Here is a 72,089-nt window from a genome sequence, read left to right on the forward strand (position 1 = left end):
GTTCTGCCACCTACCTACACGCATCTCCTTTGTGCGGCAATGTATGCAAACACAGAAAGGGGTCTATAGACCAGATACTCAAGTGGCGGCTCTAACAATTTAAATAAATGTCTTCAAAAATGGAAGGCAGTCGGGAGGAGGCAAGATCAGAGTGGACCATTCTATCCAATGAGTGGGCAGATGCATGTGTGAACAACGGGCATAACAACCTAATCATTGTGAAACTTCTATTCAATCAAATAAGCCATACATTTTTTGTTAACCAAATTCGACACTCATTGACCTCCAAACCAAAACTCCTCGCGTGAAAAAAACACCACCTGCTGGAGAAAACAGATTTTAAACCCAGTTATTCCTCTCGCTTCACCGCTTCCTTTCTGGCAGAACTCCTATCCACGGTACTGGTAGGAGTATTTAGAAAGCAATCTTGTTGTATGAATTTCCGATAGTGGAAAYGATGCATTTCGGATAATGGAACCTAATCAGTGCTGGACAAAAACTAAGGGAGCTGTGACGCATTTTCGAAAACTTCTGCTATGCTCAAAATGGTATACTGACTTGACTTTCTTGTTATGAAACTGAGCATTTGGCCGGGGTAGGCCGTCATTGTAAATAAGAATTTGTTACAGTCTTGTCTCATCGCTGCAACTGCTGTACGGACTCAGGAGAGGCGAAGGTCGAGAGCCGTGCGTCCTCCGAAACACAACCCAACCAAGCCGCACTGCTTCTTGACACAATGCCCACTTATCCCGGAAGCCAGCCACACCAATGTGTCGGAGGAAACACCGTACACCTGGCGACCATGTCAGCGTGCATTGCACCTGGCCCGCCACAGGAGTCGCTAGTGCGCGATGGGACATGGACATCCCTGGCGGTCAAACCCTCCCCTAATCCGGACGACGATGGGCCAATTGTGCGCCGCCCCTTGGGTCTCCCTGTCGCATCCGGCTGCGACAGAGCCTGGACTCGAACACAGAATCTCTAGTGGCACAGCTAGCACTGCGATGCCTTAGACCACTGCGCCAAGAATTTGACCACAGGCCCAAGAATTTGTTCTTAACTGACTTGCCTAGTTAAATAAAGGTTAAATAAATACAAAATAGACAGACAGTTTATCAATATCACAGAACTCTTCCATAACTTTGACTCACTGCTTAATCCCTCAGGCCCCAAAGATTCAGGTACTTTACAAAAGTATTATAACCTTAGTATAACGACTATCACTGAACAGGATAGAATAGACAAATATTTTACAGACAGCACTGAACTCTTCCACAACCTAGACTCACTGTTGATTCCCCCTGAGGACAGGTTAAGACTGTGTCACTAAATATGATAATAAGCTAGACAAAGGACTAAGCTTTCCTATTGTTTCCCCTGTAGGTACATACAACCTGTAGGATATGAATGATAGTATTCTTTAACATAGGTAGGCCTATATCCCTAAGCCCTGAATGGCAKTATTACCATGTATTCCCTCTGTGATTTTTCCTTATCTCCCATCAGCCTCCCTGTTAATGACAGTAATAATACATTGCTATTATGTATGGTGGTGTTTAGCTTGTAGACCTCTGCWCTGACAAACAGGGGTGATGTTCATGTTGTCGCAGTGGTAGAGGACTATACTGACTGGCAGCTACATGCCCTCCTGGGTCACCAAATTAGATGCTAGCTTGCTTGCTAGGCAGAACAGGCTGGGAGTGTGACAAGCAAGGCAGACTCTGTGAATGAATGCAGAGCAGACAACCGAACACAACCACAGGTGATTCTAGTTGAATATAAATTGTGCAGTGACAAGGAAAGAGAARATTATAGTGCTACCTTACCGCTTGCTTTCACCAATGCCATTATAGCCCCTGTATTGGATTCATTTTTGGAAATGTAATGTCATTCCCAGACGTTTCCACCCAAATACGCAAAGAGTCTGGTGGACCAATGAGTCAAACTTGGAGAAACTCCTGGTGCATAAGCATTGTCTTAATGGTCTTAATTTACCAATCATCTCCCACAACACCTTCCCCCTCACCCTCCCCTGTATATGTCTTGTGCAGCTCACAATCGTATAATTTACCAAAATGAAATGATAAATACTTTACTCAGTTGTTCAATCTAATAGTAATCTATGTTCACTCCCATTAAGGCAAACTTTGAATTGTTGAAATCCCAGGCTTATACGTATGTGCTGTGCGCGATAGGCTGGGGACGAGGTTATTGGAAATGCAATAGTCTAATGTACTTTGACTTGCAATGTTAGCTTAGGTGAGAGTAGTTTTGGTGTTTTTTTCAGTCCTTTTGTTTTCTTCACTCATTTCAGATGCCCTTCCCATTGAACTACAAGCACAGTCAGAGAACTGTGTTAAAGCACAAAAACTTGAAAATCKAGTTCAGTCCACGCAGCCGTAAGGTGCGTTGTCGGGTAGAGAAGCCTGTGGAGGTACCACAACCATCAGACTGTGAGAYGGGGAGTGGGAAAGCTGCCCCAAGACCTCCCGACACAATACCGGAGTCCAAGTTAAAAAACCTGTCTGTTTTTAACTTCAACTCCTCCCAAGACTCGGGCTCCTCCTTTCCGCAGAGAGCGACTAACGATGAGAAGCAGAAGGAGGCAACTAAGACAAGAAATGGTGGTGTCAGGAAGCCTGCAGCCTGGGGTTGGCAAAAACCAACGACAYGTAAAGAAACAAAGCAGAAGATCAAGATGCAGAGGTTGGAGGCGATCAACCGGCAGTGGGGCTTTGGTGGAGAAGGAGATGTCAGAKAGGAAGGAGAGCAGGTCATACACCARCCTCTCTCAGCTAGATAAGCTCTCTGCTAAACACCTCAAACAAAATGAGAAATCTACTACAAAGCCAGTTCTATTCTCTCATCCCAAGCACACTCCCAAAAGATCCTGTGCAGAAGAGAAAAACCTTTCACAGAGTACCCCCCCAAAAAACAAGGCATCTCCCGGCCAGGGTAGATGTCAGACGGGAGAGGGTTCCACTCCCAGCCCTGCCTACCATGTTGACAGCCCCAGACAGAAGGACCACCACCAGCAGCCCTTGTTCCCCGGCCCCCCTGGGGAAGACATCTCCAGGGAGAGTCTCACAGAGCAGCCCAGCTGTTGTGAAAAGAACCCACAAGGGATAGACACCCCAGCACCTGGCTGCTATAAAGGTGAGATTAACAGGACATGTTTCACAGGGTCTGGGTCAGTTCTTAAGAGAGATGGCAAAATACCCTCCAAACACAGCAGTTGATCTCAGGCTGATCCCAGACATGCTGCTTTTATCAATCATTCCCAGGTTATTAGAGACAGGTGAACATGCCATTCCCAGGTTATTAGAGACAGGTGAACATGCCCTCCAAACACAGCAGCTGATCCCAGACCTGCTGCTATTATCAATCAGGGTTACAGGCTAAGAGTCAGTTACTAGAGACATGTCAACATGTGCTCTACACAGCAGCAGCTGATCCCCGACCTGGTGCTATTATCAACCATTCACAGCGTTGGAACATTGATTACCTTGTGGAGGATCCAGGCAGGGATTACAGCTGTGTTTACAGGGCTTATGTTAAGCTCCCCACTATTCTCCCAGGGCTGAGAAAGGAAGGGAATGCTTGTCTGATCAGCTAAGAGTAGTACTGTGGGCAATGAGAGAACCACAGTACAACCAGGAGAGATTTAGAAAGTCAGATTTAAGCCAGATTCAAAAGGCACTCAGAAAACCTTAGACTACAATAAAATACAAGAGTAATATTGTCACACCCTGATCTGTTTCATCTGTCTTGTGCTTGTCTCCACCACTCCCCCCCCACCAGGTGTCTCCCATTTGTCTTCATTATCTCCTGTGTATTTATACCTATGTTTTCTGTTTGTCTGTTGCCAGTTCATCTTGTACCGTCAAGTCCTACCAGCGTGTTCCCTGTGCTCTAGTTCTGACCCTGCCTGCCGTCCTGTACCTGCCTGACTCTGATTTGGATTATGACTCTGTCTACCTTTTGCCTGCCCCTTGTACTATAATAAACTCTGAGACTCGTACTATCCGCCTCCTGTGTCAGCATCTGGGTCTTAGCCTGAGCTGTAATAGTACCAATTATAGCGTACAAGTCTCAGAGTTTATTACAGTACAAGGGGCAGGCAAAAGGTAAGTAAAAGGCAGGCAAAGAGTCGTAATCCAAATCAGTCAGGCAGGTACAGGACGGCAGCCAGGGTCAGGACTGGGAAGACTAGGAAAACAAAAACTAGAGCACAGGAAATACGCTGGTAGGACAAGATGAACAGACAAACAGAAAATGCAGGTATAAATACACATGAKATAATGGGGACAAATGGGAGACATCTGGTGGGGGGTGGAGACAAACACAAGACAGGTGAAACAGATCAGGGTGTGACAAACATAAAACCTGGGGGAATATGTCTCTGATCTCATTTCTGACTATGTCCCAAATTGCACCCTATTCCCYATATAGGGCATACAAAGATGCCGGTTGTGTGATGGGCATGTTCTCATGTCTCTAATAACTGACTCTGTACCTGAGAACCTGATTTGATAACAGCTGCAGGGCCCATGATGCCTGTGTAGGATAAGTTTGGATCAGCCAATGTGTTTGGATGGCATGTTCACATGTCTCTTAAAAACGGACCCTAAACCTGTGGCTTGTCTCACCCATCTGTCCACCCCACAGGGAGATGTGGAGAACGTGAAGGAGCTCCTAGACCAGGGGGCTGACCCCAACCTGAAAGACAACGCTGGATGGACCCCACTGGTGAGTGAAGCCTCATCTCCCTCAGTCTTCCTGTCTAGACAGCAAAATACAACCARCCATCTACAGTACATGTTGTTGTAGCATGCCAGTCTCTAACTTTGTCCTGCTGGATACAAGAGCTGTTATACTTAAGCATATGTCTAATCTATGATTTTTGTCTTTTTAACAAACTCACTGAATATCTACCGTAAATATTCAAGTGAAATGTACCTTTATTTGTAATGTTATCAGTGCTAGTGATGTAGTTATTACATTGTAATATGATACAGCAGGGATCATCCACTAGATTTAGCCGAGTGCCCATTTTGTTCTTGAGCAGATGGTTGGGGGGCTGGAACATAATTACAAATAATTTGTAGACTGGAAATTGACCGCAAGAAGCCCAAACCGATATAATATGCAGTATGTAATAGACATTATGCAATTACCGAAGTATGTAGTTGCCCTATACTGAAGTTTATAAACCGGGTAGTTTGGATACTGGCTGCTGATTTGCTAAAACAGGATTTAGCCGTGTGAATGTGAGACCGTATGCCATGACTAATCCGTGTGAATGTGAGACCGTATGCCATGACTATAATGTTTAGCCTTTTAACCTTGATAGCATTGCGCCTTTTCACCTCGATAAAATGGCTACATCAACAATAGTTCTACATGCCGATGTAGAAAATAAGCGTTTAGATGAACTTGAGAGAAATCGAAACTAAAATAACACAGTGAAACAAACAAAGTTGCACTTACCTGCTTCATTGATTGGTGTGCTGAAGTAGGGATTCATTGAGTTGGGGGAATACAACAAAAACAGCTGAACGTCATTCTATAGGACTGTTATGGTTCAGTGAGAAACATGACTGGCGAAGGAGTCACTCAGAGCTGGTTTGAACCGACATGTCAACGACTCCCGCCCCCCCTCTCAGTTTGGCATGGAATATACAGAAGGACACCGAATTCACAACGAGCAACAATGTGTTTGTAGGCGTAATTAAAAAGTTGAGGAAAGAGTGGCGCGACAAAACTGCCCACCACGCAGCCATAACTGAAGTTTGAACACCACATGCAGCTCATCAAACAATCCAAGGCTCTGGACACTGAAACATCTGAGGGTTTGGTGAACAAAGTGTGGTTTGATGTTCAACTTAATTTTGGSCGAAGGGGAAGGAGGGAGAACGTTTTCTTAAAACTGACCGATTTAAAATATGTACAGACACGTTTTTACATAAATGTAATGTAAGTTTGCTAGCTAGCCTGTGGTTATGTTTCACAGCAACCAGTCTAGCAACACAACTTTTGTCCGGACTACTTTTTCTGGTGGAATATATTTATGAATTTATTTATTAAAGCAAAATGTTCAATTTAGATGTGTCGTTCCTTGCCTTGCTGTGTTAGCAACCGGTTTATAAAAGCAATAAGACACCTCGGGGGGGCTAGGGGTATATGGCCTATATACCACGGCCAAGKGCTGTATCCAGGCACTCCRGGCAAGCCMCCCTTTGCYTTGATGTCAGCTTTGCACACTCTTGGCATTCTCTCAACCAGCTTCACCTGGAATGATTTTCCAACTGTCTTGAAGGAGTTCCCACATATGCTGAGCACTTGTTGGCTGCTTTTCCTTCACTCTGCGGTCCAACTCATCCCAAACCATCTCAATTGGGTTGAGGTCGGGTGATTGTGGAGTCCAGGTCAKCTGATGCAGCACTCCATCACTCTCCTTGGTTGAATAGCCCTTACACACTATGGAGGTGTGTTGGGTCATTGTCCTGTTGAAAAACAAATGATAGTCCCACTAAGCACAACCCAAATGGGATGGCATACTACTGCAGAATGTTGTGGTAGCCATACTGGTTAAGTGTGCCTTGAATTCTAAATRAATCACAGASCGTGTCACCAGCATAGCACCCCCTCACATCACCTCCTCCATGCTTCACGGTGTGAACCACACATGCGGAGATCATCCRTTCACCTACACTGCRTCTCACAAAGGCACGTGATTGCCACCAGTCTAATATCCATTGCTCGTGTTTCTTGTACCAAGTTGATGTTGAGATGTGTCTGTTACTTGAACTCTGTGAAGCATTTATTTGTGCTGCAATTTCTGAGACTGCTAACTCTAATGAACTTATCCACTGCAGCAGAGGTAACTCTGGGTCTTCCTTTCCTGTGGCGGTCCTCATGAGAGCCAGTTTCATCATAGCACTTGATGGTTTTTCTGACTGCACTTGGAGAAACTTTAAAAGTTCTTGAAATTTTCCGGATTGACTAACCTTCATGTCTTAAAGTAATGATGAACTGTTTCTCTTTACTTATTTGAGCTGTTCTTGCCATAATATGGACTCGATCTTTTACCAAATAGGGCTATCTTCTGTAAATCAATCAATCAATTTTATTTTATATAGCCCTTCGTACATCAGCTAATATCTCGAAGTGCTGTACAGAAACCCAGCCTAAAACCCCAAACAGCTAGTAATGCAGGTGTAGAAGCACGGTGGCTAGGAAAAACTCCCTAGAAAGGGAGTATACCACCCATACCTTATCACAACACAACTGATTGGCTCAAACTCATTAAGATTAAAGAAATTCCTTACAAATGAACTTTTAACAAGGCACACCTGTTAATTGAAATGCATTCCAGGTGACTCTGGGTCTTCCTTTCCTGTGGCGGTCCTCATGAGAGCCAGTTTCATCATAGCACTTGATGGTTTTTCTGTCTGGTTGAGAGAATGCCAAGAGTGTGCAAAGCTGTCATCAAGGCAAAAGCTGGCTACTTGAAGAATCTCAAATATAAAATATATTTTGATTTGTTTAACACTTTTTTGGTTACTACATGATTCCATATGTGTTATTTAATGGTTTTGATGTCTCCACTATTATTCAACAATGTAGAAAATAGTACAAATAAAGAAAAACCCTTGAATGAGTAGGTGTCTCCAAGCTTTTGACTGGTACTGTATATRGTATGTAATAACGCTCCTGTGTTTCAGCACGAAGCGTATAACCTGGGCCACCAGTATGTAGTGGCGTTGGTTAGGAGAGGGGTGCTGTTGAACACACCAGGCAGTGAGAACGACTGTCCTCTACTTGACGCTGAACACTGGGCTTCACAGAGCGTTTTGTGAGTATGGATAGAATAGAGAAGATGTTTATTTGTCCATTCTTTTGCACAGAAATTCTTTGTTTACCCTCACAGCCCTATGTAATTTTGCATTCAAGTCATTTAACAGACGCTCTTATCCAGAGCCCCTTAAAGGAGCAATTAGGGTAATGTGCCTTGCTCAAGGGCACATCAACATATATTTTACCTAGTCAGCTCGGGGATTCGAACCAGCAACATTTTGGTTACTGACCCAACGCTCTAACTGCTAGGCTACCTGCAACSCCAAGAAAAAATACCAGTCTCTTTTCATGCTGACTTAATCTAAAGTCATTCACCTGAAGTCAGCATGAAAAGAGACCGAGGTAGTGATCATTTTTCTTGTAGCATGATGTGCACTAGATGGATAACTACAATCACACAGTAGGTGACACTCATTGGTTGTTGGATGGTGAAGTGTTGTGACCTCATAATGTACAGACCAATGGAGCGGGGCTGATGCATTCTGGTGTGTGTGTTGTGAGAAGACAGTCATTAATGGAGAGCTGGAACAGCAATTGCGTTCTTTTTGTCCTGTCTTTTTCTGTCTCCCGTCCTGCTTCTCTTTTTCCAGTCTGTTCTCTCTCCTCCTTCCTTCCTTCCTGCTTCTCTTTTTCCAGTCTGCTCTCTCTCCTACCTACCTTCCTTCCTTTTACCATTCCCCCCTCTCTACTCTCTCCTCCTTCTATCCCTTCTACAATACATTTCCCCCCTCTATCTCCCCCCCCATATTTCCTTTCTCTCTCCTTCCTTCTCTTTTCCCAACTCATCACATTGATGTGCTGTAGTGGGTGGCGCCCGGGGCCTTGGCGACGGAGGTTAGCAACAGCAGATTTACTCAAGTTTACCCTGCCTGCCTGCTAGTCGTCTGCAAGGCAAAAGAGACAATCTGTCATGATGCCACAAGACAAATGCAACCCTTGCCCGTCACACACTATCAATTAATCTAGCCTCCACACAAACGCAGGGATGCACACATGCTGCTGCGCAATAACACACACACACACACACATACCCCCTGGCTCTCTAAGTCAGAAATTATTTCCCTAAAGGCTGGGTTGGAGACAGAGAACCAGTGCCATTCCTACTGGATTGATTGCCACACAGAGCTGCACAGTGAGGGGAAGAAGATTTCTCTGTGGCCATGTCCACTTTGAGATCGTCCATCTTGATAGTGCCTGCCTCAACCCAGCTCTGCATCTGCAACATTGGACAGACTGTCTTCTTTGTTTGTGGATTTAGATTACTTGGACAGTGTGTGTTTGTCACAGATGGAGGCACATGTCTTCTCTGTCAATACAGATGACATAGTCTCTCTAGACTYRAAAATAGTTTGGTATATGCAAARAAATATTACATAMAATKCACACATTAATACACACTTCTACATGTGTGAAATAGGACAAATAAAAGTACCCACCAAATTATGATTATAGACAGACGATATCTGAGGCTACAGATGACATGCTCCTCTCCCGGCACTCCCAGACAAGGTGTTTTGGAGTGTTCACAGCTGTTCGCCTTGCTTCCCCAGCTGCACATAGAGCTGGACACATTCATGCATCTGGTGTTTCTGGTGCCTCTTCTGTCTGTCAATGGCTTGGCTTGGATCCTCACACATTATGTATGCATCAGGATCAATAAAATAGGATTTCAATGGGGTATCTACTTACATATAAACATTTGGCCTGTTCATTTATAGCAGGATTTGTCATATGTAAATGGAGGAAGTTTGAGCAAATTTTAGGACAGAACTCTTTGCACTGTGTACAGTATGTGTGCAACTCTGAATTGATCAATTAATACATTTTCCCTCATCAATATGGAAGGCTTGGTTTCAGTGGTTACCCACACCCCTAACGCCTCGATCAGACCAAACAGCGTTATTGCATTTTGGCACACCAGAAGTACATTCATTTCCAATGGAACGCTGCGTTTGCAATGTGTTCTTTGTGGTGCGTAGGTTGGATTTAATTCAATTGTATGAGTAACCGTGACAGAAATAGTAGCAAAAKGTGAATGTCGGTCTGATCGAGGCCTTGGAGACGCACAACAGCTGCCCAAAACATTTTCCATGCCTTTAACTTTTATTTAGCTACTTCGTTGGTGTGCTGTTCCATAAACCAAAACGATGCACTTCCTTTTAGTGTGTGTGTGTGTGTGTGTGCGGGTGTTTGTGTGTGCGGGCGTTTTGTGTGTTTGTAGGTGTGTGCCTATTTGTATATATATGTTTGTGTGTATCTATCAGTGTGTATGGGGGGTTTTGAATCCAAATGAAATATTTTATGGACCAGTGGACCTATTAATTGTCCCCCAGGTGTTATCTTTGCTGACGCCTAATCTTTAGGCACCAACCCGTTCTGCTTCTCCCCTCTCTTCTCCTCCTTTTTCTCATCCCTCCTTCTTCCCCTCCTCCTTCAGGAACGTGCTGTTTCACATTGTCTTCAGTGTCTCTACGCTGCGTTGCTGCACACTGGATTCGCATAGCCYGTGTGTTCTTGTAWCATATTGTCACCAATGAGCGAGTTCATGTYACCATGATCCATGCCTGTGTAACCCTAATCTCCACACCCAGAAGAACATCAGTATTTCATGCAGGCCAGTTACTAGATGGCAAAGGGTATGTCACAAGAGACAAGCATAACCATTGATTAGTGTCAGGATACAGTATTTTGTATGGTTTGTCTGGTTTAAGTCTGACAAACTGTCTATCTCTGTCTAACAGGAATATGTTTGGTCTTCGTCCTGTGGACTATGATGTGAACTCAGGCAATCCTTCAGTCAGCCTCTGAAGGACCCCAACTCCCCTCTCAGTCCTCCACCCAACCTCAGTAAGGTATGGCCATCAGCCCAACACTGTTCTCAGATAAAATCAATGTTACATTAACGATTTACTGAATGTACTTTTCCCCAATGTACAATACAACTATGAACAAAGGAGTTTAAAGGAGTTGTGGTATTGTGGGTAGTGTTTTAACTGGTCTCTGAATTTTTTTTTTTTTTCTCAACGGGCCTGTATAAATTAAGGTCCCCCCCCCAAAAATCGATGTAATATTTGAGTTGGTCTGTCTACAGTTTATTGTGTTTCAGGCCAGTGATGGGGTGACACGGATGGAACAGGTGGTAGTATTGGGCAGCAAACTGTCCCAACATAACCAGCTGGCCAAACTGGGAATCCCCCTGGGAGGAAAGAGGGCTGATGCCTTCTCTTGCTCAGGTAACTTACCTGTCCACTTCAACCTGCTAGAGCACATTTGTTACCTTAACTGTATCTGGGATGATCTCATCACAACCCAAGATAGTCTAACCATAGTGCTTAGATACTACCGGAAATGAAAGACAGTTTTTGTAGTGTGAAAGTGTGAAATGATACAGATGTACCTTATATGTTTCTTGGAGCTTTGCAAATACTAGTAGTAGAGAGCAACAGAGAAGGCAGTTTGTCAGCTCTCTGGTAATGGCAGTTAGAACAGGGAACATGGCTGAATGYCTGTAAAGTAATTGAAGTCATTTCTCATAAGCTGTTTGTGACTTCTGTTGTGATGAACATTAGACTACAGTATTCAAATGAACGGAAAATGGAAGTGTTTGTCTCTCTCTGTGTCTCAAAGTCTGTCTTTAGGGCTTTGGGTAGTAAAGACTTTAGTGTCTGAGTGTCTCCTATTATTTAAAGTGAAGGCAGAGCAAAGCTCCACAGCATGTAAACCATAGAGTTTAGCCCAGAGATACAATTAAGGTCATTTTGCAGATTGTCAGCCACAGAGCCTTGTTGACTGAAGAGGCAATAAGAATGTCTTACATTTTTTATTAGAAGAAAGTCACATTATCTAAGCCTGTTGTGAATGAGGCTGATTATACCCACGTCTGTGTTGCAATCACTCACAACAAAGACATTGCACGACACTACCAAGCTTTTTATTTAAATAATGTTATGGAGTATTCTATTAAACTTTTATTCAACTGTCTATTTCTATTCATTGGAACATATTGTGAATGGTAGCTCTTCAATGAAATCCAGTTTTCTCCCATTCCTCCAGTCACCTATGTGGTGGTACCAGACGGGCCGATGCCCACCACCTTGTTCTCTCTCCTGGGTCTCCTGAACGGCTGCTGGGTCCTCAACTTCAGCTGTAAGTAACCTAAGGCCAATCAAATCTGCTCTGCGGAGAATGAGGATGGAATCACGGAATCCAGACATTAAAAYGGAATTCAACAATATTCCAAAATGTATTGAACTGAACAAAAATACATGTAAAGTGTTGGTCCCATTTTTCATGAGCTGAAATAAAAGATCCCAGAAATGTTCCATACGCACAAAGCTTATTTCTCTTGAATTTTGAGCACAAATTTGTTTATATCCCTGCTAGTAAGTATTTCTCCTTTGTCAAGATAATCCATCCACCTGACAGGTGTGGCATATCAAGAAGCTGATTAAACAGCATGATCATCACACAGGTGCACCTTGTGCTGGGGACAATTAAAAGCCACTCTAAAATGTGCAATTTTGTCACACAACACAATGCTACAGATGTCTCAAGTTTTGAGGGAGTGTGTAATTGGCATGCTGATTGCATTAATGTCCACCAGAGCTGTTGCCAGAGAATTTAATGTTAATTTCTCTACCATAAGCCGCCACCAACGTCAATTTTAGARAATTTGGCAGTAYGTCCAACCGGCCTCACAACCTCAGACCATGTGTAACCACGACAGCCCAGGATATTCACATCCGGCTTCTTCACCTGTAGGATMGTTTGAGGGGGAGGGKGGTGCTGAGGAGAATTTGTCTGTAATAAAGMCCTTTTATGGGGAAAATATCATTCTGATTGGCTGGGCATGGCTCCTCAGTGGGTGGACCTTCCTCCCAAGTGGGTGGGTCTATGCCCAACAATRGCTGTGCCCCTGCCTAGTCATGTGAAATCAATAGATTAGGACCTAATTTATTTATTTCAATCGACTGATTTCCGTCTATGAACTATAACTCCCCAAGTCCAGAACAGACTCTGGGAGGCGCACAGTACTACATAGAGCCATGACTACATGGAACTCTATTCCACATCAAGTAACTGATGCAAGCATTAAAAATAATATACTTTGGTATAACGGGGACTGTGAGCAAACACAAACATAGGCACAGACACATGCATACACACACGATAACATACACACACGTAGACATGGATTTTGTACTGTAGATATGTGGTGGAGTAGGGGAATGAGGGCACATGGTGTGTTGTGAAACCTGTGAATGTATTGTAATGTTTTTAAAATGGTATAAATACATTAATTTTGCTGGACCCAGAAGGGTAGCTCTGCCGTGGCAAACTCAGTTAAATCTATTAAAATGTTGGAATTTGAATTCATATTTTAGTTCAGTGTTGTGTATGTATGTGTGTGTGTATATATGTGTGTATACACACAGTTGAAGTCAGAAGTTTTCATACACCAGCCAAATACATTTAAATTCAGTTTTTCAGAATTCCTGACATTTAATCCTAGTAAAAATTCCCTGTCTTAGGTCAGTTAGAATCACCACTTTATTTTAAGAATGTGAAATGTCAGAATAATAGTAGAGAGAATGAGTTATTTCAGCTTTTATTTATTTCATCACATTCCAGTGGGTCAGAAGTTTACATACACTCAATTAGTATTTGGTAGCATTGCTGTCAAATTGTTTAACTTTGTTTAACAATTGTTTAACCACAATAAGTTGGGTGCATTCTGGCCCATTCCTCCTAACAGAGCTGGGGTTATCTGAGTCAGGTTTGTAGGCCTCCTTGCTCGCACATGCTTTTTCAGTTTGTCCCAACATTTCTATAGGATTGAGGTCAGGGCTTTGTGATGGCCACTCCAATAGCTTGACTTTGTTGACCTTGAGCCATTTTGCCACAACTTTGGAAGTACGTATGCTTGGGGTCATTGTCCATTTGGAAGACCCATTTGCGACCAAGCTTTAACTTCCTGACTGATGTCTTGAAGATGTTGCTTCAATATATCCACACATTTTCCTAACCTCATGATGCCATCTATTTTGTGAAGTGCACAGTCCCTCCTGCAGCAAAGCACCCCACAACATGATCGGCTGCCATCCCCGTTCTTCACGGTTGGGATGGTGTTCTTCGTGCTTGCAAGCGTCCCCCTTTTTCCTCCAAACACAACAATGGTCATTATGGCCAAACAGTTCTATTTTTGTTTCATCAGACCAGAGAACATTTCTCCAAAAAGTACGATATTTGTCCCCATGTGCAGTTGCAAACCGTAGTCTGTTTTTTTTAATGGTGGTTTTGGAGCAGTGGCTTCTTCCTTGCTGAGCGGCCTTTCAGGTTATGTCGATATTGGACTGGTTTTACTGTGGATATAGATACTTTTGTACCCGTTTCCTCCAGCATCTTCACAAGGTTTGCTGTTTGCTGCTGTTCTGGGATTGATTTCCACTTTTCGCAACGAAGTACGTTCATCTTTAGGGGACAGAACACGTCTCCTTCCTGAGCAGTATGACACCTGCGTGTTCCCATGGTGTTTATACTTGTGTACTGTTTGTACAGATGAACGTGGTACCTTCAGGCATTTGAAAATTGCTCCCAAGGATGAACCAGACTTGTGGAGGTCTACAATTTTTTTTCTGAGGTCTTGGCTGATTTCTTTTGATTTTCCCACGATGTCAAGCAAAGAGGCACTGAGTTTGAAGGTAGGCCTTGAAATACATCCACAGATACACCTCCAATTGACTCAAATTATGTCAATTAGCCTATCAGAAACTTCTAAAGCCATGACATCATTTTCTGGAATTTTCCAAGCTGTTTAAAGGCACAGCCAGTATGTAAACTTCTGAAACACTGGAATTGTGATACAGTGAAATAATCTCTGTAAATAATTGTTGGAAAAATTACTTGTCATGCACAAAGTAGATGTCCTAACCGACTTGCCAAATTATTTTTTATTTATTTTTATAAATAGGGGCCTAGTAACTTGCACCTCTACCTCATACAGTAGCCTACACTACACCTCTGAATCTAACCATGACTTCGCCCTACGCCTTATATGAACTTAAGATACTTATTTCATGTTTTTAAGCGTCTTATTGATCTTATACAGGTCTGCGTCCCAAATGGCACCCYTTTCCCTGCCTCCYACTGTGGCTTATCCTTCCAGAACTTCAGCTGTAAGTAGCCCACAGTAATCGACACTTCTGACTTCTCCCATGGCTAATATATTAGCTGTGACCTTTAACATTTGTTCTGCGGTGCTTTTTCAAATGTGTGTTTGTATTCTAATGAAAAATATTGTAATACTATTGTTATACTGTAAAACCATCTGATTTGATTATAYTGTGTTACATACATGGATACATGGCATGCATAGTATATAATTTCAAACTCTTAACCCCCTAAGGTCAATGTCTACGCCCCGTGGAAATCTATTTGGCATAATAAAAACATCCCCATAAAAATCCATCAGTTTAAGATAGAGAACAGTTTTTTTTGCATTGGATGCACCAGTGCATCCACCTATGTAACACATAGAGCGGTGTTTTGTCAGACCAAGAGACATCCCAAAATTCTCACAATCATCTGTAGCACCCGCACGGATTGGCCTACTCTCACGGACATGATGGGGTTCTCTGTTTTGCTCTACGACCCCCACAAATGTATTGGGACTTGTCTGAAGTCGGTACAGCCGATCTGCCAACTTCTGTCTGTGGCGTTTGAACAGTGTAAAGGTGAGACTCTCAGGAACACGTACATGTCAGTTGTTTTGCTTTAGGATASCCACAGGCCTCACAAGACTCATCTAGTGGGGCGGCAGGTTGGTTAACAGTGGTTAGAGCGTTGGGCCAATAACCGAAAGGTTGCGAGATCGAATCCCCGAGCTTACAAGGTAAAAATCTGTCGTTCTGCCCTTGAACAAGGCAGTTAACCCACTGTTCCTAGGCCATCATTGTAAATAAGAATTTGTTCTTAACTGACTTGCCTAGTTAAATAAATATAATCTGAAGGTCCCTGGTATCAGTCAAAAAAATGTATGTAAGTACAGTGGGGAGAACAAGTATTTGATACACTGCCGATTTTGCAGGTTTTCCTACTTACAAAGCATGTAGAGGTCTGTAATTTTTATCATAGGTACACTTCAACTGTGAGAGAAAATCCAGAAAATCACATGTAGGATTTTTAATGAATTAATTTGGGGCCATTCTAAATTTGCATGACATAGATACTTTGATACATCAGATTAAGCAGAATCTTAATATGGGTTTACAGAAACCATTTGTTTGCAATTACAGAGATCATACGTTTCCTGTAGTTCTTGACCAGGTTTGCACACACTGCAGCAGGGATTTTGGCTCCAACTCCTCCATTGTCGCTGCGGGCAATACGGACTTTCAGCTCCCTCCAAAGATTTTCATTGGGTTTCAGGTCTTGGAGACTGCTAGGCCACTCCAGGACCTTGAGATGCTTCTTACGGAGCCACTCCTTAGTTGCCTGGCTGTGTGTTTCGGGTCGTTGTCATGCTGGAAGACCCAGCCACGACCATCTTCAATGCTCTTACTGAGGGAAGGAGGTTGTTGGCCAAGATCTGCGATACTGGCCCCATCCATCCTCCCCTCAATACGGTGCAGTCAATCTGTCCCCCTTTTCAGAAAAGCATCCACAAGATTATGTTTCCACCTCCATGCTTCACGGTTGGGATGGTTGTCGTGGGTTGTACTCATCCTTCTTCTTCCTCCAAACACGGGCGATGGGTTTAGACCAAAAAGCCTATTTTTGTCTCATCAGAACAACATGACCTTCTCCATTCCTCTGGATCATCCAGATGGTCATTGGCAAACTTCAGACGGCCTGGACGTAGTGTGTTACTAATGGTTTTCTTTGAGACTGTGGTCCCAGCTCTCTTCAGGTCATTGACCAGGTCCTGCCGGGTCGGTTCTGGGCTGATCCCTCACCTTCCTCATGATCATTGATGCCCCACAGGTGGGATATTGCATGGAGCCCCAGACGGGGGTTGATCATCTTGAATTTCTTCCATTTTCTAATAATTGCCGCCAACAGTTGTTGCCTTTTCTCACCAAGCTGCTTGCCTATTGTCCTGTAGCCCATCCAGCCTTGTGCAGTTCTACAATTTTATCCCTGATGTCCTTACACAGCTCTCTGGTCTTGGCCATTGTGGAGAGTTGGGTCTGTTTGATGAGTGTGTGGACAGGTGTCTTTTATACAGGAACGAGTTCAAACAGGTGCAGTTAATACAAGTAATGGTGGAGAACAGGAGGGCTTCTTAAAGAAAACTAACAGGTCTGTGAGAGCCGGATTCTTACTGGTTGGTAGGTGAATCAAATACTATGTCATGCAATAAAATGCAAATTAATTACTTAAAATCATTACAATGTGATTTTCTAGATTTTTTTTTTAGATTCGTCTCTCACAGTTGAAGTGTACCTATGATATAAATTTACAGACCTATACATGCTCTGTAAGTAGGAAAACTGCAAAACGGCAGTGTATCAATACTGTTCTCCCCACTGGTAACTTTATGGAGACTTTTTAGTGCCACAAATAAAGAGTTAAATAGCAGTAAAAATCAAATAAAATTCTTGGTCTTTCTTATATCTCTGATTTAGGACACACTTGGAATCCAAATTCCCTTAGATTTTTGGGGGGACTATCTGTTCCAAGAGGAATCTGTTATTCAATGCATTTGTATGGGCTAATAGCAGGTCAAAAATGTTAATCAAATAATTGTTTTATTATTATTTTTTTGATACTTAAGGTCTTAAATTCAAAATCAATAGCAAAACTGTCTTTTGTATGAACTGAAACAATTCCATATAGCTTAGTATTACATGATTGTTGATATCAGGTATTCAGAGTTATTACACTACCCTCTGTTTCACTCAGCTTTAAAGCAGTAATGTTTGTTATCCATAATGATCTCGAGATTGTCACGGCTGTTAAAGAAGAGGACCAAGGTGCAGTGTGGTGAGCGTACATTTTCATTTATAAAAATGATCGAACAAAACAATAAACACTACAAAAACAAATCGTGAAGCTAAAGGCTATGTGCCCTAAACAAAGTCAACTTCCCACAAAACAGGTGGAAAAGGGCTACCATAAGTATGTTTCAATCAGAGACAACGATAGACAGCTGTCCCTGATTGAGAACCCTACCCGGCCAAACATAGAAATACAAATAGAATAGAATACCCACCCAACTCCACCCTGACCAAACAAAATAGAGACATAAAGGATCTCTAGGTCAGGCGCGTGACCAGGTACCCCCCAAAAGTGCGGACCCTCCCGGACCGCACACAAACCTAACATATTAGGGGAGGGTCTGGAGTGGGCATCTATCGCTCCGCGGTGGCGCTCAGGGTGCGGACGCAGACCCGCTCTCCACACTGGCTCACACCCCACTTTGGTAGGCACCTCTGAGGCAGGGACCCTCCGTCTGCCGACCCCGGATCTGGGGACTCTCGTGGCCCCGCGATCTGGGCCCCGAGCTCGGACCCTGCGCCCGCGGGACTGCTGCTGCCCCTCCGTAGCGGCCGGACTGGGCACCCTCAGTGCAGGCCCCGGACTGAGGCACCCTCGTGTGCAGGCCCGGCACTGGGCACCCTCGTTGCAGGGCCCGGGACTGGGCCCTCGTGCAGCGCCACCCGGCCACCGTCTCGAGGGCCACGCACCTCGTTGCAGGCCCCGCGACTGCGGGCACCCTCGCTGCAGGCCCGGACCTGGGCACCCGGCAGTCTGCAGGCCCACGGATGGGGCACCACTGTTCCAGGCCCCGGACTGGGCCTCGTGCAGCCCACTCGGCCCCTCAGTGCACGGCCCCGGACGCGGGCACCCTCGTTGCCACGGGCCCCGGACTGGGCACCCTCATTGCAGGCCCCGACTGGGCACCTCGTGCGCGGCCCCGGACTGGCACCCTCGCATTAGCAGCCACCGCGACTGGGCACCCTCGTGTGACAGGGCCCCGGACTGGCACCCTCTCGTTGCAGGCCCCGAGACTTGGGCAACCCTCGCTTGCAGGCCCCGGACTGGGCACCCTCGTTTGGGCCCCCGGACTGGGCACCCTCGTTGCAAGGCCCCCGGACTGGACGGCTTCGTGCCCGATGGATTATCAGCTGGCAGGCTTCTTGCATGGTATCTCACTGGGGACTTCGCCATGGATCCCTTCACTGGAGGATTCTTATTCCATGGATCATCACCCTGGAGGGCTTCTTTGCCACATGGATCATCACTGGAGGCCTCTTTGTCACTGGATCATCACTGCGAGGCTTCCCCGTGCATGGATATCACTGGGGCGTTCGTGCCATGGATCATCATTGCAGGCTTCCTTGCCATGGATCATCATCTGGAGGCTTTCCGTGCACCTGGATCCACACTGGAGGCTTCGTACGCCATGGATCATCACTGGGAGGCTTTCGTGCAGTCGAATCAGTCACTGGAGTGAAGCATTGGAGACATTGGGCAGTCTTGGTACGTGTGGAGCTGCCACAGGGGACTACACCAGGCTGGGGGTAGACAACAGGAGGCATTAGTTCTGGGCGCAGGACAGGAGCTCACCAGCTGGAGACGATACAGGTAGGCTTGTCCTCATGCAGAGGCACCACGGACTACCACTGTGCGGCCCGTGGAGGACGCACTGGAGGTCTGAGAGCAGAGGCTGGCACAACCCGTTCTGGCTGGGATGCTCACCCTAGCCCGGCAAGATGCGGGGAGCTGGAATGTAGCCACCGGGCTAAGAATGCGTACTGGAGACACCGTCGCGCTCCACCGCATAACCCTGTCTCTGACCAGTACGACGCTCTCCACGGAAGCACAAGGATTTGGCTCAGTCTCCAACCTGACTTCAGCCAAACTCCCCGTCTGTCCCCCCCAAAAAAGAATTTGGGGGCTGGCCTCTCGGGCTTCCTTGCCAGACCGTGTTCCTCGTAACGCTGCCCTCTGCTTTCGTCGCTGCCTCCGCCTTCCTCAATGCCTCCACCTGTTCCCATGGAAGGCGATCCCTTCCGGCCAGGATCTCCTCCCATGTCCAGGATCCTTGCTGTCCAGGTTGTCCTCCCATGTCCATTCCTCCTTTTTACCACGCTGCTTGGTCCGTTGTTGGTGGAGAGTTCTGTCCACGGCCGTGAAAGGAAGAGGACCAAGGTGCAGCGTGGTGAGCGTACATTTTTCTCTTTATTTGGAAAAAGACGCCGAACAAAACACATATAAGCACTACAAAAACAAACCGTGAAGCTAAAGGCTATGTGCCCTAAACAAAAGTCAACTTCCCACAAACACAGGTGGGAAAGGGCAGCCTAAGTATGGTTCTCAATCAGAGACAACGATAGACAGCTGTCCCTGATTGAGAACCCTACCCGGCAAAACATAGAACTAAAAAACATAGAACATAGAATACCCACCCCAACTCACACCCTGACCAAACCAAAATAGAGACATATAAAAAGGATCTCTAAGGTGAGGGCGTGACATAGATGGAGAAATATGCCTACCTTTATTCATCTACCCTTGCATTATCTCTGTGTTACTCTGGAGAGCTTTGTTTCCTTGGTTTTGGAAKAAATGTTTTTTCGTTTGTACTTTATTTTCTTTATTCTATGAAATGTACAGTGTCCTGAGGCATAAAAGGGTTTGTGCAATAGGATATTGTGAATATTAAAGAACATTTAGCAATTTTTGAGCTTCATATTCATCATCTCCACACCACCCCAACATCAACATATGTGACTCATTTCATGAAACTAGGCATATGTCGCATGTCACTACTTCACAGGAGAGGCATTTAAAAATATATATATATTGAAACTAGTTGGTTAGTGTTCAGCTGCCTCCTGTAGATTCATGCAGGGTAGTAACGTTATGAGTTGGGATTATTTAGGGTTCATTGTTTAGCAAGCTAGTTAGCTACATGACAAACTCTGATTTTATTTKATATAGTGTGTGTTTACCAGAGATTGTAATGTGAAGAACAAGTTGACCTGCACCAAAGTCAAATAAGGATATAACATTAGGCCAACGAGACAGTGTCCAAGTTCTAGAATTCTCAGGTAGACTGCCCTGCTTTTACACTCACAACCATAAGACATTTTCTGTAAWTAGCTCGCCAATAACATGAAMATAATGATCTTGTTTGAGTTTATTTTCCAGTAAAAACGAATGACAACTGTATGCCGATTGACGTTGTGTAAACCARCCTTTAGTCTTAATCTTTGGTTGTTTAGTACACAACCGTACTTGCTGTTTAGCACATTGCCTCACGTGAATCCTTAAAGAGATGGGTGGGGCTAAGGCTTAAGAAGGTGTGAACAATGCTGAATTGATGTAGACAAAGRATAGCTCTCCAATAGGTATACCAAAACATTCAAGGGCCATTTTCTTAAGTTTCAAAGCAGAATTACTTTCTAATTGTTCTTCAACTGTAGTGTATGATATGCAATTTTCTAGCTCGGAGTCTCTACTTGTATTCAATKTATAAAAACAATTAAAAATGTTGCTACATAAAACCGATCGGGAATGTTTTGCACATGTTTCGTAGTAAACCAGACAGAGGACGATATTCAGGCACTGCATACTCGTAATTGGTTAAAATCACATGATGCACACCAATGATGTCTTTGGAAACGCTTATCTAGCTCAATATTTTTTTACACAAAACATAGAAATGCTCCATTTTCACATATGTTGATGTTGGAGTGGTGCTGGAGATGATGAATATGAAGTTGAAAAATGTAGAAATGTAAGTGTACAGGCAAACCTCCACAAGCAAATAGTGGATTGAAAAAGGGAGAGTTGTAAATTGTCAGAGGACCCGACGTCAAAATGGGTAGAAATTCTCTCCTCTTGTGCTTGATTTCTGCTTGATTACAATTTCCATGCAGTTGTTTTAGCAGTCTATTCCTAACAGCAACAATAAMATACACCAGATATTCACAGGCAGTCTAGTCTACCTCAAAGGGGAATAAAGTGAACGACTGTCATCAAGGTGTCTGGCATACCTGTGTGTGCGTGTCTTGTCAAGATTGAGCACATTTTGTTTTTCCCATCMCCTTTGTCGCCCCTCTCCCCATTCCACAACTTTGTCTGTCCTTCTGCTCTCTATGCCCTGTCTATAGTGTACACCTTCCGTGTCCCATGCTTCAGTGCCCAGGATCCTGCCAGTCAAGCCAGGCAGGCTAAAGTTCCTCTGTCTGAGCCTGGGCTTTAGAGCCCCCCCCCCCTGCCCTCCCTCTCCTCCTCCATCTCCGTGAATCTAATTAGCTGATATGCTAATGGCCCCTCTGCTAGCGGTGGCGGCAGGGCTAACTAGCTGGCCCAATAGTCTGTAGTGGAGCAGAGCTGGGATTAACCCTGGTATCTCTTCCCCCCGCTGAGGCCTCGCAGGGTCCCTCCAAATGAAAGCTGTAATTAAGGGGCACGAGTAAATGTAATTACGCCTGATGACTGCTATAGAGTGTGTGTGTGTGTGTGTGTGTGTGTGTGTGTGTGTCAGACACTGTGTGTATTCATGAGTGTGTGTAGTGTGTGTGACTCTGTGTGTGTTCATATGGGAAGTGTCCTCATGAGGAAAGACATTGTAGCTGCCTTTGCTGCGGTTGGGCAGTGATCAAGATAACACTGTTGTGTGTTGACGGGGAGTTTGTACGCATTGTAATATGTTAATGTCTACATATCATCATGCCAGGCACAACAGCATCATGAGTCGTTAAAATTGAAATTGATGTTGCTATGAATCTAAGAGATTGTGGAGGTGTTCAGAAACGCATGGTTATTAGAAGGATCCAAAATTAAGTCATTTTCCCATTTACCCAAGTACAAACCAGCGTAGGAAGGGCTGGTTTGTAGGTCCATTTGCTGTCATCTAGTGGACTTTTTGCTTAATTTCCCTCAGCTATGTTTAGACTGTTGTTGTTCATGTTTGCTAAGTTCTAGTGTACTATGGAATATATTGCTTTCTTATCCTTGACACTTCTCCCAGTCATATTTAAGGTTAGAACTACCTTTCTAAGTGTCCTGATACTTCTAGCTTGGAGTTGTATTTTTATGATAACATAGCTACAGTATTTCACTTTTTAATGTGTTTAGTATTGCTTACTAGGTGTGTCCAATCAACTTTGTAACCACTCCCTCTTCAAATTAGGGCTAATTTGAAAAGCTGTTCAAAAGAGGACATTGTATTATTTCTTTGTACTCCCTGACGAAGGCCATGCAGCCGAAACGCGTCAGACTTTTAAAACTTTGTTTCTATTGAACATGCCATACAAATAACGACATTTTAATTAATTATATATAGAGTGCCTTGGTCCTCCTTTCTTTTTGAKGACCAATTCACCCCTTTTACCAAAGAGCACCTTCTGTCTACCAAAATGTACTATTGTGTACCTTAGTAGTGCTTCCCTTCCTTTTACTACTAGCTATTAGATGAGTTTAAGTTCTCTGCACTCCTCTAAGCTACTGCTGTCCCCCTTGTCTCTCTCTCTCCTCTCAAAGAGGTAGAGGTGTGCCTTTAGACAGATGGCTGGATGGCCGAGAGTGACCATGAAACAGAAGGACCTCAACATAGCTGCGTTAACAGACACAGCCTGGTAGGTAACACACACAAATGTGCACATACCCACACCCCTGCAAGCAAGGAACAAAACAAAATGGAGGCAATGAACCTGCTAAATCTAAAACTCTGGAGAGTACCAATTTCCAGCAGAAAACAATTGAGTGGATTGGTGCACTCCGTAGAGGGGCCTTCTGGCATCTGAATACACAGCCACTAAACTGACGAGATGGTAAAAAAGCTGCAGTGATGGCTCTTGGCTTGAAAAGCATTGTCATTACAATGCTGCCCCAATATAGTAGAATTTAATATAATAGAGTATAATTGAATTGAATATTGTAGAATTTAATATACTAGAGTAGAATTTAATATAGAGTAGAATTGAATTGAATATAGTCGAATATAAGTAAAGGATAAATGCCGACATTCTGTACATTACCTTGGAAATAATGGACGAYGCAGCCGAGTCCTTTTTCCCAAGATAATGTACAGAATGTCRGCGTTTATGCCGCTTTACCCCAGTTGCCAAAGAAAACAATATGAAAGCACACATTTACCGCTAGATAGTTTGTTAGCGAACCTGMCAATATGACAAGAGTTCAAAAATATCAGTCGCTGAAAACAGCTGGTCAAACTAAAAATGTGGGAGTATTTGACAGCTTTAGCGGAGGGGACCAGAGAATTTCATGTTATTCCCTCACCATGACAGATGCTCCAAGAAAAAATGTTTCCGTTAAAACAAATTAATGCTAGCTAGCTAAGTTTTTTTCCCTCGTTGGACCTGCGTTTACAATGTATTCAATTTCAGTTTGTGTGGTTGTTGGTTTAGCTTTAGTACGGTCTGCATKTGTAGGGGCATATTGCATCATGATTGCATCATGATTGCATGGTTATATCTTTTCCAACTGTCCCGATATCTGGTTTTAATGTCCACTCTAGAATGCCGTTCTAGCCAATCAGAAGTGAGTATTCAACAATTCTGTGGTATAATAGAGTAGAATGGAATAGAATGAAAGCTGCCCCATTGTTGTGGTTATGTAAGAATTGAAAGGTTCTGGCTGTGATTTTTGCAGTGATTCAGCGTCATTTAAACTCATTACAGAACAAGAAGAAATTCTCTCTGTTGTCCAGACACTTTGTTCAAACACTAGGCTATTCTTAGTGGGACTGATTTAATCCCGAGGCACTAGAATGGTTAGTATCATTTAGGATCCAGGAAGAAGATACAGATCTCTGTTCTCTTTATTCTCCCTCTGTATGCGCAGGGCTTTGATGAATTTGTAAGGGCTTGCCTACCGTAATTTACAAGATTGATGAAASAAATGAAACCGCCTCACTTCTCCTTGTTAGAAGAATATTTTGTTTCATTTTCCTTAGTCCACAGAAATGCGTWTTTGTTTTAATAACCCATGTTTTATTTGACTTTTGACGTTAAAGCCTTCTCTCGTTTCTCCCCCATCTTCCTATTCTACTCTACTGTATTTGATTCTACTACTCCATTCTATTTGACTGTTCTCTACTCTGCTCTTTTTGACTATTTCATTATATTCTACTATACTCCACTCTCCTCTTCTCTACCCCAGCTGCCCCCATTGTGTGATGTTTTTTTCTTCTACCTCATGGGCTCCTTCAGGAAGCCGCCAGGGATGAGCTCCTCCAGGTGGTGAGAGAGGCAGGGGGCCAGATACTGTCCCGACACCCTAAACCAGACAGTGATGTGACCCAGACCCTGTCTACTGCAGCCTACCACGCCCTGGTGGGCTTGGACTAGGCCCTTTGTACCCAGTACATCATCTATGATCCCCAGAGCCCCTACAGGCCCCCCCGGGTGAAGTTAGGAAGGGTGTGGTCAGCTCCGTCTACATGGGTTGTAATATGTATATCGGCCTTCCAGCTACTGTCAGTGCCTGAGCCATAGACACACCAGGTAAGCACCAAACTGAGAAAAATGCACTGAAATGGGGAGGGACTTAAATTGTCCAATAAGAAATGCCAATTTGCTAACGTTTTTGTTTTACATTTTTTTACTTTTTCTATTTTGTGGCCTAATGAACATTACACTGGACTGGTTCTGTCTGCTTGCAACCTGACATCAGGGTCYAGTCAGAATAAACAGACAGCTGTGATTATATGTCAACTGTAACCTAGAAGTAAGKGGATTCACTGACTGGTTGGGAAATCTCTGGTGCTGTCATGTCACCATGCTTCGGGCCTCAAATATAGCCACCCACCACCACAAGCCATGACTTGTTGTTTGGAAAGTTTTGGTCTGTAGCTCAAAGATAAGTTAATTAAGTTTTTCTTTGTGTTGATGTTTTTATACCTCCCTGCTCGATGATGATCAAAGATTATAAACATTTCAGCACTTTTCAGTGTTTTGAATGAAGGCGTAGAAAATCTGTCAATTTTCTTCTCCTGGGGATCTTTTCATAACGTCAGTACTTTTGAGAAGACCCTTTTCTTTGAATGTATTTTAGATTGAATTGTGTTTGTGACTGCCCGTATTCTGTTTTCTATGACTTACAATTTTCTTTAAAAATAAATAATCAAACTGTCTTTGAAAGCAGACATTTTCAATACTAAAGTCACCTCTTCCCTCTGGGCTTTTCAGAATGAATGGTATGCTTCAAAATAAACTCCATTGTTGCAGTAACAAAATTACATAGTTGCAAGGGAATGCATTATTTGTCCCGACTGTAATTCATCTTAATTATATATATCCAATACAAACTCTCCTATCCCTGGTAGGAAGGGGCTCATTCACGTCTAATTGGGAGTGTCAGCCCTTTAAAACTAAGAGGTGGGGGATGGGGGGGTGTCTCAAAAAATCGATTCTCAAGCGAGACGAAGAGTAGAGCAGAAAACAGGAGAGCAATTAATCGTCTAGTCACCAAGTTGGCACTTCCTGTGGAAACTGAAAACAAACAAGTTTTATTTTCCTTTTGTCTCTGGCAGCAAGAAGACGAGAGAAAAAAACACCAACCAGCGTTACCCACCAGACAGAGCACAGTCAACTGCTTTACAGACCTGGGTTTAAATAGTATTTGAAAGCATTTACTTCATCTGTGTTGAATACTTCATCTGRGTTTGATGGAGCTTGCCTGGCATAATGTAAGCAATTAAACAGTGACGAAACGGCAAACCCTGCTTATCTGGCACTCCAGGCAGGCTAAAGCTTTAGATGCAATAGTTATTGAAAGATTTCAAATCGTATTTGTACCCAGGTGTGCTGCTGCAGCTTTCTGTCTCTGAGCCCCGAGGTCCTGGGTGTGTGCCAAATGGCACCCTRTTCTCTATATAGTGCACTACTTTTGACCAGGGCCCATTCACATAGGGATCTGGTCTAAAAGTAGTGGACTATATAGGGAATATGGTGCCATTTGGGACAYAGCCATCCTCTCTTGGCTATCTCCCAGGATGCCCCTCTCCTTCTCAATAGGATTAGTCAGGGATAGGCCTAATTGCTATTGATTGCTGTGTGCCGCATTAAATTGCTTCCCCCTTCCTGTGCATGCGGGAGGTGGAAGGGGGAAATTAGTGGTGCGGACAGACAGAACTTCAGCTCAGCCTGGTAATGAATAGGAAAGTGACATAGAACCAGAGACTTTAAGCAGATATAAAGTGTGTATCCAAAATGGCAACCCTATTTCCTATATAGTGCACTACTTTTGACTAGAACSCTATTGGCCCTRGTCAAAAGTAGGGGAAAGGGCACTATACTGTTTAGGGAAGAGGGTGCCATTTGGGACAAAGACAGAGGAAAACCCTGACTCACTTCCTTTAGTAGACCACAGAAATGTGATTTCTCTGAAATGATGTCCTCTATCCATACATCAATAAAATTGACCTACACCCAAACCAGTATCCTCCTTTTCCTGGTTTAGGCTATGAGCCAGGCACTATCCTCCTAAGAGTTATTTTCTGACCTCTGCATGGTTTGTTTGACCGGTGTTAGTGGGTTGTGGAGAGCTAGCGAGCTACATCCTGTTCTCTTGCTCCCAAATACATGGGGATGTGAAAGAGCATGATGCTTCAGTTGTAAGTCATATGAAATATTGTCCATGTCAGAGGTGAAGAATTGGAAGTAAAATGTTAACCCCCCCCCACACGATGTTTCTCTCATTTGTGGTGCAGGGAATTACAGACCCTACGTTTCATTCAGAGGTCATATTTTGAACAAGAAGTTACCCTTCCTACAATAAAGTGGTGAAGAATTGCACTTGTTCAGTATCTGCAATCTGTGCACTCTCAACCTGAGCCTGAGTAGGAGTGTGTTTCCGCCTGGGCGATAGAAGTGCGAAGGAAGAATAAAAGAAGGAAAGAAATCGACACACACACCTTTGCTGTATAATAACACTTATTTTTCAGTCTTTAACAAAATAGTTTTTGTCTTCATAAATAATACACATTTTCTTTTCTTCCAGAACACACATTATACATTTTGAAGGTATTTACAAGTTATTATACACCATGAAGGGCACCAAGGGTTGTTTCATTTCATTTGGAATAAACATCTGGAGTGTTTGGTTAGATGTACCCACTATGTCTTCTAAGCTATGGTGTAGAGGTGGGTGTGTGTTTGTGTGTCTTGGTACTTCCAACCAAACCCTATATTTTATTATTATAATTTCTGGCTCTAATTCAATATAACATTAAATTATAACAGTAGGAGTTMATATTTGTATAATCTTTAGGACTAACCCACAGTGCCCATGTRATAATACAGTTTGATTGTTTAAGTGTTTTTCTCTCCATATTAGATAGTACTCTTGTTGGTTTTCAGGCACACTTTATATAAGAGTTTCTGTAAAAAAAAAAAAAGCAATAGAACAATCTTTCATAGCGTCCAGCTACAATAAGTCGGTGTCTCATGAAAAGAGCAATGGTATGGTACACCTTTACAGCATGGTGACAGGCGGTGAATGAGCAGTGTTTGGAGTGGGTTGTCAGGCTAGTGAGTGCATGAGCAGTAGGCTAGACTTTCAAGGCCAGACACACAAAAGACCAGACTCTTTTATGAACAGAAAATGAACAGGGATATTGACTGCTCCCTCAGACTATGTTTTGATACATTTGTTTAACTATTACTCAATAAGGCWAATTCTTCACTCCAGCTGGGGTCTCAGAGATGGAATCAAAATCTACTGCACACTTCAGAATATTTTCCTACCAAACTGGAAGGTCACTGTACAGTTGGACCACTTTGAAWGCTCCCTGTAGTAACCCGTTTAAGAAGTTGTGTGGTAACTGGTGTTAAAAACAATTACGAGACACTGCCTTATTAACCTTCATTCTTGAATGTGTCCCTCTGCATTACTCTAATAAGACATTCCTTCCATCATTGCATAAATGTTCACGAGACAAACAAAAATGTCAACGTCAATAGAGAGAAAGTCTCATAATGAATGGTTATCAATGTGAGAGGGGTAATTTCAACATGATCTAAGAACGGAGGGTCTGCTCTGCATGAGCTTGAGGGAGGTACTAAGGGATCACAGGTTAGCTGACCCTACAACCCACACTACTACTAAATCATGAAGCTCTTTACATTGAGARCAACCATTAAAATATAAAAGGGCTAAAAAACAGGTGAGAAATTAAAAGATAGCTAGCAGCCTCATTCTATACAAGATACACAAAATWATARAGGAGGACAAAACAATCTATATCCAGTCATAAAAATAAATGACCCACTGAAGAGAAAATCCCAGATATCAGGCCTATGATAGACCTAATTAAAAGAGATGACTGATRAAGGTGTCATGGAGTCTCATWCAATGTATGGACCTGTAGAGTGATGTGTATTGTCTGTGTAGGTATTCTGGCTTGAGAAATAGACTCTCTCTTCTCATTATGAATGACTCATTCATCACAAGACAAGGTCATGATAAAAATGACTTGAGCAACTCTAACCATAATGATGCAATCTAAATTTAAGTCCCCTTCCCTCATTCGTTCATCTTTTGAATTCCCCATCATTCAATAATAATAAGACTGCAGGCAGCTGAGTAGAACAGAATGTAGTCTACAATACTGTGGCTGCAGTGCAGACAGAGATATGTTTGGGAGGGTTGGCTCGTTAGGTAATGTATATGTTGTTTGTGTYCCAAATGGGACCCTATTCCCTCTATAGTGCACTACTTTTGACCAGGGCCCAAAGGAAATGGGATGCCATTTGGGATGTACACTATGTGATATTCTATTCCGCCACCTCTAGTCAGGGGTCTCCTGTGTTCATTTCTGTCTCATTACCAGGAGCTGGAAGGCGTTATTAAGTAGTTCATCCATCAAACAGGAGGMATAGCTTCTAAAAGGTTAACAGGAATGGATTCTCACTGAAACACACACAAAAAGTATCAGTGATGAATTGCATGTGCTTAGTGGGAAATTCACCTTCGMATTAATGACTAGTATTCATCATTTTAAAAAGAAAGAGAGCGTGTGTTGTGCACGCTACACAGSTTGGGTGGAGTTGGTTGGAGTGTGATGCTGAAACCAATAGGAATCTATAGGCAAAGCAATGCATTAGCTCAAACAATCTATTGTGTCATCTAAAAACGGGAGGATAGGAGCTTTTTTTTTTATCTCAGCGAGAGCCTTATTGGCTTAAGTGCTTCTTCTTGGGGTACAATGTATCAATATGTTTTAAGGTGAAAAGGAATTACCAGTACTGTGCAAGCTGTGTGTATGGGCCTATGGAGGACGAAAGGGTGTGCGTACAAGTATGTGTGTGTGTGTGTGTGTGTGTGTGTGTGCATATGTGTGAGTGTCTGAGTGCTCCTTTGCTTTGAAGCATCAAGAAGACATATGCAGATTTCCCCTTTGTCTCTCTCAGAGTTCTTGCCGAGTGTACTGGGTGCTTGGCTTCTGCCTACAGACGAAATGCGGGCGGCGTACTGCTGAGAGCAGAGAGGCCCGGCCTGAATACTCCTTAAATAGGGAAATTAAAGCAGGCCGCTGCTTGGCTCGCTAATTGCTTTGATAACAAGTTCAAGCTGTTCGCTCTGAGGAATATTTTTTGTTGGTTTGGGCCTTCAGGGAAAACAATAAAGGCAATTAAGCCAAGAGGAATGGCCCCGGTAGTGTATTGATGCTGGAGCAGTTTTTACCCCCTCTGTTATGGGTTGCATGGCTTCTAACTAAAGACCTTATTTCAACTCCTGTAGTAAGTAAAGTTGGTTCCCTTTTCTACTTTTTCCAGTGATTTATCACTTACTAATGTATCGGTTGGATAAATTGGATAAAACTGGCCTCCATTCTCCCCATGCAGAGAAGAGCACCTCAAAGACAGTCTCATCAATAATATTCTGTGTTGTAAATACTGTAACTGAGGGAATCTGTTTGTGGTTATACAGCTTTTGCCAGCCCAGATGACACATCGAGATGCTGACATTGTATGTCATTCATTCCAGTGACCCCATCCCCAAGAGTGAACTTTTGTCATTGACTCATACAGAGATCATACAAGAAGTGAGAAGCCAAGAGCTGTGAGTGATATCCTTGGGTGACCATTGTAAATCACACTGGAGCGGCATGATGAAGACATCTCACTTATTCAATTTAAACCCAGACCCATTTTTTCTAAAAGCGCCATGAATTGTGTGCTTACTGGTTGTCCGGTCATTGTGTCCTGTTAAACCCTACTAGATCTCATTTTCAAAACACCTGTAAGTGTGCGAGTGAGAGCTACAACAAGCTTACAGACTTACAGAAAACAACTGAGCATTTTAACAGTGCCAACGGTTAGGAGGAAATTAGTTCATGAAATATATTGTGTTTATAAGCAGCACAAGCAAGAAGTAATTATCAGAAAATATATATAGTCAGTCAAAACAGGAAAAAAACTGTCTCAGTAAAAGTTCCTGCTCTCTCCTCGCCTCTGTGTTTAAAGTTGTGGTTGTGGTGGTGTGTAGGTACTCTGTACAAGAGCTTTTCATTTCAGCTAGTTATGCAGTCTCCTAGCCAAAGTTGCCAAGGAATTGGGCTCCTGTCCTGTCCATCATATCATATCAATAACACAAGATGAGGGCTTTGTTGGTTTGCCACGGCAGCAGGCAGGACCGCTCCCTGACCGCACATCACCRACACCGTCCCGGCCAGGGTTTCTATGACAACGTCTGTCCGTTGAGGCACTCCCGGCGCAGGCACTGTGCTGGCTTCCACCAGTCCCCATTGTGACAGCGGCAGATGGTGCAGTCGTCCACCTTCACTTCAATACCGGCTGGGATGATCGTCGTTCCGGCAAAGCAATTTGGACCTGCCTCATGGGAGGAAAGGACGAGAGCGAGAAGAGAGGGAGGGAGAGAGAAGGAAGAAAGACAAAGAGGGAGGGAGGGTAGAGAAAAGGAGAAATGAGTGTGGTGGTGGTTCTCTCGGGGGGGTTCTGTTAGAAGAGGATGGCAGAGTGATGTGGAGAACCCTGCCTGGGGAGTTTTGAAGTCAGAACCGACGCACAGATCCTTTCACGGGCATGCACCGATTGGCTTGTTTTTGCAACACTAAAGCGCTTTTGTTAGCCTGGCTCTCCCTTGACGTAGAACGCGTTGCATCCTAATGCACCGCGAACAGAGGAGGAGAGGAGGCTGGCAGATAGGGCAGGCAGCGGCTTGGCAGCACAGAGAGGGCTGGAGTATACACACACGTGCACATACACACACACACACACACACACACACACACACACACACACACACACACACACACACACACAGAGAAAGCTGCTTTGAGGGGCAGGAGGGAGATTAATCACTCCTAGTCTGCATGGAAAGGCCGCCTCAGCCTCTGTGGAAAGTCCCTCTTGAACACAGAGCTACAGTCTGCGTTTTATGGCCTCCGCTCTCCTTCCTCAAATACAAAGCTAACACAGAGCTATAGTTTGCATGGAAAGGCCTCTTCAGTCTTTCTACAAAGTCTTCTTCAAACACAAAGCTCCCCTACATCATATTCTTACTGGTCTCTTTTAACTACAGTTGCAAAGGGAGGGTATATTACTGGAAACTTAAGATGTTTACCAATCACATACCAGAATTTTGGAATCTTTCAAGGATCTAGTGGTGTCACAGGTGTCTGTAATTATCTCTGGCCCTCTGTGTGGCCTTATTACATACAAATAAGATGATAAAAAAAAGAATTATGACACAACTGTAAAACATGATCATCAATATAAACCATCAACTTAGTGAATGCCATTGGTGTCGGCAGGAAATATCCTTTTTTTTTTATTTTTTTTACACACTTTCATTTAGTTTATTATGTCWACATAAATTTGTTGCCAATGTTTTGGTGTCAAACTGGTGGCAGTTGTGAAGAAAAGTCAATAGTTGGAAGAGTTAACTGAAAAAAATGAACTGAAAACAAATGACATTGTTGATTAGATGCTTTTTACATTAATTAGGCTAGTTTTGTTGAACCATATGGTCTATCTACTAGAAGCTAATCGACAATATAGACACAGATATAACAACATTCTTAATATATATGAATATAATTTTATTTTTATAAGTTACCAAATTTACAATAGATTGCCATAGATTCTCTGTTAATTACCAAAATTACTGAAGATTCTGGCAACTTACAGTTGAAGTCGGAAGTTTACATACAGTTGAAGTCGGAAGTTTACATACACCTTAGCCAAATACATTTAAACTCAGTTTTTCACAATTCCTGACATTTAATCCWACWAAARATTCCCTGTATTAGGTCAGTTAGGATCACCACTTTATTTTAAGAATGTGAAATGTCAGAATAGTAGTAGAGAGAATGATTTATTTCAGCTTTTATTTCTTTCATCACATTCCCAGTGGGGCAGAAGTTTACATACACTCAATTAGTATTTGGTAGCATTGCTGTCAAATTGTTTAACTTGGGTCAAACGTTTCGGGAGCCTTCCACAAGCTTCCACAATAAGTTGGGTGCATTTTGGCCCATTCCTCCTAACAGAGCTGGTGTAACTGAGTCAGGTTTGTAGGCCTCCTTACTCGCACACGCTTTTTCAGTTCTGCCCACAAGTTTTCTATAGGATTGAGGTCAGGGCTTTGTGATGGCCACTCCAATACCTTGACTTTGTTGTCCTTAAGCCATTTTGCCACAACTTTGGAAGTATGCTTGGGGTCATTGTCCATTTGGAAGACCCATTTGTGACCAAGCTTTAACTTCCTGACTGATGTCTTGAGATGTTGCTTCAATATATCCACATAATTTTCCTACCTCATGATGCAATCTATTTTGTGAAGTGCACCAGTCCCTCCTGCAGCAAAGCACCCCCACAACTGATGCTGCCACCCCCGTGCTTCACGGTTGGGATGGTGTTCTTCGGCTTACAAGCCTCCCCCTTTTTCCTCCTAACATATCGATGGTCATTATAGCCAAACAGTTTTATTTTTGTTTCATCAGACCAGAGGACATTTCTCCAAAAGTATGATCTTTGTCCCCATGTGCTTTGCTGTTGTTCTGGGATTGATTTGCACTTTTCGCACCAAAGTACGTTCATCTCTATGAGACAGAACGCGCCTCCTTTCTGAACGGTATTACGTGGCGTGGTCCCATGCTGTTTATTCTTGCGTACTACTGTTTGTACAGATGAACGTGGTACCTTCAGGCTTTGGAAATTGCTCCCAAGGATGAACAAGACGTGTGGAGGTCTGCAATTTTTTTTCTGAGGTCTTGCTGGTTTCTTTAGATTTTCCCATGATGTCAAGCAAAAAGGTACTGAGTTTGAAGGTAGGCCTTGAAATACATCCGCAGGTACACCTCCAATTGACTCAAATGATGTCAATTAGCCTATTAGAAGCTTCTAAAGCCATGACATAATTTCTGGAATTTTCCAAGCTGTTTAAAGGCACAGTCAATTTAGTGAATGTAAACTTCTGACCACTGGAATTGTGATCCAGTGATTATAAGTGAATAATCTGTCTGCAAACAATTGTTGGAAAATGTATTGTGTCATGCACAAAGTAGATGTCCTACCGCTTGCCAAAACTGTAGTTTGTTAACAAGACATTTTTGGAGTGTTTGAAAAACGATTTTTAATGACTCCAACCTAAGTGTATGTAACTTCAGACTTCAACTGTAGGTAATTACCAGTAGCTTTGCAATCCTACTTGTGACAGACTTAACAATTTACGTTTCTCAGTGGCCACAGTGAGCATTTGGTTCTGGGTGCTGAGATTAGGAAAGACTTGCAGCCTCTCTAGAAAGTCTTCCTCGAACAGAACTTCCCAGCACAMCATAGCCTACCATACACCACACCAACATCTTATTACACCAGCAAATAATCCTGATGAATGATTAAGGAATCCGTTTTTTCTTGAGATTACATTAGTTTTGCGGTGCCCTTTTTCTTCAGATAAGATTTGTGTTCATTTTATCCCAAGATKTATTTAATATCTATGGAAAAGCTAATTATCTCCAGATTGTGTTTTTGATAATCAGATGGCTTGTGAATGACTTACCCTGCTGCCTTCTATGGGTGCATTCCAATAAGATCTCCTTTCTTCTGAAGTGTGCACTCGTTCACTACTTTCCAAAAATCTAAAGGCATTGGATGGGGAGGCATGAATATGCAGTGGGAGTGGGAGTTTCCACCATATTTCGTGTACGAGTCATTTCCCTTCAAATCAGTGCAGGGAAGTGAACAAGTGCACACTTTGGGAGGAAGGAGAAGAAGTGCACACTTTGGGAGCATGGAGATATATAAACCGGGACGTAGMCAAGGATTCAGTTTCCACTCCTTTTGCAATCTCATAAATAGCTATTCTACACAACAACCACAGTGATAGATTTTAGTATTCAGGTTTTGTGCTCACAATCTTCAGGAAACAGCACCTTTTTATTCTCCTKCTACAGGAGAGCATGCAGGTGGTGGCAGGAATTTTCTGTCTCCAGTTTTAATCATTGAAACGAAGCAATCAGTGGCTCAATTGGTGTGACGGTGACTTTGGAGCCGCTCTTTTAAACAGTCCAACAGAGATCTATAAAACCTTCTAGATTCTGTGAAGGGCGGGCCTTTCAGTCTAAACCTATTCCGAGGATCRTTTCTAGCAGCAGAACACTTCCACCTACTCTCAGGGAAATGGCTTTACTGATTGATTTGTGTGACCAGCAAGTTCACAATGACATTGTCTTTGTCCAAAATTATCAGGTCAAAGTAGTGCACTATTTAAGGAATGGGTCCCATTTCAAATGCACGCTTGACTCTGTCTGTTCAAACCACATAGGATAATATTAGGAGTGATCATATGTAAAAACAATAATAATAGACTTCTACACATTATAATAGGATACAAGCCCCACATGAGGGACATGAACCAGCAGAATTCTGAATATGCAATGACAAAACTTCAGTGTTTCTCGAAGGTCTAATATTTATTGCATTTAAATATCTTGTCTCTAGGCCTGGGTTGGGCTCAATTCGCAGGCAGTCAATTCAATAATCGAAAAAATGACATTTATTTTCATTGACTCTTCAATAAACTGAAAAGTACTTTTTAAAACTTTTGTGACTACTATATCTGCTGGACTAAACAAACCTAATGGCATGATMCAATATATAACACACCAAAACCCCTCTAGTCTACTACCTGCTTCCAACACCTTACCCACTCACCCTCATCTATGCCCAGGAACACTCCTGGTCTACTCAACGATTGACCTGTACCTCAATGGACACATCGTGAGTGAACTATTGCCAAGCCCTAACTCCCATTGATCCACCATCCACCCTTAGTATAGCTGGCATGGTTTACAGACAAACAGGGCAGAGGTTGATGAGAGAAGTGGGCATCGAGCAGCCCTGCCAAGTGTGGTTGTTTACGACTGGAGAGTCACAGCAGGAGGAAGGCACCGGATACTTCCCAAATGACACCCTATTCCCTTAATAGTGCACTACTTTTGACCAGAGCCCTGTTCAGAAGTAGTGCACTATAAAGAGAATATGGTGGCATTTGGGACACATCCACAAGCAAGGACACAGTCTCCACTGCCTATCACTGCAGAAGATTGACAAGACAAGGCTCTGGGACTTTGGGACGTTGCTCCATTCAAACCCAATGCTTGTCTGTCAGGGCTGTCAACAGGGATGCATGTTACCTGTCCACAGCTGTCTCTGTGTGTTGTCACATGACTGTCCACCTGGAAGTTAGTGACAGACAGTTCAGATGAACAGTAAAAGACACAAGCTTATAAGACTAGCTAATTTCCATGTGTATTTACCCTGTAAAAGTGAAAAACAACTTTATGTAGGCTACATTTACATTATTCAGGATGTAAATTCATATTCTATCCCTTTATGATATAGCTAGGTTGTTCAAAGCAAAACGTAACAGACAGTTGCATAATGATGAGGGTTTCTTCAGCTCCTCAGTTGCCTAAGAGGAAACCTTGAAGAAAGCCTGATGAAGCCCTCTACATGTTAGGGTACTTTAGTCAACATGTGTCTGCTGATGCATGGAACAGTTCATTCTCCATGGTTATGTCTGCATCCCAAACAGCACTCTACCCTCTATATAGTGCACTACTTTGTGTCAGGTGCAGTCCTCTGAGGGTAAGGTGACCAGATTTTGGAAAATGTTTTTTGGGGGGGACTGTAGCAGCGCGATAAAAACAATGGCATGGAACTACATTTAACAATACATTTTCACTATAGTCCTTTCAATGATACCACAGAAATGGATTACCCCTCCACAATTTTCTTCATCTCGTCATTTTTTAATCACCCAAATTTGGTTTAGCCTATGTTGTTGGATTCACTCTCTGGCCATGGGCACGGTTGTTCATGCGGTAGTTATAATGTATCACTTAGTAAAACGATCATTAACAGGTCATGCAAATGTGATTGTATACACCGTTTGATTATTGAAATATCAGCGACAATTTAACATCAGAGTTGCTTTTTACTTTCTGAGGGCTAATCGGGAACATTTTCGGGGACAGATCTAGCCAGGTACAAGCCACCAAAATAGGGTCCTGCCCCTGAAAATCAGGGACGCCTGGTCGCCATATCTGAGGGGTCATATGGAAATGTTTTGTTTGGTTTTCCAGACTTTGGCATAGCTCTGTGAGCATGCAAAACAGTGGGATCAGAAAGTGTGTGTGCGTGTGTGTGTGTGTGTGTGTGTTCACGTCCGCATGGACTTCAGAGACTTGCGTATCCTAACTGTAAGTTGCTCTGGATAAGGACGTGTGCTAAACGGCTAAAATGTTAAGGTAAATATAGGAAATGGGGTGCCATTTGATATGCATACTATCTGTTCAATCTGAGGGAGGCTTTATAGGCTTGAAGCGAGCCAACATCTCAAGAGCTGGCGAAGTGAAAAGGCATGTCTCTCTGTCTCCTGCAAGCTCCTAAAGACGTCCAACTGGAATAGGCTACAAGAATGGATCTATCCTCAATCCTCCCACAGTACACCAGGAATGAGCATTACACGAAATACACACACACACAAACACACACACACACACACACACACACACACACACACACACACACACACTCCAGGCTCAAGAGAATAATCTTGCCAGAGCTTGCCGTGGTTTCTTAGGGGGGTGGAGATGGCAGGCTCCCTTAAATGCCACCGCCACAAGGGCGTCACCGTATCCTGTCTATGTGGATTAGTGCTTCCTCCAGCTGCAGGCCCAGTGTGTGTGTGTGTGTGTGTACAGGCATCTTCCTTGTACACCTTCGTTACCCTCTGTCAGAGAGCTTAGCCTATATAGGTCAAACTACGCGACAAAGGAAAATACGCAGTCATTTTAAGGAAGATAATATTTTGATTTCCTCTGAAGTCTAAATTGGGAAATGTATTTATTAATCTATCTATATATTCTTCAATGAGCAATATCCTGAGTGGATACTCTTGTGTGGAATTCCTTGATCAACCATCGGTTCCTCGATTGGCTTTTCCTTTGATAGAGTTAGCCTATACTAGGGCAAAATCATCATCATGAATTGTGACCAGCAAGACTATACCCTCATAGTGGGTATTTGGCTCAGGTAACAAAATATACATAATCAGATGATAATTAAATCCTTATGCCATTCCAGCATATAACGTTCATGATCCTTGATTGTCCCAGTTGTCTATTGATCAATCCAGCCCTTGAGGCTAATGAAACCAAATGAGCCACAACCAGACCAGCCAGCTACTCTCTCTCTCTCTCTCTCGCTCTCACTCTCTCTCTGTCTCTCTCCCTCTCTCAATCTCTTGAATTGGGCTGGCTCAGCCATATCTCCTGCCCTGACTCCTATAACTAGCCAATGAGCCATCGGAATTCTATAATTATAATTTGGGGATTGGTTGCGACTGACAAGGGCATCAGGGCAACATGGAGATAAAGGGCCCTCCAGGGGCCCATTATGAGCATCACACACACACACACACACACACACACAGTTATGCTCTCTCTGGATGCTCTGTAATCAATGGGCCAATCTGAGCCTGTGTTTTTTCTGCTTAGTGTGTCGTATTTAATTAAAGCAGTTAGTATTGTCCTCATTAGCAGTCAGGCAGCCCCCCAAGGTAACGATTTATATAAAACATAAAACACTGAAAGAGACTGAAGACTGATCATCAAAAGACAGACATAGAGAAATAGATCATCTTTTCGTTGGTTTCAATGTCATAAAAGTTTAATTATTTTGTTGTGTGTGTGTGTGTGTGTGTGTGTCTGTGCATGTATATGGGTTGAGTTTGAAACAGTTACAGGTTTCCCGTTTATTTGCGTAATGAATGTGTAATGAATACTATGGAAATGTTACTCTCACATAAAAAACCTATAAGATCAGCAAGAAATATACAAATACACTAGCCTCGTTCATCATTCTGTTTTGTGAAACAATGGTGAGCACAGCGTCAGTCTGGTTTACCAGGCTACATATACACAACAACCAGCAATGCAATCGTAAGGTTGATGTACAGAAGGTTTGTGAGTGAAACCGGTGTGTGTTTGTGTGTGTGTGTGTGTGTGTGTGTGTGTGTCCGAAAGACACAACTGGAAGAGCCCTTACCGTTTTTACAGATGGGACAGCACTGTTCTGGCTCGTAGACTGGGTTGACACACTCTGGGACGGCACAGTCAGAGACCACACAGTGCACCTCGTTATTTGGTTCACAGCGACACCACTCACAAGGCGAAGGCTGGAGGGAGAGAGGGGGAGGGAGAAAATGGAGAGAAAAGAGAGAAAGATATATTTGAATTGCATTTGAAAACCAATCATCTTACCATTGTAACAACATGCTGGCAACATTACTATCAATATCAAGTTGGTTTCCCTGACAATAAAAAGCCTTGAAAAAATACAAGGTTTATTGGACTGAACATTAAAAAGGTCAACCCAGGGAACACAGTGAGATGTCTGTAGGGTTACTCATTAAAACCCATTTGAACTCCACTTCAAAAATATTATATGACCAATCACCRTGCCTAAGCCACAATGCTTAGTCTAGTCAACCTTGGGGGGCCATTCTAAAAACAGATTTTGAATTGGAASATATCAAGCAAGCCACATCAACCGTATCTCCATTGGACTAAGAGAAAACTTAAACCACTTGAAACAGAATGAACTCCAACAGTTGTTGTCAAGCCATGTCTACATAAGCTGAAAACAGTTAGTTTACCCACTGACCACATTTCAATCATAGTTTGTACTACAGGCCTTTTGTTGTGTAGAATGTATGCTGTAATGTTGTAAGCTACAGTGAAAGCAATTCACTGGCTCTAGAGAATGACAAAACTATCTTTCATTTGCACATTCACCCACAGCAAATGGTTTCCTTTTAGCAATATTTAAAATCCCTGTGGCCCCAATGGCCTTTTCTCTGGCCCAACGCCCAAAGTGTGCCAATTAAACACACTTCCATATGTATGAGTCAACATYTCTCTGCCTGCGTCTCAAATGGCTCCCTATTCCCTATATAGTGTACTACTTTTGACCAGATGTCTATGGGCCCGATCAAAAGTGGTGCACTATAAAGGGAGGAGGGAGCCATTTGAGATGCAGACACAGAGATGTGCCTGGCTGGCTGGTGCATGTGTGAGTCAGGGTCAATAGGGTGAGAGAGAGGCGAGCCCTGAGCCCTCTCAGTAGCCAGGGTGTTTAAACTTTGTACATAGTGTAATTGCCAAACTGAGACTGTTCCACACACTAATGATCCCCTGTCTATTCCTTCAAATTGAATTAATAACACTGTTTGGCCTCAGAGCCAAGGGCTTGTGAACTTATCCATGGACATGCTCCCTAATTGTGCTGAGCTCAATGTTAAACAAGAACAAACAAACAAGTTTGTGTCTGAGGGTGAAATGGCAGTCTTTAATTGTCAACTGAAACTGAATTACTTTTACTGAGAAAAACCTCACTGTTTGTAATACCATACTATATCCATGTAATTACCACTTTATCCTGCGCTGTAGTGTAAAGTGCTAACCATATTCCTATTGAACCAAATCTTTGGTAAGATTAAATATTGGTTTTGAGTGTGCTGGCCTATTGGGTCACCTGACAGGCAAACCAGTTTACTTTAATACAAATCAAAGACACAATTCATAAAGAATCTGTTCAAAGTTGAACAAACAACTAGAATCCCAGTAGCATCCCTGGGATTGAACTGACTACTTTATTGGCTGGGTGCTGGTTAGCATACATAATGCATTCTCAATCACGATTTCATTTGAGAATGCACTTTTTATCAACGTAGATATTGAACCAAATGTAATCTGGTGAGATKAAATCTTGTTTTTTTCAGTGCACTAGTCTGTGGTCCCCTGATTTAACCAAACAAACCAGGTAAAAATTCCTACAGAATTAGCTCAAAGTTGAACAAACTACAACAATCTCAGTTACATCCCGGGGATTGAACAGATGTCTGCTTGCAGTACTTTATTGGCTAAATGCTGGTCAGCACACATAAACCATTCTCAATTACGATTCCATCTTAAAATGCAATCTTTATCTGCAGACCAGTCTGATTGCAACATTTCCAACACATGAGAGACATTTAAAGGGCTATGAAATTGTTATACAACTGTAGCATTGAAATAATGATCTTACGGRACCTTTAGATGGCGTGAGCTGTCAGACAACTCAAGCATCCTCTGCTTGTAACTAGTAAAACGTCATTTCATGATACAGACATTAATGAAACCTGCCATATTCACAGGTTTCGTCCATTTTTCAAACACTACCAGCCTCTTCAACCTGTGATACCTATAATTGATATTTGAATAAGAAACATTTTCATGCAATTGATCTTTTCACATACCTATAACTTTTTCCATTTGAAAAATACTGTGAAAACATGTTTCTCAGCACTAGATGTACAGTAAAATGCCTTAAGTGTTCTGTATGTAAATGTATGGATTTATATAGCTGACTGTCCTTTGGGTGAATTTGCTTGATCTGGTGCCACATTTATGGGGGAGGTTATGAATCCGAAACATGCTAAAAGTYAAAATACTGACCACAAGCCTTCACTGAACTCTATTTAGCATCATATACTCAACATTTAAAAATCTTTATGGCACAGATAGAAGATGTGAAATTGCACACTACTCCTGGAGGGACACATTAGATATGGATGGTTGAATTCAACTGTATCTATTATTTATTTTATTTTTCTAAATTGTGTTTCTTCCCTACTGTATTTGTTCATGTGCTGTCAGGGGGTCTCTTATGAAGACTGTAAGATTCATTTATTCAACGGAATCAACCAGAACAATTTCATATTTCTCTGTAATCATGACAAGACAAACGCAATAAATACAATTTATTGACTGGTTGCATTGTCATACATTAGATACATCTGAAATGACAGTATATTTAGCCTTAACGGGAATGGCCCTTTTCCGTACTTATTTTATCTCAATAATACATTGCAGGCAAGTGCACACGTCCATCAATTAATTTACTGTAACAGGGCTAGAGTGCTTTCAATGAAACCTTGTGTGAGATTTATTGTACTGTGAAGTGAATTCATGCCCTGGTCTGTAAGTACTACAGTAACTCACAAAATAAAGTAGAACACCAAGACTATATTTAGCCGTGCCGAGGGGTGTGTTAGTATGTTTCTGAATCAAACTATATGGTGATTTGTGAGCCCATCCACATTCATATTAAAGTGAACTGACCGTCAACACAGCAATCAAGACTGTAGTAGTTGAACTCTGAGACTGTTGGGAGGAGGGAAATGAGGAAGATACAGACAAACTCCCTGGGGCGTAGAGAAGGATGCAGTTTGGGGTGAGGGAGAGGGATGGGGAAAGTCATGCAGTTGAGGGTGCTGGCAAAAGTGATGAGGGCTATGGAAAGCCCCACCATCCACGCAGGAGAATGGTGGAGTGGAGATGGGAGATGAAGGGATGAGAGAGGAGAGTGGAGAGATGGTGGCAGAGGAAGGAGGCAGGAGTGGCGATGGGAGATGAGGGATGAGAGAGGAGAGAGGTGAGAAGATGGGAGGAGAGTGATGGAGAGGGAGAGAAAGGGAGGAGATGAGATGCGGCGATGGGAGATGAAGAGGATGAGAGGAAGAGGTGGAGATGGAGAGGTGGGAGGGAGGAGAGGTTGAGTGACGTGGGGAGAGAAAGGGAGGAGAGGAGAGGTGGGCTGGGTGGTGAGACGAGGGAGAGAGAGGAGAGGTGGAGATGGTGAGGATGAGGCATGAGGAGGAGAGGTGGAGTGGAGTGGATATGAAGGAGGAGAGAGAGAGTGGGTGGAGAGGAAGGGGGAGAGGTGGAGATGGGAGAGGGAGTGAAGGGAGAAGCAGAGAGGGGATGGAGATGGGAGAGGAGGAGGAGGAGGAGGTGGAGATGGGAGTGAAGGGATAGAGAGAGGAGAGGTGGAGTGGAGTGGGAGATGAAGGGAGGAGAGGAGGGAGAGTGGAGGGAGAATGAAGGATGAGAGTGGAGATGGAGATGGGAGGATGAGGTATGCGAAGCTGAGGAGAGGAGGAGTGGAGATTGAGGGAGGATACGAGAGGAGAGGTGGAGTGGAGATGGGAGATGAAGGGAGAGAGGCAAGGTGGAGTGAGATCGAGATGGGAGATGAAGGGATGGAGGAGGACGAGGTTAGGTGAGGATGGGAGAATGGGAGATGGAAGGTATGAGGGAGAGAGAGACGTGAATGAGGGATAGAAGGATAGAGAGGCGATGGTGGTGGAGCATGGGAGATGAAGGGATGAGAGAGGAGAGGTATACCACCCTACCTGATTGGCTCAAACACATTAAGAAAGAAAGAAATTCCACAAATTAATTCCAGGTGACACCCTCATGAAGCTGGTTGAGAGAATGCCAAGAGTGTGCAAAGCTGTCATCAAGGCTAAGGGTGGCTACTTTGAAGAATCTCAAATATAAAACATATTTTGATTTGTTTAACACTTTTTTGGTTACTACATGATTCCATATGTGTTATTTCATAGTTTTGATGTCTTCACTATTATTCTACAATGTAGAAATAGTAAAAATAACGAAAAACCCTGGAATGAGTAGGCGTGTCCAAACTTTTGACAGGTACTGTAGGTCCTGGATGGCAGGAAGCTTGGCCCCAGTGAATTACTGGGCTGTACGCACTACCCTCTGTAGCGCCTTACGGTCGATGCCGAGCAGTTGCCATACCAGGCAGTGATGCAACCGGTCAGGATGCTCTCGATGGTGCAGCTGTAGACCTTTTGAGGATCTGAGGACCCATGCCAAATCCTTTCAGTCTCCTGAGGGGGAAAAGGTGTTGTCATGCCCTCTTCACGACTGTCTTGGTGTGTTTGGACCATGATCGTTTGTTGGTGATGTGGACACCAAGGAACTTGAAACTCTCGACYCGCTCCACTACAGCCCCGTCGGTGAGAATGGGGGCATGTTCAGCCCTCCTTTTTCTGTAGTCCACGATCAGCTCCTTTGTCGTCCTCACTTTGAGGGAGATGTTGTTGTCCTGGCATCACACTGCCAGGTCTCTGACCTCCTCCCTATAGGCTGTCTCATCGTTGCCGATGATCAGGCCTTTCACTGTTGTGTCGTCAGAAAATGTAATGATGRTGTTGGAATCGTGCTGGGCCACCTTAGTCAATAACTAATTTATAAAGTTAGTTATGAAAGGAAGTTGCTCAAACTAGTTCAAAGCTCCAGTTCTCTTTGGCCTACGTTTGTGTCTCGTTTGTGGCTTAATCAGCATTTCAAATTAAAACAATGTTTTTATCCTCAGGCAAATTGGAAAGGAAAATCTATTTGAGCAACTCATTTTAGATGCRTGTTAAAGCAAGTTTCCTCTCATAGGTGTCAGTGCTGAAGAGCACAGTCGCTAATTACTGTAGGATGTACACTGTGTGGGCGATGGAGGGGGTTTGTGTGTGTGTGCGCCAGCACGCACGTGTGTGGGTGGATGTTCTTTCACCTATTCTATCTTTTTTTATGTGCAAAGGGTGATGTATTAGTTCATTACTTTGTAATTTTCAGATGCTGATGTATGGTCTGGTTTTCCTGTAATATTTGTGACCGTGAAAGGTAATGTATTTTGTTGTGGAACTTCTACTACAGTCAGTCACCTCTGAGTCTGATCAGTGTTTAAAAAAGCTGTTGCAATGCCCTTATACACATGTGAGCAGTTGAAAGAGAGTTGAAAGATCTTCAACCGTCAGAATAGAACCTAAAACATGCCATTTTGTCAAAATGTATCTTTAGTAAATCAAAGCATTTTTTTGTAGAACCGCTGCAGTCACTTCTGTTGTGAGTCTGATGAGTGCTTTCTTATTCAATAGATTCAGAGGTGTCTCATTTGGGTTCCCATGTCAGAGACTGTCTCTAATCTTGTCCCAATTTTGGGTTCCATGTCATTAGACTGTCTCTAATCTGTCTCATGTGGGTTTCCCAGTTCCAGTTAGACTGTCTCTAATCTGTCTCATTTGGTTCCCATGGGTCCATTTTAAGCGGGGGTTTGGGTCCTTCTTGTACTGTTTCTGTCTCATTTGGGTTCCCATGTCATTAGACTGTCTCTAATCTGTCTCATTTGGTTTCCCATTGTCATTAGCTGTCTCTAATCTGTCTCATTTGGGTTCCCATGTCATTAGACTGTCTCTAATCTGTCTCATTTGGGTTCCCATGTCATTAGACTGTCTCTAATCTGTCTCATTTGGGTTCCCATGTCATTGAGACTGTCTCTAATCTGTCTCATTTGGGTTCCCATGTCATAGACTGTCTCTAATCTGTCTCATTTGGGTTCCCATGTCATTAGACGTGTCTAATCTGTCTCATTTGGGTTCCCATGTCATTAGACTGTCTCTAATCTGTCTCATTTGGTTCCCATGTCAGTAGACTGTCTCTAATCGTCTCATTTGGGTTCCCATGTCATTAGACTGTCTCTAATCTGTCTCATTTGGGTTCCCATGTCAGTAGACTGTCTCTAATCTGTCTCATTTGGGTTCCCATGTCAGTAGACTGTCTCTAATCTGTCTCATTTGGGTTCCCATGTCAGTAGACTGTCTCTAATCTGTCTCATTTGGGTTCCCATGTCATTAGACGTGTCTAATCTGTCTCTCTTAGGGTTCCCATGTCATTCAGACATTGTCTAATCTGTTTCTCTTAGGTTCCCATGTCATTAGACATAGTCTAATCTCTCTCTTGGGTTGCCATGCCATTAGACATATAGTCTAATCTGTCTCTCTTGGGTTCCCATGTTATTAGACTGTGTCTAATCCGTCTTTCTTTGGTTTCCATGTCAGTAGATTGTGTCTAATTCTTATTTCTTGAATTCCCATATTTTAGACTGTGTCTAATCTGTGTCTCTTGGGTTCCCATGTCAGTAGACTGTGTCTAATCCTTCTTTCTTGGGTTCCCATATTTTAGACTGTGTCTAATCTGTGTCTCTTGGGTTCCCATGTCATTAGACTGTGTCTAATACATCTTTATTGGGTTCCGTTGTCATTAGACTGTCTCTAATCTGTCTCTCTTGGGTTCCGTTGTCATTGGACTGTGTCTAATCTGTCTCTCTTGGGTTCCCATGTCAGTAGACTGTCTCTAATCCATCTCTCTCATAACAATATGTGTAGTAATGCCTAAGAGCAGAGAGCTACAGAATCTCTACACAGTATTTGCAATAGAAGTAAGAAACTATATTCAAGAGCCTCAACATTATGCACCAACAAATCAAATCAGTGTGGCTTGTAGGACTTAGGTTGCTTTTTGTGTCTATTTTTGAATCGATGGGGACTCAACAACAAATGTCCTTGAGGTCCTTCACACCCCCTCTCTGTAACCCTCTCCCCTAAGGAACTCAGTCAGGAGCACGGATGGGATGGGGATTGATCTGAGTTCACATCCCAGCCCTATAGCCTGTTCTGTTCTGTCCTGTTCTGTTCTGTTCTGTCACGTCCTGCCAGCCTGGGACATAGATATAGAACAATTGTTTTATCTCTATGGCCTGGGATCTGAACTCACCCTATATCTCCTGGTTCTTGATTGGAGCTGCGCTGCAGAGTCTGGGGCAGAGGCTGGGGGAAGGGCCGGGGGTAGTACAGGCGCGAAGGCGGGAGCCACGACGGGCGGACTGGTCCCTTCCTCGTCGGACGGGGAACCCTGTAGGTGAAACACCTACCGAGGGTGAGTGGCACAACTCTCTCATATACTCTAATGTACTCTATTTTTGATATACTTATACTCTCTCTATCTAATATCTATCTTATATAATACAAAACATACATCTAAAATGAAAGTATATTTAGCATCAACGGTGAGTGGCACATCTCTACTGAGAGTGGGATATAGTATACAGCACAGCAGCTCCCCCGTCACCCAACTGTCCACCAGACTTAATAAAGTAGCTTCCCTCCAACTACATTACATCTACATAAATAATGGACTACTGCCCAACAGAGACTGACTCAGCATTCTGCGGATGGAAAGATTCCCTTTCTGACGAATGAGGTCTTTAAGGCTGGAGCATATTTCTTAACAGATTACAGGGCACCATCCATGATCAATCAATGGTCAATCAAGTCATTCTTTATCAATGGGTTTTATTACTGACATGGCATCTATAGAATGTAACTCGGAGACACTTGCTATATGGGTAATGCACAAATTATTGACATTCCCTCTTCCATCAGTCAATTAGTATCTAAGAGAAACATAAGATGTTGGAMAAGGTGGTGATATAGTCTAGTCTATGAAATTAAATCCTGCCTTTTGGGTGKTAGACATACTGGTCATAAACCCAGTGTTTCTATCATACTCCCCATGGCTGCATGCCTGCTTGTTTAGAAGAGATATTAGAGAGATTTCCAACCTTATAAAGATCTCATCTACCTTGTCGGTCTTAAAGATGCTGATATCTGTTGGACTCCTTCCCCGCCTGCTGTGTTCAGTAAACATGGAGCTCTGCATAAAGCGCCAGTGACGAGGGCAAAGGAAATGCAAACCAGTCCTGTTGGTATCCTCTTAATTGGGTCTTTCTTTAGAAACGACTGGCACCCTTTGATTTCTGTTAACTCCGCTGGACACCATGCAGTCCTCGTTTTAYACAGTAATTCAAAGAGATACAGTATAATACTTTCATATGTCTTTCATGCTTTCATAAACAGGCACTTTCATGCTGGACACAACCATGGTTTTATGACTTTAGCTTCCTCAAGTCATTAGATTCCTGTCACGAATCAACAATCCCACAACAGTGATCTGATCGAAGCTTCGAAGCTGTGGTCAATGGCCATCCTTGCCTATATCAATTATTTATCTAAACTAACTGAAGAGTGGCCATTTTTATTGTTCCAGTCACAGTTTCCCCTCTCTGTTCTGCCTCCATGTGTAATTTCTCTGTTGAGAAAATCGATAGGAACAAATGAATGGTTTTTCAAGAGGCGGGAAATGTCCTTCCCTCTCGCTGGGCCCCGCCACTCAAGGTTAGTGGGGATTGGAGGTTGAGATGCACTATTGATGGACTTGATCTCACATCAAACCAGCAGGCTTTAGACACGCTCACAGGCCTCTCTCTCTCTCCCTGAGGGGAGCATGGCTGTGCATCCCAATACAGGGCTAAGAGGCTTCATTGACGTGCCACTCGTCCGCTCAACACCGATCCACCGAGGCTAAGTCCCAAATGACACCCTATTTCCTTTACAGTGCCCTACTTTTGACCAGAGTCCTGTGGGCCCTGATCAAAACTAGTGCACTAGAAAGGGAATAGGATGCCATTTGGAACGCAGTCCCAGTCACCGATCACAATGGTTTAAGTACACAGGTGTAAATGCCTGATCTCTCACAACCTTATTAGCAACACATTGCTTCACTGAAGTCCCCCATACKAATGAGCTAATGTCAGGCCTCATGCTGGAGATGTAAGAGCATTGCAAGTGATATGGAGCTGTCTAGAACTAGTGGCAGGTGTATCACTTGGGATGAGCAGTCACAGTTTGATTGAATTGAATTGAGTTGGAGAATATGATCAAGGACATTAGCTAATCAAATAAACTACCTGGCCTTTTTGAGGGATTAGATTTCTTGGAAACAAAATGACAAATAATAACGTAACAGAAACAGACAACTATGGTCTATGCCCMTCAAACTCAACTTTGGACCTTGAAGCCAGTTCCACTGCTTTTTTTTCGTTGTTACCCTCTAATCATGGACTGATTTAGTCCTGGGACACCAGGTGGGTGCAATTAATTGTCAGGTAGAACAGAAAACCAGCAGGCTCTGGAATTGYAGGGTAAGAGTTGAATACCTTTGGTCTCTGTGTTGCATTTACCACCAACCTATACAAACTTGTATACCAAACTTCACAACAATCCTTTGGGGACCATGATTTTCTGGGGAATGGAAATGGAACATTAGCATRATTTGATGTAATGCTAACCATCACACAAGTGGATGATTGGGAACACAGTATGATTTCACAAAAGCGTAAATGTAATCAATGTCATTGGTCACCTCATGCACTAAAATGCTAAATCATCATGGAAACTACTACAACTATACAATAAAATACAACCACCCGTAGAGCTCAATCATGTGCAATTGTGTTACAGGGTTTTAGCAGAAGTACTTTAGGTTGGTCTTTATATTACAACACATTTTCTGTTAATGTAAGTCAAACAAAAGATTTCGAATGAGATCATCTTTGCTTTCTTCTATAAAATGTCCTTAAATTGTTTAGTTTCATTACATTTCTTTACAATATGCAGTAAAATAATTATGAGTCCTGTAATTAGTGTTGTATATGTTTTAGTGACGTGGACTGAAACAACTGACATTCAGTCGAGTCATTTCATCATGTTTATTTGGTATGAAGAGGATTAGGGAGGTATCATGCGATTACCCTGATCTTGTAGCTAGTTACTAGAAAATCTCCTATTKCACATCGCTAAACATTTCACATTGTACAACAACTAACAACTACCCATTACTATTCAGGGCATATCTCTGGTTTTGTTTATGTTTGTCATGTCAGTGCTGCTGTTACAGTATTCAGCTCATCTGTATTCGCCAGGTGGTTCCTCCTGTCACTGTGACGGGTCTAAGAAATGCATCTTCTGAGGGAAAAGTTGGCACAATTCCTTCTCATGTTTAGAATGAATGCTGCATTATCCAGCATAGTTGTAGTAAACACTGCTGGGTATAGGCAACAGTATATGACTGAAAAATTTGTCTGAAAATGTACTTATTCCTGGCCCTTACTTTTTTTTTATCTGTAGGGTCAACTGACTCACTCACAGCAGAATAAAATGAGCAGCACTATAGTATAGACCCTGTTTATAAGCCAGTAATAAGCAATGCTAATGGTGTTGATCATTGGTCAGTATAGACTAGGACTGTCCATGCCAACACTAAATGACTCTGACCTCTTCTCCTGCTCTCACCCGACTGACGCATAACCCCCCCCCCCCCCCCCCCCCCCCCCCCCCCCCCCCCCCCCCCCCCCCCCCCCCCCCCATGCTGTGCTACAGCCTCTTCCACCATGTAACGTCCGACTCCAACCTGGGTATGGGTTTCATTCAGTATGGTAGACAAGCCTACTTCAAGCATGATACAATAATACTCAAACCATGGCTCAAAGCATCTCCAGTTTGCCATTGATGAATTTGCTTGCTTTGGAAATCTCCAAGCCCATTGATACAGTGTGAGGTGCCTGTAGTTATTTTGCAGCACATAGTGACATTGCTAATCAGCCATATCCGTTAAATAGGACAGACGTCAAATAATGCAGTGAGTTAATGAGTTCATGTTGCACTGTGACTCTACAAACAGAATAGATTAAATGGATTCTCCTACCAGCAGAGACCATTGAGGGAAAACTAAATACCAGTTATAGTTGACCCTCTCCATCTGGCATGGCCATGCAAATCTTTAAACTTACTATATTATGAGAGGGCAAACATTACAATCATGTTTTGAGTGGAATGGTTGTTGGGGTTGCAACATTATGCAGTCAACACTGCTGCATTGTTTTGATCACATTCAATTGTTCTCTCTCAGCTCATTACCTAATTAAGCAAAACGAATTATATGCCTGATTATGATGTGTATTGTGGTACAAATGTAATTGCATCCACATTTTGAAATTAACATTTTAAATTATTACAAACGATTGATCAATAGACCATGCAAATTAGACAATAAACACAAAACATCCCTACCTTAAATTCCTCCAGGATCTTGTAAGTTTTCCCCCGGTATTCACAAAAGTTTTTAACCTCCTTGCATTCCGGACAACATCCATTGTGCTCCACTTTTGTGCACTTCGGGTGTATCTTGGGGCACTCTGGCTGGTCGCACACCGGCCCGTCCTCGGTGCAAACGCACGGGCAGTTCGAGTGTCCCGGGAAGAATCGTTCCCCCAGTTTGTAAACGAAGCCACTGTCGTCCACGCAAACTTTCCCCCGGTAGTCGTCGAAAATGATGGTGTCGCTGTTGGCAGTTAACTCCGCCTCGTCCGCGGCGTAATCCTCGGGACTGAAGGAGGCTGGTGACACAGTGGCGTGGAGGGCGAGGAGGACAACGCAGGTCATTGGAAAGTGAGGGCCCATCCTTCGCCGCGGTATTCCTATTGCATTCAAGGAGAGGGTCGAAGTTGCATTTACTTTACCCTTAACTTTCCATTCACTGTCTGTTCTTGAATGAAGCAAGACAAGGCTGTTTGGGACAGGTGCCAAATAAACATCCTGATGATATCATACAAATGGTGTGGGATATTTTCAATTAGACTTATTCACAACCACGGACACAATCACAGTAAAGGTTTACAATCTAAGTCGTCTTTGTGTGTGTGCGTGAGAGAGAGACAGAAAAAAAATTATGCATTCAGGAGTATTTGTCGTACAGACAGAGAGAGAGAGCGAGATAAATAAATTAAGAGGGACAATATGTGTATGAGAATAAATAAGACCAATAAACAGAAATGAGTAGAAAAAATGTCTTAGGCTAATGTTGGATTCCCAAAAATGAGGTCGCCCATTGCATCGGTAACGGAAACCTACCAGGTAAAGTATTGGTACAGTTGATAGGCTCGTAGGCTACATTGCAAACACCGGTGTTTTCTTATAGACTAAAGGCTATGGCACCTTGAACCCAGTGCAGTTCAGAGTGAAAATATAACCTAACCTTGTAGGTCTCATGTGCTTTGCTTTTATAATAATAAAAACAGGTTTGGATCTTCAATGTGAATTACATGACCAACAGGTTTCTCCATGATAATCATTTGAACACCCTTGTCAGTGGGGATTTGATCACCCCCCCCCCCCCATGCTTAGTGTTGATTTTATTTGTTTTTATTTTACTTCAACTGCCTTTACCAAAATATTGACATATTTCCCCAGTCAGTGCTTAATGCGCAATAGGCTTTAGTCCAAACGCTTCGCCCCTCGCGATGGTAGCTAGAAGAACGGAATTCTATATTTGCCTCGAGACTAAACTGAGCTCTGTTCATTATATTCCTTCCTGCCAGGGGAGAGACTCACTGAATCTTAATTGACAGAAAAATTTCTTGACAATATTGTTGTGATCAAATACCAATCTAAAGTAGGCCTATTTCCYATCATTACATTTATGATATAAACTGCAGAATGTCAGTATTTTAAGTAAGAGAAAGCTCCAAGAGAAATAAGATGTGTTGACAATGGAAAAAGGAGACGAGGTTTTACAATGGATTTTACAATAAATGGGAAGGTGGATAAACTGGGCATTACAGACTGACTCACCGCGTTGAAATGCCTGGTTCCACTGGTAGGAGTCGGGATCAACAGAGATCCAAACCGGTAGAACGGATTAAACACAGGACACAACAACTTCCAGATCAACAATTCGATAAAACCACCAGGCTCCAGTTAAAAGATAATCCMCCTTCAGTTGCTATTGTTGTGCGTAAAAGCAGTTAGATACTAGACCATTGTCGGTACCGATGCCTTTGGAGCAGCGCGAGCGATGTGATATGCACACAGAAATCGGTCTGATACATGATTATCCCTTATTTCCCAGAGATTAAGATAACAACATCACAATAGGCAGTTCACGTGTGAAAAATAAGACTCGAAAAATTATAATTCCCTCTATTGTTGTCAATAGGCTGATCCTAGACGTCCACGGCAGTGATGTTCATTTCAATCAACTTCCAATTGCTGCAGATCAAAAACACCATTCGGTCTTGTTGCATACATCCAGCAGCGCGTGCATGGCAATGGGAAAGATAATAGACCACAGATCCGGAAGATACAACTTTAAGAGGAGAACAAATATCTAAAAGAAACGACATTTACACCTAACATCTCCTTTTCGCGAGGGAAAGTTCAATGTTAGCCTAAATATACGTTTTATCTTCCACACTTTTCCGTGCGCACTCACCGGGAAGAAGTTGAGAACATAGTAACAATCATAGCTTGATGCTCGTTAGTTGAATAAGTTGAGGCGAAAAAGCACCGAATCAAGTCCTCCGCCTATACGGCCAATGTTGTGAAGAGGAGCATGCAGGAACAGCGGCGCTTCTCATGACCCTTGTGAGCAAGACGACGCACTCTACTTCAGGACCACGGACAGCGGCAGAGCGGAACAGCGGCAGACAGCGGTGTCTTCAGCACTGTCGCTGTTCAGTCGAGGGTCCCACTGAGCACGCAGAGATTCGAGATTTTTCCCATCTTGCGTTGCTCCCCAGACCAGGAAGGAAAAGGCAAATGGAGAACTCATCAGAGAACTTGAAGTGGCATTTTATTCTACCGATATGCTCCCAAAATGCACTGAATCAAACGAAATAGCTGGATGGGGTTTGCACTCTCAAATATCACATGGAGCGGATTTCATTAAAACCAGAGAGCMCAGTTTCTCCATGTGCAGAGGTTATTTCTGCTACTGTAGCCTGTGATCTCTATGTTAGCTSGGTGATCACACACACATTGCCATTCTTAAAGCAAATAACCGAAAAATAGACTTCACAATTTGATAACTTGTAGAGAACGGATGTTGTATAATGTGACATTCTGTTTCTTTCAGAATAGACTACACAGTCATTTCACAGTATTTAAGATCTGCACAATTCCACATAATATCTGCTCTCCGTATGATTGCCCGTAGGGGCCACTGCCTGTCTGCATTCAAAGTCAAAATAAAGATGATTGAGGCAGAACCAAAGATAATACATTATAGATATTCTAGAATTGAAATAAACAGATGCGATCCATCCAAAGAACCCCACTGAGCTGCATTTGACTAACGGAGCARAGTATGCTGTAGCCTACCGGGGCTTGGCTATTATTAGACATGCGATGGGGAACGAGATAGTTAAGGCTGTGGGTCTTGCATGCATCTCGTGCATATGTCGCGGTGTAACGCCAATTCACCTTATGCTGTCTGAGTCTGACATTGAAAGCGCTGAAATCATTTAACGTTTTAGACCCTATTGAGTCGTAGAGTATTCAACACATTTTAAAACGAAACCATGAAGTTAAGATGTATTCACGAACACCGTAGGTTATATCATCAATATAACCTAGCTGATGTCATAATCAAATTGACCAATGTAGCTAGGTTACCTGATCCCACTTCATCCAGGTCCCTGCGGAAACCCATTTAAAAGCCAGTTACCACAATGCTTCTCTTAAGACTTGTGTGCCAGAAATAACTTTGAGTCTATTTAATAGCCCAATTTTCTGCATGAGTAGAAAGTCCATAGCTTTTGAAATATCAATATGCTAGTTAAAAAAAACAAAGAGTCATTCATTGACAGATCAATAGTACAGTAGAACCAACCACATGCAACCCAATTGAATGGACAATACATTATAACCAGAATACATGTTTTTAATACAGTATGATATGCATCCCAAATCGCACCCTATTATCCATATAGTGCACTACTACTTTTGACAAGGGCCCATACGGAATACGGTGCCATACTGGACACGACCATGAAAAAACTTTATACAAGATTCTGATATTAATATTAGATATCAGGGATTCAAGGTTTTGAACACCTAAAGAGGTGCTGCATGTTTTCAAGTGGAGGGGAGAGAAAAAAGAGAGAATAGAAAATACAGAGCTCAGCTCTCTAGGAGTTTGCTTGTACAGTACAGCGGTATGGCCCTTGTCATTAAGGGATATACTGTACAGTAACTAGAGTTCTCTTCTCAGGCTGTCTCTGGGGCTCTCATGCTAACATGTTGTAAAATGTCAAGGGCGGATTAGTCTTTGAGTGAAAAAAAACTCATAATACCTCACTGGACAAAGCAGCCATGCAGAGAGGCATATAGTATGTGTTGTATTGTAGGATGCTGTTTGTGTGTGTACGTGAGTATGTGCATCTGTGTGTGTATGTGCGTATGAGTGCTTGCCTGCATGTGTGTATACTGTCTCTGTGTGTGTCTAGCCTTGTTTCTGTCCTCTCTGTCAGTGTCAGTTCTATGCTCCTTTAAATGGAGTATAAACGACAACACAGGCTCTCCCAACCCCTATCAGGGCTCATCTGGATCAGTCGTGACAGAGCCCTGGGTTGATGTCATATCCCTACTCTTCGGTAATTCAGGCATGTTTTCTCACTTTTTTAATAGCAACGTGTTAGCTCCCTCCCTGTTAGCTCCCCAAAGCAATGTACACTCTAATTGGCTCCTGACCCACCCCCTCACCCGTCACACACACAAACATGCACACACACATACTGTATGCAGGCACACAGGCACAAACGCACACACACACACAGGCATGCATGCAAACGCACACACACACTTTGAAGGATTTCACTATAGAGCTGGATAGAAATATGGGTCACCCTTCTCATTTCAGGAACAGCATCGGCACAGCATGTTCTTTAAGCCAATCAGCCTCGTACACACGCACGCACGCACACACACGCGCACGCACGCACGCACGCACGCACGCACGCGCACACACACACGCGCACGCACACGCACACGCACAGTTGAGGCACTGTCGCTGCTGCTAAAATGCTAGATGGGTAATTTCTCTAGGTGACAGATAAGTGAGATGCGGATGCAGACACGGCTTGCAATCACAACATGGTAAGTAGTAGGCGCTTAGTTAAGTGTGCTTTCAACGTCTTTGTGCATGATGTGACACATCTATATGGCACAAATTACAGTGTCAGCTGAAATGTTAATAAGTAAGGATCAGGTTGCACTTGCACTGATGAAAATAAAACGTTTTTCTTCTGAATGTACAGTGTAAATTGTGCATTTGTTCACCTTTTCTGTAGATGTACAGTACATTGATGCCTTGGCAAGATGGCGCCTTGTCATGGTGAACCAGTGCTGACCCTGTCTCTCACAGAAGCYCTTTTTATACCTGGTTCTAACATGCCTCCTTCGTCCTGATTTTGCCCACATTTTTAGACAGGTGTAGGCGACTAAAAGACACATTGGGATCTGATTGTGAGCAGATCTTATAASTGTAAACAGACAAGATCAGGACGAAGGACGCATTTTAGCGGCAGGTAAAAACAGGGTTTAAAAGACATTGATATCAGCCATTGATAACTGGCAATATATTTTCCCATTCTATGTTATGTATATTGACATTATCCCTCATCTTTTAATATTATTCTACACCCTCAAAGCCTATGGTCCCGGACACAGTTTACTAARCCTAGTCCTGGGCTAAAAAGCATGCTCAATGGATAATCTCTACTGAAATTGCTTTTGAGCCAGCAAACTGGGAACGTTCCCAGAACATTAGCTAAGATTACCATTACGTTCAAGTTAGGGTTTTATCTAACATTAGGATAATAACATCCCCCAAAACATCTGTAACAACCACCACAGAACATTCCCCAAAAGTTCTCATTAGGTTTCCAGGTAATATATGCCATTTAGCAGATGCTTTTATCGAAAGTGACTTACTGTCATGCGTGCATACATTTTTTCGTATGAGTGGTCCTGGGATTCAAACCCACAYTCCTGCCTTTGCAAGTGCCATGCTCTACCAACTGAGACAGAAATATTTTTCCAGCAAACCAAAATWGTTTCTGTGAAAGGTCCCAGAACGTTCGTTAGGTTGCGTCAAATGTCCTCATAACACAAAAACTGTCCAGTGTGCTGATGATTAAACAATGTTTGTAGAAAACATTTGCCTGATGTTGCAAAAACGTTCACAGAAAACATTTTGTCTGTTCTTTAAAGGTTCCCAGAATGTTTCTTTAAGTTGTGGGAACAGTCTAGTGTGAACATTGTGTGGAGATCACAAAAGATATGTTCCCAAAACAACAACAAAAAATCTATTTGGGGCTAGATATTTATACAATGGTTATTTTAGGGTACAAACAATATTCACCTGATGTGACAAGAATGTTCCAAGAAAAATATTTWGTCTGTTCTTTAAAGGTTCCCAGAATGTTTCATTAGGTTGTGGGAACATTGTGGAGACATCACAAAAGATATGTTGCCAAAACATAAAAAACTGTCCCTTTGTGCAGATGATTCTAGAATGTTTCTTTTAGGGTGGAAAAAAACATTGAGGTGATGTTACAATAATGTTCCCAGAACACATTTAGTCTGTTYCTTAAATGTTCCCAGAATGTTTCTTTAAGTGGTGGGAACATTGTGGGGGATATGACTAGAGATACACTAAAGTCCTCAAATGCGAATTGCCATTAAATCTGGAGAGAACCATAGTGASGATKTATTCCAATCTGCTTTCTTATGCTTTAAGGAGCTACAAATGTGCCTGCTGAGAATGTTGTGGTAATATTAGATAAAACTGAAAAATWACATTTTCTAAATGTTCTTTAAATGTTCGGAAGACTTAAGGCAAGGTCGAATGTATACTGAATGTATACTGCGATATACATCGATGGAATATCATGTTAAAACTAAAACAAATACGCTATGAATGTCATAAAACRAACTTATTTGGACATTTTGGAACATTGTGCAAAATTGTGGGCATATCCTGTGCAACCATTATCTGAATGTCAGCGCAACTGGACAGTTTTAGTGTTTTGGGAACTATTACTTGTCATATTCCCACAATGTTCCCACAACCTAAATATACATTCTGGGAACCTTTTAAAGAACAGATTAAATGTGTTCTGGGAACGTTATTGTAACACTAGGTGACATTGTTTTGCACAACTGGACTTAATTTTAAAATTATTATTAGGATCCCCATTAGCCAACAGCTAGTCAGTCATACTGGGGTCCAACATTTGAAACAAATTACTTACAATTTACAAAGAGTACCAGACAATAGTTTGGACACACCTACTGATTCAAGGGGTTTTCTTTATGTTTAATATTTTCTACATTGTGAAACATTTATTTAACTAGGCAAGTCAGTTAAGAACATATTGTTATTTACAATGATGGCCTACACCAGCCAAACCGGGACGATGCTGGGCCAATTGTGCACCGCCCTATGGGACTCCCAATACCAKCCAGTTGTGATACAGCCTGGATTCGAACCAGGGTGTCTGTAGTGATGCCTCTAGCACTGAGATGCAGTGCCTTAGACCGCTGCGCCACATTGAATCTTGTAGTAACCAAAAAAGTGTTAAATAAATCAAAAWATATTTTAGATTTTAGATTCTTCAAAGTAGCCACCCTTTGCCTTGATGACAGCTTTGCACACTCTTGGCGTTCTCTCAAACAACTTCAAGAGGTAGTCACCTGGAATGCTTTTCCAATAGTCTTGAAGGAGTTCCCACATATGCTGTTGACTCCTTTTCCTTCACTCTGATGTCCAACTCATCCTAAACCATCTCAATTTGGTTGAGGTCGGGTGATTGTGGAGGCCAGGTCATCTGATGCRGCACTCCATCACTCTCYTTCTTGGTCAAATAGCCCTTACACAGCCTGGAGGTGTGTTTTTGCTCATTGTCCTGTCGAAAAACAAATTACAGTCCCACTAAGCACAAACCAGATGGGATGGTGTATTGCTGCAGAATGCTGTGGTAGCCATGCTGGTTAAGTGTGCCTTGAATTCTAAATAAATCACCGACAGTTTCACCAGCAAAGCAAACTCCACACCATCATACCTCCTCCTCCATGCTTCACGATGGGAACCACACATGCAGAGATCATCCGTTCACCTACTCCTGTCTCTTATACACATCTAGATGTGTATAAGAGACAGCCTCTGAACAGTTGATGTTGAGATGTGTCTGTTACTTGAACTCTGTGAAGTTTTTATTTGGGCTGCAATTTCTGAGGCTGGTAACTCTAATGAACTTATCCTCTGCAGCAGAGGTAACTGTGGATCTTCCTTTCCTGTGGCAGTCCTCATGAGAGCCACTTCCATCATAGCGACTGCACTTGAAGATACTTTCAAAGTTCATGAAATGCTCCATATTGACTGACCTTCATGTCTTAAAGTAATGATGGACTGTCATTTCTCTTTGCTTATTTGAGCTGTTCTTGCCATAATGTAGGCTTAGTCTTTTACCAAATAGGGCTATCTTCTGTATACTACCCCTACCTTGTCACAACACAACTKATTGGCTCAAACGCATTAGGAAGGAAAGAAATTCCACAAAATTACTTTAGGCACACCTGTTAATTGAAATGCATTCCAGGTGACTACCTCATGAAGCTGGCTGAGAGAATGCCAAGAGTGTGCACAGCTCTCATCAAGGCAAAGGGTGGCTACTTTGATGAATCTCAAATATGAAAAACACTTTTTTGGTTATATGACTATATGATTCCATTTCATAGTTTAGAGGGCTTCACTATTATTCTACAATGTAGAAAATAGTAAAAATAAAGAAAAATCCTTGAATGAGTAGGTGTGTCCAAACTTTTGACTGGTACTGTACATCACAGGAGACTGAAGTATAACAAAACTGTGTGACATAGAAACACTGGATATCCGGCATAAAAATAAAAGTGGATTAATTATGGAATTCAGAAAAATATTGAAAACATTCCACCCATGAGGCCGCTAGGTAATTTGAATGCAGGAAAGGGCTACCTTGGTCCTTCTTTGCATCACTTGACCATAATTATGACTGGACAATAATCAAGATAAGATAAAACTAGAGCTGGCAGGACTTTCTTTATGGAATGTGGTGTCAAAKAAGCAAAGCATGTTACGTGGAGCGAAACGGGGGAATCCAAGAGCAGACTCAGAAGAGGAAGCCGGGATGAATGAACCAAAATGTTTATTGTACACAGAGAAATATGGAGTGCAGAACCGCGGTAGCTCAGATGGGTTGCAGAAAAAACAGAAGTGTAGATTGAGGTTGGAGTTGGCTGAGTTGAACAGGGAAACAGGTCCTGAGGAGAATCCAAGGTAGTGATGGTGAGTGATATCCAGGGCAAGGTGGTGAGATGTGGAACAGGAGCCAGAGACAGAGCGATGACTGCAAGAGAGGACAAAACGGTGTAAGGCAGGGAAACAAGCACAGCAGAGCAACAGGATCTAGAGAACTAACAAAAGGCTAGGATAATGACTGACTGAGCAGAGATTACGATCTGGCAGAGTGGAAGTGGCAGGAATGAGTATTTGTAGAGATCTTGATTTATTTGACGAGTTGCAGGTAGGGATCTGCTCTGACTCCAGCACACCGGTCTCCAACCACACAATCACAAAGAGAGGGAGAGGGAGAGAGAGATTACAGGGAGAGAACTGCAGCTCAAGAGGACACCGGATGACCACCAGAGGGCATAGCAGGAGCAGATGTGACAGTATCCCCCCCCCCTCTACGGACGCCACCTGGCGCACGACCCGGTTTGTCTGGGTGTGAGGTATAGCAGTCCTGTACGAGGGAGGGATCCAGAATGTGACGACGGGGCACCCAGCAGCGCTCCTCAGGCCCGTATCCCTCCCAGTCCACCAGATACTGCCAACCGCGGCCCCGACGGCACCCATCCAAAAGCCGCCGGACAGTATAGGCATGATGGTCCTCGATGAGCCGAGGGGGTGGAGGAGCAGCTGCAGGAGGGGGCAGTGGACTGGAGCAGATTGGTTTATTTAAAGATACATGGAAGGTGGGGTGAATTTTGAGAAAGTCTGGGAGTTTTAGATGAACAGCAGAGGGGTTTATGATATGATCAATCTCAAAGAGGCCAATGAATCAGGGAGCTAGTTTAAAARAAAACACTTTCAGAGGCATGTCCTTAGATGAAAGCCATACCCTTTGGCCTTGGAGTGTAGACTGGTGCTGCAGCACGGTGACGGTTAGCTTTGGATTGGGTTCTGGCGGAGGCACGAAGAAGGGCAGCCTGGGCCCTCCTCCAGGTACGACGACAATGGCGCATGTGGTCCTGGACTGAGGGCACCGCTACTTCAACCTCTTGGGAAGGAAACAAGGGAGGTTGGTAACCCAGAGCACACTCAAAGGGAGACATACCTGATGAGAAGTTGATGAGGGTGTTGTGGGCATATTCCACCCAGGGTAGCTGGGCACTCCAGGAGGAAGGGTTAGCCGAAGTCACACAGCGTATTKCAGTTTCCAACTCCTGGTTGGCCCGCTCAGTCTGGCCGTTGGTCTGGGGGTGATATCCAGACGAAAGGCTGACATTAATACCCAKAGCTGTGCAGAAGGCTCTTCATACCTGGGATGTAAACTGGGGTCCTCTGTCAGAAACAATGTCACTAGGGATGCCATGCAGCCGCAAAACATGGGATACCAGCAGGTCCGCAGTCTCCCTGGAGGAAGGAAGCTTGGAGAGCGGAATGAAGTGAGCCACTTTGGAAAATCGGTCAAAAATAGTGAGGATGACTGAGTTACCATTTGATGGGGGAAGCCCAGTGACRAAGTCCAAAGCTATGTGTGACCAGGGGCAACTTGGTATGGGAAGWGGACGAAGCAGACCAGATATAGACTTGGTGGAGGTTTTATTCCGGGCACAGACTGAGCAGGCTGAGATGAATTCCCAAGCGTATCTCTCCATGGTGGGCCACCAAAATCRCTGATGTACGAAGGCAACTGTCCGGTTCATGCCAGGGTGACAGGTGAGGTGAGTAGAATGGGCCCATTGAAGAACATCAGAACGAACTGAATCTGGCACAAACAAAACCTTACAAGGACCGTTTCTAGGATCAGCCTGGTTCAGCTGAGCCTGACGAACACAGGACTCAATCTCCCACGAGACTGCAGCAACGATGCAGGAGGATGACATAATGGTCTCAGGCTCGGAACTTGTGTTGTCTACGGTGAACTGACGAGAGAGGGCATCAGGCTTGGTATTCTTAGATCTGGGGCGATAAGTGAGTGTGAAGTTGAATCTTCCAAAAAACAATGCCCACCTGGCCTGCCAAGAGTTGAGACATTTGGCGGTCTGGATGTAGGCTAGATTTTTGTGATCCGTCCACACAATGAAGGGAAGGACTGAACCCTCTAACCAGTGACGCCACTCCTCAAGAGCCAGCTTAAAGAAAAAAATAAGCAAACACATTTGGTGTTTTCCAAAAGGCATGTGGGAGACTCCCCAAACATATGGAAGAAGGTACTCTGGTCAGATGAGACTAAAATTGAGCTTTTTGGCCATCAAGGAAAACGCTATGTCTGGCGCAAACCCAACACCTCTCATCACCCCGAGAACACCATCCCCACAGCATGGTGGTGGCAGCATCATGCTGTGGGGATGTTTTTCATCGGTAGGGACTTTGAAACTGGTCAGAATTGAAGGAATGATGGATGGCGCTTAATACAGGGAAATTCTTGAGGGAAACCTGTTTCAGTCTTTCAAGATTTGAGAACTGGGACGGAGGTTTCACCTTCCAAACAGGACAATGTCCCTAAGCATACTGCTAAAGCAACACTTGAGTGGTTTAGGGGAAACATTTAAATGTCTTGGAAAGGCCTAGTCAAAGTCCAGACATCAATCCAATTGATAATCTGTGGTATGACTTAAAGATTGCTTTACACCAGCGGAACCATCCAACTTGAAGGAGATGGAGCAGTTTTGCCTTGAGAATGGGCAAAAATCCCAGTGGCTAGATGATCCAAGCTTATAGAGACAACCCCAAGAGACTTGCAGCTGTAATTGCTGCAAAAGGTGGCTCTACAAATTATTAACTTTTGGGGGGGGGGGGGGGGGTGAATAGTTATGCACGCTGAAGTTCTGTTTTTTGTCTTATTTCTTGTTTGTTTCACAGTAAAAAAATTATTTTGCATCTTCAAAGTGGTAGGCATGTTGTGTAATCAAAAATGAATCACAATCTCCCCCAAAATCTATTTTAATTCCAGGTTGTAAGGCAACAAAATAGGAAAAAATGCCAAGGGGGATGAATACTTTCGCAAGCCACTGTATATTATCACCTAATGTTGTGTTAGATCATTTTATCAGCTAAAGTTCTTGTGAACATTACAAGTTTTGAACTTCTATTTGTTTTTTATGGCCTGTAGGCCTCATTGACCTGAGCTCATACAACTCGTTTTTGAGTTAAAAAAAAAGCATAATGTATGGATTATTTTGACTATAACAAATACTCAGACTACTGTGTGTCAAAGTTTAACAAGGACTCTCTCCTCCTCACCAGTGTCATGATCAAAGATATGATCAAGAGCCTCACATACAGTATATCGTTTGGTCATTGTGCTGCCACAGAATTTATTGTGAGCAAGGCCTCAAAAAAGCTATATATACCAAAGCTGCGAGAAAAGTTCTATAAATTACTGAAACAATGTTGTGATTGTTTGTGAGAATGCCAACAGGTGTGGTTCCCATGGGGGAAAGATTRTATTGGGGAAAGGTTCTTGTGGGGGTTGCCATGGAAGCCAAGAAGGGGAGTGAGGTGTGTGTGTGTGTGCTCAAACACATGCATGTGGGGGTCTGGGAGAGGAAGTGTGTCCATCTAATGAATGGGTATGTGCCTGAACTCAATTTCATACACTAACTGTAGTCTCACCCATTCATTTCTAATGACCGGTCATTTTTGACCGGGAACACCACAGGTGTACAAAAGTTAAATAAAACACCCAAAACGTAATGAAATTCATCAAAATGTATTTTGTGTGTTCAGATGCCTTGTATGGACATAGTCATGGAACCTTATGACAATCAGATTTAATGAAAAAACATGGACATTTCTAAGTGACCCCAAACTTTTGAATGGTAGTGTGCGTTTTCTCAACAGCAGGCTATGCTCAATAATATCAAAGGCTGCACTGAAATCTAACAGTACAGCTCCCATAACCTTCTTATTATCAAATTCTTTCAACCGATCACAAGGAATTTGTGTCAGTGCAGTATATGTTCAGTGCCCTTCTCTATAATTATGCTGAAATACTGTTGTTAATTTGTTTATAGAGAATAGCATTCTATTGTGTCAACAACAAAAAAATCAAACAGTTCGCTAAGAACTGGCAACAAGCTGATAGGTTGGCTGTTAGAATCACCACTCTTGGGTAGCGGAATGTCTTTGGCCTCCTTCCAGGCCTGAGGACAAACACTTTCCTCTAGGCTCAGATTAAATATATGACATATAGAGTCAGCTACCATCCTCAGTAGCTTTCCATCTAAGYTGTCAATGCCARGAGGTTTGTCATTATTGGTCAACAACTATAATTCTTCCACCTCTCCCACACTAAATTTACAAAATTCAAACTTATAATGCTTTTCTTTCATTGTTATTWTTTTAAATGCATGAATACAAAGGCTCACTGTTCGTTGTTGGCATTTCCTGCCTAAGGTTAACCACTTTGCCAATTAAGTAATTATTAAAATAATTGGCAACATCAAATGGTTTTGTGATGAACAAGCTATCTGATTGGATGAAAGATGGAGTTGAATTKRTCTTTATGCCCATAAGTCCATTTATAATACTCCCTCCAAAATGTATAGAATTGTTTATATCATTGATCTTGGCTTCATAATACAGTTTCTTCTTCTTTTTTTGAGTTTAGTCACATAATTTCTCAATTTGCAGTAAGTCATCCAGTCAGACTTATTAGCAACTCCTTTTACCACATCTCTTTCAACCATACAGTTTTCCAATTCCTCATCAATCAATGGGGCCTTAACAGTTCTAACAGTCAGTTTCTTAACAGGTGCAAGTTTATCAATACTTGGAAGAARCAATGTCATAAATTCATCAAGTGCAGCGTCTGGATGCCCCTTATTAATCACATCAGACCCACACATATTTTTTACATCATCCACATAAGAGTCACRTCAAAATCTTTTGTATGGGGCCTCCCGAATGGTGCAGCCATCTAAGGCACTGCATTGCAGACCCAGGTTTGATGCCAGGCTGTGYCGCAGCCTGTCGCGACCGGGAGACCCATGAGGCGGTGCACAATTGGCCAAGCGTCGTCCGGGTTAGGGGAGGGTTTGGCTGGCCGGAATGTCCTTTTCCCATCACGCTCTAGTGACTCCTTGTGGCGGGCCGGGGGCATGCATGCTGAATGCGGTCGCCAGTTGTACGGTGTTTCCTCCGACACATTGATGCGGCTGGCTTCCGGGTTAAGCGAGCAGTGTGTCAAGAATCAGTTTTGGAGGACGCATGGCTCTCGACCTTCACGTCTCCCGTATGGGAGTTGCAGCAATGGGACAAGACTGTAACTACCAAATGGATATCATGAAATTAGGGAGAAAACAGGGGAAAAAATGTATAWCTTTTGTATGATCTCTTACACARTATTTTAGTCCCAGCTTTAGGAACCTTGGCCTTCCTGGATATAGCCACTAAATTGTGATCACTTTATCCAATGTGTATGGATACAGCTTTAGAATGAAGTTCTACAGTATTAGTAAAATGTGATCAACGCATGTGCACGATCTAGTTCCTGCAGTGTTTGTAAACACCCTGGTAGGTTGATTAATAACCTGAACCAGATTATAGGCACTGCTTACAGTGAGAAGCTTCCTCTTGAATGGACAGCTTGAGGAAAACCAAATCAATATTCAGGTCCCCAAGAAAGAAAGTGTTTACATCACAAACACTATCAAGCATTTCACACACATTATTTACATACTGACTGTTAGCAATTGGTGGCATATAGCAGCACTCCATAATAATAGGCTTTAGATGAGGTGATCTTTTAAGGTGAACCTGAAACCACAACACTTCAATAACACTTGACATTACAGGGATATGGCTCTGAATATATATATATATATATAGAAACACCTCCACCATAACCATTCCTGTCTCTTCTGTAGATGTTATATCCTTGTATTGCTACTGCTGTATCATCAAAGGAGTTATCTAAGAAAGCAAGTTATTGATTTCGTAAACCTTATTTCTGAGGCTGCATACACTAGATGACCAAAAGTATTTGGACACCTGCTCGTCGAACATCTCATTCCAAAATCATGGGCATTAATATGGAGTTGGCCCTCCCTTTTCTGCTATATCCCACTCTTCTGGGAAGGCTTTCCACTAGATGTTGGAACATTGCTGCGGGGACTTGCTTCCAGGTAGCCATAAGAACATTAGTGAGGTTAGGCACTGATGTTGAACGATTAGGCCTGGCAAGTAGTCGGMATTCCAKGGTTTMGATGGKGTTGAGGYAAGGGCTCTGTGCAGTGCAGTCAAGTTCTTCCACATCGATCTCGTCAAACCATTTCTGTATGGACCTTGCTTTGTGCATGGGGTCATTGTCATGCTGAAACAGGAAAGAGCCTTCCCCAAACTGTTGCTGCAAAGTGTAACGGCTATCGTCATATTCCTCCTCCTCGGACGAGGAGAGGCGAGACGGATCGGACCAATACGCAGAGTGGGTAGTGCTCATGATRATTTATTAAATCGAAACTGAACACTAACATGGAACAAAATAACAAAATGAATAGAACCGAAAACAGTCCCGTGTGGCACGAATACTAACACGGAAACAAACACCCACAAAACACACGTGAAACCCAGGCTGCCTAAGTATGATTCTCAATCAGGGACAACGATTGACAGCTGCCTCTGATTGAGAATCATACCAGGCCGAACACAACAATGCCCACATAGCAACATCACACCTAGACTGAAACCCACCCAACTCACGCCCCTGACCAACTAATATAAAATACCCAGACCAAAGGTAAAACAGGTTTCCAGAACGTGATATAACCCCCCCTTAGACGGTGAAAATCCGGGCACCCCCATACAACTTCTATGGAGGTCTGGCGTGGGCGTCTGTCCACGGTGCAGCCTCGTGGCGCTCCGGCCGTGCCGTCCACACCACCATACGTCACTAATCCCCGCCTGTCCGTTGCCTCCTCCCAATGGCACACCTCATAAAACCCATTGGATTAAAGGCCAGCACCGGAACTGCAGGGAGTTCCGACTTGAGCGCGCCAGCACGACTGAGGGCTGATCGCTGGTGGCTAGAGCTCTTGCAGAGCATTCCTGGCCTGGCTAGGCTCTGGCGTATCTCGGCTGCTGGATCTGCTGCTCCTGGCTGGCTGACGGCACTGTGCTGCTCCTGTCTAGCGGACGGCACTGATGCTCCTGTCTAGCGGACGGCACTTGGGCTCTCTGTCTGGCGGACGCTCTAGCGCTCGGACAAACGGGCAGCTCTGACGGTCTGGGCAAGACGGACAGCTCTGACGGTCGGGACAGACGCGACAGCCTTGACGGCTCGGACAGACGTGGGTCAGGCTACCAGACAGCGCTGGGCAGGCAGACAGCTCAGACAGCGCTGGGCAGGCAGGCAGCTCAGACAGCGCTGGCAGATGAGACAGAACTGGAGAGAGAACCCGGAAACAGCCTGGTACGCGGGCTGCCACCGGAGGACCGTATGTGGAGTGGACCAGATTACCGGACGTGAAGGAGGACACGCGCTCTTGAGCACCGAGCCGCCCAACTTACAGGTTGAATGGTCCCTGCCCTGCCAGTGCGGCGAGGAGAATAGCCCGCATCGGGCTATGCTGGCAACCGGGGACACCATTTGTAAGGCTGTGCATGTACGCCGGCCCGAGGAGAGCACTGGAGGCCAGATGCGTGGCCGGCTTCATGACACCCGGCTCATGCCCAACTAGCCCTACCAGTTCGGCGGAGTGGAATAGCCCGCACTGGCTAAGCACGCGTACTGGGGACACCGCTCTCACCGCATAACACGGTGTCTGACCAGTACGGCGCCCTCTCACTCACGGTAAGCACGGGGAGTTGGCTCAGGTCTCCTACCCGGCTTTCCACACTCCGCGTGTGCCTCCCCCAATAATTTTTGGTCTGACTCTCGGCTCCCAACCGCGTCGCCCTGCGCTCCTCCATACCAGCGCCTCTCTGCTTCGCTGCCTCCAACCCCTTGGACGGCATATTCCCTGGTGACTCCAGGGTCCCTTGCCGTCCAGGATCTCCTCCCAAGTCCATGAGTCCTGTGTCTTCGGTCTCTGCTGCTGCTGCTGTCTGTTTCCACTCCCCTTCCAATTTGTAAGTCGCTCTGGATAAGAGCGTCTGCTAAATGACTTAAATGTAAATGTAAAATGGCTGGGATAAGTTCTTTCCTCCTCTGGCGCACAGCTTCAAGATAGTCCTCGTTGAGGAAGATGTACGTTCCTCTCAAGTTCTTGGCTCTTTCCAGAACAGCTACATTTGAAGTCGGAAGTTTACATACACTGAGGTTGGAGTCATTAAAACTCATTTTTCAACCACTCCACAAATTTCTTGTTAGTTTTGGCAAGTCAGTTAGGACATCTACTTTGTGCATGACACAAGTAACCTTTCCAACAATTGTTTACAGACAGATTATTTCACTTATAATTCACTGTATCACAATTCCAGTGGGTCAGAAGTTTACATACACTAAGTTGACTGTGCCTGTGCTTGGAAAATTCCAGAAAATTATGTCATGGCTTTAGAAGCTTCTGATAGGCTAATTGACATCATTTGAGTCAACTGGAGGTGTACCTGTGGATGTATTTCAAGGCCTACCTTCAAACTCAGTGCCTCTTTGCTTGACATCATGGGAAAATCAAAAGAATTTAGCCAAGACCTCAGACAATAAATTGTAGACCTCCACAAGTGTGGTTCATCCTTGGGAGCAATTTCCAAACGCCTGAAGGTACCACGTTCATCTGTACAAACAATAGTACGCAAGTATAAACCCCATGGGACCACGCAGCCGTCATACCACTCAGGAAGGAGACTCGTTCTGTCTCCTACAGATGAACATACCTCGGTGTGAAAAGTGAAAATCAATCCCAGAACAAGAGCAAAGGACCTTGTGAAGATGCTGGAGGAAACAGGTACAAAAGTATCTATATCGACAGTAAAACGAGTAAGGGGGAAGCTTGCAAGCTGAAGAACACAATCCCAAACGTGAAGCACGGAGGTGGCAGCATCATGTTGTGGGGGTGCTTTGCTGCAGGAGGGACTGGTGTACTTCACAAAATAGATGGCATCACGAAGTAGGAAAATTATGTGGATATATTGAAGCAACATCTCAAGGCATCAGTCAGGAAGTTAAAGCTTGGTCGCAAATGGGTCTTCCAAGTGGACAATGACCCCAAGCATACTTCCAAAGTTGTAGAAAATGGCTTAAGGACAACAAAGTCAAGGTATTGGAGTGGCCATCACAAAGCYCTGACCTCAATCCCATAATTTTTGGGCAGAACTGAAAAAGYRTGTGCRAGCAAGGAGGCCAACAAACCTGACTCAGTTACACCAGCTCAGTCAGGAGGAATGGGCCAAAATTCACCTAACTTATTGTGGGAAGCTTGTGGAAGGCTCCCCAAACCGTTTGACCCAAGTTAAACAATTTATAGGCAATGCTACCAAATACTAATTGAGTGTATGTAAACTTCTGACCCACTGGGAATGTGATGAAAAAAATTAAAGCTGAAATTAATCATTCTCTCTACTATTATTCTGACATTTCACCTTCTTAAAGTAAAGTGGTGATCCTAACTGACCTAAAACAGGGAATATTTACTTGGATTAAATGTGAGGAATTGTGAAACTAAGTTTAAATGTATTTGGCTAAGGTGTATGTAAACCTCCGACTTCAACTGAACCTTGTCCTTGAACCTCAGGAACTTGACCACTATCGGCCTGGGCCCGTCACCTGGGCCTGTCACCTGGGCAGATGGTGGGTTTTCCAGTCCTGTGGGCACGCTCCACCTCAATCTTCCTGTGGTCCATTTTGAGTATCTCTGTGATCATTTCCCTCACTTTGACTCTGTCCAGGTCTCGTGGAGATTCTGAAATTCCGTCCGTAATAATGTTGCTCCACTTTGATTGTCCCTTGATATAATCTTGATTATATCAAGGGACAATATATAATGATATAATTTCTCTGTCATTGTTATCATGGATTCACATACAGAACTGATGTCCTCTCTGTGACCCTGGGAGAACTGCAAACTGTTCGATTCCTGAACCTCTTTGGTAAGGTCGTCCATTCTTTTATTAGTTAACTCCACCAGGAATTTGAACAACACTTGAAGCAATTTCCTTGTCGTTGTAACAACTGCTTGTATAACTATTTTATTTGTTTAAAAGATCCTTCACCTGTGATAGAGACACCACTATCCTCAATGGTACGCCCACCAGCTTTGGTCTTTGTCATGGTAGCAACATAGGCTATGTTGTTACTCCTCACAGTTCCAGACAGGGCAGGTAGCAGGGAAGATAGAAACAGAAACAAACAGCAGGGATCTAGACAGCCACAAGCCTGGGCCAATTGGTGGTCCCAGCCACAAGGGCTAACCGTGTCACGGGTGTGTTCAAGCCCTCAAGGAAACCATGCTAGCTTGATAGCCAGCTAGCAGCTCATTGGTCAGCAGGATCCCTGGACAGATAGMRGCAGTCCCAGGAACTGATGGCRRCAGCATCGCAGGATCCAAACAAAAGGTAGCTAGCTAGGGGCCTCTGGAGTGGCTTTGTGGTCTATGGCACTGCATCACATTSMTAGCTGTGCCACTAGAGATCCTGGTTCGAGTCCAGGCTAATTTTCCAAAACAACAAACCGAGAGCTGCCTCGTTCTGCATTCAACAGGAAGTTATTTTGCAAACATATCTTTTGTCCCCACAATGTTCTCACCAGACTGTTCCCACAACCTAATGAAACATTCTCGGAACCTTTTAAAGAAAGAGACAAAATGTGTTTGAGGAACATTATTGCAACATCAGGCAAATGTTTTATACAAAAATGATATCATCAGCATGACTGRACAGTTTTTGTGTTTATAAGAACATTTGCCGYGACCTAACGAATGTTCTGGGAACTTTTACAGAACCAATTTTGGTTTGCTGGGTAGTCTTCTGGGAAACCCAGCCCTAAATGTGGCAGTTACCAATTGGCGTGACAAGATGAGATCTTCTTCTCCCTCTGGTCTTGTATTTCTCAGGGAATGTGGCGTAGTAGACACCCTCACAATCCTTCCTCCTTCCTCCTGCCTCTTCGAGTCATGGTCGCCCTCTGTGTTAGCCTCTGTAGATGTTAACAAGACCCAACAGGCTGGTGTGGGTTCTGAATGAGATCCCGCTCCTCATGACAACGGGGCATGGCGCCAGGCATGCAGCCACAGTCACAGGCTGTGCCATGCTTAGCTCTTAGTTCTGGATCACGACATCTCCCTTCTCTCCCATCTCTAACACTATACACTTCTCTGTGACCTGGTTGTATGATTGTATGAAACCTAGAAACACTGATGTTTTGTATTGCTCTTCACCTTCTCCATGTTTTCAAGGCTACAATCTGGGATTTTTTTTCGAACTACAATTGTAGTTCTTTCCCTTTTAAATGACCAATAAATAGATTCCCAGATCCCAGATTCCACCTTTAAGGTAGGACTCCAGCTGTCTGAGAACTGGGAAGACATTAGGGAATCAAGCCAGAATAGTGGATTATAGATGTAGTGACACTACTGCCCACTGGTCCATATTGGATTTTAAGGTAGGCTATATAGGGTGTTGTTTTTGACAACTTGCCACCACTACAGCAAGACTGGTCTATTAGCCCTTCACTATGGCTTGTGGAAAACATGCAACGGATAATACTGTTGTGTACAGCCGAGCAGAAAGAAGCGAAATAGGAGTTCATGTAAATAGCTCCATCTCACAGGTTAGCATTTGTTGGGTGGACATTTATTTTCAAATTTCTCAACTTTTCTTTCTCTAGCTACTTCCAAAACAAGTGTAATTATTTGCAGCTCSTATATTTGCACTTGCTTAGCGTACTGTAAAACGCAAAGGGGAAGAAAATCACAGGCTACAGAATAGGAACGATTCCAATTCAATTAGCTAATGGAAGAAGCAGCATGCTTCCTCCTCCTTTTCCCCAGCACTGCATTCACACACTGTAGTCAGGCAGGGCCTGTAACAATGTTAGAATGGTTTAGCCATTAGTGTTACATTTATAGACTGCTGGCAGGTTTTCTCAGTATTATATTCAGTC

The 72,089-nt window shown here is 43.4% G+C and overlaps 1 protein-coding gene and 1 pseudogene across 1 annotated transcript; one reads left to right on the forward strand and one right to left on the reverse strand.

Annotated features, from left to right (window-relative positions):
- The first annotated feature begins 2,317 nt into the window (after positions 1 to 2,317).
- Positions 2,318 to 12,182, forward strand: LOC111972304 (BRCA1-associated RING domain protein 1-like; annotated as a pseudogene).
- A 15,531-nt stretch (positions 12,183 to 27,713) lies between these two features.
- vwc2l (von Willebrand factor C domain containing 2 like) lies at positions 27,714 to 54,029 on the reverse strand. Its single transcript, XM_024006878.2, has 4 exons — positions 52,579 to 54,029; positions 51,019 to 51,425; positions 39,420 to 39,549; positions 27,714 to 31,673 (listed from the first exon to the last, which is right to left on the reverse strand). The coding sequence occupies exons 2-4, from the start codon at positions 51,406 to 51,408 to the stop codon at positions 31,522 to 31,524; spliced, it is 672 nt and encodes a 223-aa protein (XP_023862646.1). The 5' UTR covers positions 51,409 to 51,425; positions 52,579 to 54,029; the 3' UTR covers positions 27,714 to 31,521.
- Positions 54,030 to 72,089: the final 18,060 nt, after the last annotated feature.

Source organism: Salvelinus sp. IW2-2015, linkage group LG2, assembly GCF_002910315.2.
Source record: "Salvelinus sp. IW2-2015 linkage group LG2, ASM291031v2, whole genome shotgun sequence".
NCBI lineage: Eukaryota > Metazoa > Chordata > Actinopteri > Salmoniformes > Salmonidae > Salvelinus > Salvelinus sp. IW2-2015.

Excerpts from the sequence above, each read along its gene's own strand:
- vwc2l (XM_024006878.2), bottom strand. The coding sequence starts at position 51,408 with ATGGGCCCTCACTTTCCAATGACCTGCGTTGTCCTCCTCGCCCTCCAC. Across the intron at positions 39,550-51,018 it reads AGATCCTGGAGGAATTTAAG|CCTTCGCCTTGTGAGTGGTG; the intron begins GTAGGGATGTTT and ends CTCTCCCTCCAG. Across the intron at positions 31,674-39,419 it reads CTGTCCCATCTGTAAAAACG|GTCCAAATTGCTTTGCCGGA; the intron begins GTAAGGGCTCTT and ends CCCATGAGGCAG.